General features: G+C 32.2%; 4 protein-coding genes and 1 pseudogene across 15 annotated transcripts; 1 reads left to right on the forward strand and 4 right to left on the reverse strand.

Annotated features, from left to right (window-relative positions):
- Positions 1 to 1,138: 1,138 nt before the first annotated feature.
- Positions 1,139 to 1,906, reverse strand: LOC150025968 (uncharacterized). The gene has a single exon (XM_090304840.1). It carries the CDS (start codon positions 1,904 to 1,906, stop codon positions 1,139 to 1,141), a length of 768 nt encoding a protein of 255 aa, XP_090160966.1.
- A 7,749-nt stretch (positions 1,907 to 9,655) lies between these two features.
- Positions 9,656 to 14,066, forward strand: LOC137829758 (protein indeterminate-domain 12). The gene is made up of 3 exons (XM_068636661.2): positions 9,656 to 10,649; positions 10,824 to 11,220; positions 12,778 to 14,066. The coding sequence occupies exons 1-3, from the start codon at positions 10,490 to 10,492 to the stop codon at positions 13,553 to 13,555; spliced, it is 1,335 nt and encodes a 444-aa protein (XP_068492762.2). The 5' UTR covers positions 9,656 to 10,489; the 3' UTR covers positions 13,556 to 14,066.
- Positions 14,067 to 18,590: 4,524 nt separating this feature from the next.
- On the reverse strand, positions 18,591 to 26,629 carry LOC137829759 (2-oxoglutarate (2OG) and Fe(II)-dependent oxygenase superfamily protein). 4 transcript variants are annotated; one of them, XR_016523348.1, is made up of 15 exons: positions 26,302 to 26,629; positions 26,120 to 26,197; positions 25,923 to 26,006; positions 25,680 to 25,838; positions 25,164 to 25,232; positions 24,919 to 25,045; positions 24,526 to 24,598; positions 24,140 to 24,256; positions 22,484 to 22,603; positions 22,335 to 22,353; positions 21,379 to 21,446; positions 20,935 to 21,251; positions 20,391 to 20,506; positions 20,219 to 20,312; positions 18,591 to 18,978 (listed from the first exon to the last, which is right to left on the reverse strand). XR_016523348.1 is itself a non-coding variant. In XM_068636662.2 (15 exons), the coding sequence occupies exons 1-15, from the start codon at positions 26,401 to 26,403 to the stop codon at positions 18,928 to 18,930; spliced, it is 1,590 nt and encodes a 529-aa protein (XP_068492763.1). In that variant the 5' UTR covers positions 26,404 to 26,629; the 3' UTR covers positions 18,591 to 18,927. The 4 variants fall into 4 exon arrangements, 3 of the variants coding, with proteins under 3 accessions (XP_068492763.1, XP_090161266.1, XP_090161267.1); XM_068636662.2 differs by having other exon boundaries at positions 21,379 to 21,442; XM_090305140.1 differs by lacking the exons at positions 18,591 to 18,978; positions 20,219 to 20,312; positions 20,391 to 20,506 and having other exon boundaries at positions 21,178 to 21,288; positions 21,379 to 21,442.
- A 5,175-nt stretch (positions 26,630 to 31,804) lies between these two features.
- On the reverse strand, positions 31,805 to 47,364 carry LOC137829760 (exocyst complex component SEC3A). 9 transcript variants are annotated; one of them, XM_068636663.2, is made up of 25 exons: positions 46,956 to 47,364; positions 46,120 to 46,190; positions 45,381 to 45,461; positions 45,133 to 45,200; positions 44,921 to 45,023; positions 44,495 to 44,643; positions 43,215 to 43,332; positions 42,715 to 42,819; positions 41,185 to 41,286; positions 40,961 to 41,098; positions 40,517 to 40,645; positions 40,341 to 40,421; positions 40,155 to 40,229; positions 39,061 to 39,234; positions 38,869 to 38,974; positions 38,702 to 38,769; positions 37,868 to 38,038; positions 37,700 to 37,779; positions 36,294 to 36,375; positions 34,858 to 34,955; positions 34,624 to 34,732; positions 34,455 to 34,526; positions 33,294 to 33,359; positions 32,591 to 32,680; positions 31,805 to 32,024 (listed from the first exon to the last, which is right to left on the reverse strand). In XM_068636663.2, exons 1-25 carry the CDS (start codon positions 47,128 to 47,130, stop codon positions 31,914 to 31,916), a joined length of 2,622 nt encoding a protein of 873 aa, XP_068492764.1. In that variant the 5' UTR covers positions 47,131 to 47,364; the 3' UTR covers positions 31,805 to 31,913. The 9 variants fall into 9 exon arrangements, 3 of the variants coding, with proteins under 3 accessions (XP_068492764.1, XP_090161377.1, XP_090161378.1); XM_090305251.1 differs by lacking the exons at positions 46,120 to 46,190; positions 46,956 to 47,364 and adding an exon at positions 45,558 to 45,624; XR_016523430.1 differs by lacking the exon at positions 44,921 to 45,023 and having other exon boundaries at positions 34,455 to 34,732; positions 46,956 to 47,280.
- A 1,711-nt stretch (positions 47,365 to 49,075) lies between these two features.
- On the reverse strand, positions 49,076 to 50,446 carry LOC150025969 (putative calcium-binding protein CML41; annotated as a pseudogene).
- Between the last annotated feature and the right edge of the window lie 21,643 nt (positions 50,447 to 72,089).

Genomic DNA, 72,089 nt, shown 5'->3' on the forward strand with positions numbered 1-72,089 from the left:
TAAGATAGTCTTCACTATGCGCACATTACTCCATGAATCCTCACAGAAGAAGAGTGTGTCGTCTGCAAATTGGAGGAAGCTGACTTCAACCTCCTTGTTTCCAATCTTTACCCCGGACAGAAGATTGGCTTTTAGTGCTTTCCTTACCAGTCCCGCAAGACCTTCAGCCATCATAATAAAGAGGAATGGTGCTAACAGATCTCCCTGTCTCAGCCCTCTTGACGGCCTAAATTCCTCCGTAGGACTCCCATTCACTAGGACTGATACAGAAGCAGATTCCATGCAACCTCTAATCCATTTTATCCATGTATAGTGGAAACCCAATCTACCAAGCATGTCATGCATAAAGTCCCACCTAACTGAGTCATACGCCTTTTCAAAGTCTACCTTCAAGCACAAGCCACTGTTCCCTTTCCTCCTAAGATCCTCAACCACCTCATTTGTCAGAAGCACACTATCCACCAGACCCTTGGTCCTTATAAAAGCTGATTGACTTTCACCTATAATTGCAGGTAACACCTCCTTTAGTCTCCCAGCTAGAACTTTAGTTATGACTTTGTATACTGCACCCACTAAGGATATGGGTCTTAATTGATCAAGCTTACAAGGATCCTTCACTTTTGGTACAAGTGCGATAAATGAGGCATTACACCCTCTGGGGATAAATCCAGTTTTATGGAAGATCTCCAGAAAAATCATCTTTTAGGTAGTTCCAACTTTTCTTAATAAAGTTGAAGTTAAAACCATCCGGTCCAGGGCTTTTTGATCCTTCGCATTGCCACACCGCATCCTTAATTTCTTCCTCAGAGAAAGCTTCTATCAGCCTCAAACTTTGCACAGAGGAGAGGGTTTTAAACTCAACTCCATCAAGTCTCACCCCAAAGTATTTTAGTGCTTTGAATCTAGTTTCAAATAGCATTTTTGCTTATGAGCGTACAAAACTAGGCTCCTCACACCAAATACCCCCTACTTCAACCCCCTTCACTTCATTCCTTAGCCTCCTCCACCTTAATGATGAGTGGAAAAATCTAGAGCAAGAGTCTCCATATCTAAACCAGTTGGTTCTAGCCTTTTAGCGGAGAAGAGATTCTAATTTTGAGTCAATCTCCCAAAGTCTCCTTACTAGTTCAATTCTGGACTACCTCTCACTTTCCGAAACCTGACCATTGCAATCTTGATAGTTAAAGCTCTCGATATCCTGCAAAATAGACCTCTTAATAGAATTCAAGTTTCCAAAAACTTCCTTATTCCAAGTTTTTAGATCAGCCTTCAGGAGTTTAAACTTTTCCTTTAGCCCTTTTAGGTCACTTCCTTGGTTCGCATATGATTTCCACCTTGCCTCCACCATTCTATCAAAGCCTTGTTCCGAATGCCAGTCATCAATTGATCTAAAGGGTTTTGGACCCCAGTCTTTATCCAAACACTTTATCATCAGAGCACAATGATCAGAGACTTCTCTTCTTTGAACGTATTGCTTACACATAGGCCAACATTGCAGCCATTCTTCAGATACAAGGGCTCTATCAATTCTACTCTTTGTTGTTCCATTTGATCTGAACCATGTAAACTTTTTCCCCACAATAGGCAAGTCCAAAAGCAAGTTTGATTCAATGAACTCATTAAACCCCTTTATCTCACTAGTGAAATCACCCCTATCTGCCCCTTGCCTTTCGATTCGACTTCTTATTGCATTAAAGTCCCCACAGAAACACCACAGTTCAATTTGAGAGGCTTCTTTGCACTTAGACAAATCCTCCCAAAGTCGCTTTTTCTCTTTCAGGGAGCATGTTGCGTACACATTTACCACACAACACCTTTGGGCACATTTAACATGTTGGCCCACCGTAGCAATGTAACCCTTCCCCAAAGAGTGACTTTCATATGTGAAAGTATCTTTGTGCCACATAGATAGTACACCTCCGTTTCCATTAGCCCCTCCATTGTGAATCCACCCAATATTGTTATCTCCCCATAGTGAAAAACATCTAGCGTCCGTTATTTCAACTATTTTTGTTTCTTGGATGCACACAAATTCCACTTCCTCTGTAGCTATACACCTCCTCAAGTACCTAGCTTTTGTTCCTCCCCCCAGTCCTCTTATATTTAAATTAAAAATCAGCATGTAAAATATTCAGGGTACCCACCTCTGCATTCTTCATAAACTCCAAATCTCGCTCTTCCATGCAATAGAGTTCTTGAACGACCTCCTCTTCCTCTCGACGGCAAGCTAGCCCTATCTGTTTACCAAGAATCCATAAATCTACAAGTTCCTCCGAGGGTCCAGAGCTTTGAATGCGGGTATTACAATTGTTGATGTCACCATCAGAAACAGATGTTACCACTGGGCCTTCGTTCAGCAGAAAATTCCTCCTCACTTGAGATGTTCTCACACTCAATCTAACGGACCGTCTTGGGAGGGTATTTGGTTCCCCTAACTCTCTCATCCCTTTCATCTTGCCCCGCCTTGGGAGAGATATGTTTGAACATCCCGCTACTCCCTCCATTTCCGTCATCGGATCTTGTGATGACGACCCACATTGATTCCTACCTTCCACTGTGAGTCCATAGGGTTGTTCGTGGATGGGGAGATTCGAACAAATGTCATCCTCACAACCTTCTTCCTTGCAATCTGATGTCGCCGAACCTACTGTATGGCTGCCATCATCGTCCTTCATAACGATTTCCTTCGTTCCGTCAGATTGCCTAACAGACTTCTACCTTGGGTTCTCTCCAAAGATTCCCCTCATACACGAGTGGGCCTCCTGCTCTCGTTCCTGGCCCAGAGACCCATTGGGTTCACTCAGTGTACCCCTACTTTCAATTTCCACTACCAACTTTGCCAACTCAGCATGCACAAAATGGTAATTTTGTAAAGAGTGACAAACTTTTTCATCCTGAATTGTCAAGGCAGCATCCGCCGACTCCTCCATGCCCTTGGTTTCCCCTTTTATGAAACGTAGGTTTTCTTTTCTCTGTGTAGAAGCGCTGCCCAGAACAGAGACCTTAGAAGAGGTGTTTTTTGTCTTATTCACACTCGATCTGTCACCTTCCTCCATCTCCTCCACACATAGCCACCTCCTCACCACTACACCTCCGTAGAGAAGTTTTCTCTACATAGGTCTCAGAAGAAGAGACGCTATCAGAGGAGTCATATAGATTTCGGATGCACATACATTGACCTCCAAGTCTTGTAGGATGTTCTTCTTCAATATAAATACTCAGCACTTGATCATTAATATTCATGCTCTTAGCCATATTTGCGTTACGATTTTTGAGCAGACGAACTTGGAGTCTCGCATACTCCAGGTTTTCCCACATCGTCGTCGAATCATGTACTGCTACCAATGTTGCTACCTCTCCTACCACTTTAGAGAAGCAATCTTTATTCCAAAACGTTAGAGGTAGCCCATAACATCTCACCCATACAACTTTACGGTCTGCTACGTGTTCCGCCGTCCATGGTTCTATGTTCAGAAAGACACTCTCAAACCATTCCCTGTTAAGTTTAAACAGCTCCTCCATGTTTATGTTTTCTCGCGGAGTAAGGAGAACGAGATTATCCCTCATATACCTTAGTCTTACCATACTCATGCCTCCTTTCACAAATTCGTCACTCAGTTGTTCGAAGTCCAGCTCTTCCCTAAACTGCCCAACCATACTGATTTCCATCCAGGGTGCAACCTGTTGTTCTGTATAAATTATTGGCCCATTCCACTTCTTTTGGGGATCATCTTTAATCGCGTCTGCATATGATTTTCTTCCTGGTTTCACCTGCCAAACCTCCTTACTCTTCTGATAAATGTTGCCACGACCCTTCTCTTGTAGCCACCTTGGATTCCTTGTCTTCTCCATTTGCTTCCCCCTGTTTTCAATCACCACACATAGTTTTGGTTCTCTCACTTATGCATTGATGAGCGTATATTTATTCACACTCAATAGATTTAATCATAGATTATTGGACTACAATAATAAATAAATCCATTGTTTTAATTCAGATTCATATAATTGAGTTTATTTGGGCCTTAACTATTTTTTGGTGTTAATTTTGTGTTTTTATATTAGTTTGAAGGAAGTGTATACCTTTGTAAATGAGCCAAATATGCAAAAGTTCACATTGTTTCTTTGAATCAAAATAGAAAACAAATTCTAAAGAGAAAAATGAGAAAATAAAATCTAAAATATCTCAAACAGAATTAGAAAAAAATCTTCTGCAAAATACAAGGAAACAAAATCCAAGAATTCTGGAAAGTTGGAAACTGAGAAACTGTTAACCAAAGTTAAACCATAATATTTTCCCAAGATCCTTGGAGCATAAAAACCTATAAAAAATGCACAAACCTTAAGAAGAAAGGGGGAAGCTTCACAGGATTTTCTTAGTTTATTTTCTTCTTTGTAATTATTTTGTTTTGCCTCTGCATGGAAGGTTAAAGTTTTTTGGTTGATTTTTCTTTGTAATTCCCCAATTGAGTTTTGAGGTTTTGATCAATAAAAGTTTCATTTTTTAATTCTCTATAGCAGTTTTTAATTCTTAGTTAGTTCGTATTATTCTAATTAATTTCTTAGGCGCATGATTCAAAAGAGAGGAAATAAGTATTCTCATGGAGTATACAAATGGAACAAAGTGGGTACTGATTAAACCAGTAGACGCATGCTTTACTCATGAGTTTCAAGTTTAATCAAATTGACACATGTTCAATTTGGTTTAGCTTTGTTTGAGGATTGAAAAAGGAATAATCTTTAGAGAACATGTGATGAATTCATTGTTGGAAGAACTTGGGATCAATCGGTTTTTATTTGTTGTTTTAATGTGTTTTACATTTTATGCTAAACAATCTCAAACCCTTTTTATCTTTTATTGTTATTGCTAATTTTTCTTACTTGCAGATGGATTATGAACACTGATTTACTAATTTCACTATTGGATTCGTTGGAAGATGACGTGGAGTCTACGCTGAAATAATCTTAATTTGACTGCAAAACAACAACTGTCATGCATCTTCAAATTTTTGTGATAACATTTGTTACCTTATTAGTTTATATATTATTTCAAATCCATATCCCAACCATTTAGCCAAATAATTTTGGACTTTTGACGCCAAAATTTGAACCAATGGCAATAAGAGTCAAACACAATTTTCCCTTTTAAGTGACGTTTTGTACTTCCACATTTTGTTTAGCTATTGTTATCCATCTTAACGAATCATTCCCTTCAAAAGTATGCAATTCCACCCTTTTTAGTTCAAGGCCTCAACAATTCTTTTCCCTTGTCATTTGATTTATTATCATGTACAAATTTCTTTTCTTCTTCACTTCGTCATAATTAAATTATTCTCTCATTTAGAGAACTTCTCATTTTTCTTGATTTCTTGTAGAAGTTCTTTGATTTCTTTCATGTATGACAGATTGTTTTTCATAATAATCATATCTGCTTTCAATTCTACAACAATGTTTCCTTATTTATTGACCTATCTTGATAGAAAAAAATGTAAACTAAGATCTTTTTTCTATATTATTTTCAACAATTATTAACTCGGATCACAACATCAACTTATAAATAAAATCTTTTTGTTTTTCATAGAGGACATTCATTGTCACAACAACTAAACTCTTCTTACAATATAAGAAAATCAACCAGTAGAAACTAATTTTAGAAGAAAAAAAATTATTATATTGATTAAATTATATACTATTTTATAAACTAAAAAATTATTAGGATGTAAAGTAGTTTCTATTATTAATAAAAAATTATAAATTATTAACTAAAACCTTTATAATTAACTGCAATTTATAAATTAATTTATAAATTTTTATTAATAATGAAAACTACTTTTACATATTAATAATTTTTAATTTATAAAAAATATTTAATTTAGTCAATATATTAATTAATTATTTTTTTAAAAAAAATATTTAATAATTTTATTATAGTGTTCAAGATAAGCTATATATGTAGACTTTCTTAGCAAAATTTTATATCCATAATAACTAATTTCTTAATTTTTTTTATTTTAAATTTGTTTCTACAATACATTTTCCATTACTTAATGTGTGATTGATTTCCATCAACAAAACATTTATTGAAAAACATTGCACAAAAATGTCACTTTTAATAGTAAAGTTTGAGAGAAAGTGAATAATTGAAGCTCAAGTGCTTATTATTTTATTGTTGAATTTCTCGTCATGTGTGTATGAAAAAGACAGTTAAGGATTGTTTGCAGATGAAGAGCATACTTAGATTCACTAAATAAGAAACTAATATCTCCCTATTAATTGAAATTTTTTAATGTATACATGACAAAACAAATATAGTTTCAATTTTAACATAATTAAATGATGAAAAACTCTCATAGTCTTTCTTGTAACTAAATATGTTATCATATAAAAAAATTATATTTTTCCCATATTTACCTGGGTAATAACTATAATAGTTATTTCATTACACACCAACTTCTTATATATACAAACTAAAATATCCAAAGATGAGAAAAACATGTTCAAATTAAGTATTAAAACAGTTTTATATTATCATTCAATAATAATAAGTTAATTGTTTTTTATAATAACTACTTTTAATTGTTATTCTTTTATGGGATAAAAGTATAAAACTATTATGCATGGTCTGTGCACAACTATTAAGATTCTTCAATGATAATCTAAAATTAATTATAAATACAATAAATAAATTTAAAACATTTTAAATTCTAATTATAAAATATAATAAATGTATTATATATATACATATATATTCTCTATACACATTTATAATCCAATTCTGTATGCAATTATACTAAGATTTATTTTTATTAGCAAGACCTTATCTATTACCACTGAGTCTAAATTCTCTCTCTTTAGTCTCTGAAACTACTTCATATAACATATGCATGCTGAATTTTGTCCCTTTCAATCAATTACTTTTACATGTTTATAACTATTTAAAGTATTTTTTATGAACCTACATAATTGTATGATTTTGAGCAGAGTTTCATACACAGTGATTATTTTTAGGTTTTTTCAGGAAACATTAAAACATATTTTATGAAATTTCAGGAAAAGCACATAATTAATTATCATAATTTTTTAAAACATATTTTTAAGTAGACAATACTTTTCTTTCACATTTAAAAAGAAAATACAAAGTGGGCATAATCTAAATGCATGGTTGCATATATATAATCTTATTTAATGGAAATGTTTGAAGTTTTGATATGCGATGATGAGATGGAGAAGAATCTAGTAATAGAAGAACCCGTGAATAATGTCTGGCCCGCATGGAGATAGATGGGGTTTTCTTTGTCACTCATCATCACCATCTCTCTCTCTCTCTCTCTGCATGCAGAATATGGCAGAACAACACAGTAACAGGAATATATATTGTAAGAGAATTAGATCAAATTAGAAAACCAAGAAACACTGAAACACTATTATGAGATTGTTATCATCATAACCTCAAATATCTACATCAATCACTAAGGAAACAGAATATATATCTATTAACCCATCCACTTGGAACATTCATTCATTCATACATGCTTTCATCATCATCATCTAAAAACGTCATATTATTTGGAATCGTGCACCATTCATAAAGTATTTTTCAGTTTCTCTTCAATATCTTATGTTCATAGCATGCATGTTCATACATGATTCAGTGTGTACTGGTCTAGGAATACGTGTGGTTTTACTTTTCTTCAAATCATTTTTTTAAACAAAATCAATCAAACTTTAAAATAACCATGGATATTCCAGATGGTGTTTGGTATATAATTAACTAACCATGACAGATAAGGAAAATTAAAACATTTTTTTTCTTTATTATTGGCAGAGTCTTGTTACTGAATTTTCTGCATAAAATGATAAAAAGTTAGGCGCCCACATCTCAAATAAATATATATATCCTAATTAATGAGTCAAAATTGAAAGGCCACCATACTAGCCACATCATTATTCAATAATATATAAGAGTTCTCAAAAACCTATCTTAAAAAATTATTAATTTGTCAATTTCCATCATCATCAAGACCATAATTTTGGAAAACTATGTGCCAAATCAAATTGTGATATGCTTCTATATAAATTAGGTTCGTTGTCATCATCGGAGATAAAATTTGAATTTTTGTAATCATACTCTAAGATAATAAAATGCATGGATCTACAAAATATAACTTTTGAGCAGCTAATTCGAGTGAACTAATTCAGCTATGTAGTCTTCCCACCTCAGAAACAAATAAACCAAGGCTAAATATTGATCTAATCTTTATTCCGGTTGGTTCCAAAAAGATTGGATAATGTAAAGAACACACTGAGAAATGCTTGGTCCAAAGACTCTTTAAAAGGTTTGGAATTGAAATTTTAAAAATGATAAAAAGATGGTTAAAAGGGAGATCTCAGTAAACATAATTAGCTAAGTAAGTCATTGGCAATAACATGATTATATAAAATAAATGTAAAGAATGCACATTGGATTCCAAATTAATTATATGAAGAGAAAATCTGAAATTGGATGGCTGTAGTCAGAAAGATCTAATTTGTGATGGGTCCCTGTTCCATACACGCCTATGGTTTATGAATGACTTGCATGGCTGCTTCCACGGAAGTAGCCCACGCATGGCCCCTAAAGTTAGCGAATGCCAATGTTGATGTTCAAAATGACATGCTTGACCTTTGAAGCAATGCAGGGTTAAACACCAAACCTTAGCTGATTTTGATTAGTGAAATGGCAAAATGGACAATATGTGCTATCCTTCTGTAGCTTTAGATTTGGGTTTGGAATAAAGAGCAAGGAAAGAAGAAAAGAAGAAACCTTTGCAAATTCTCTCCTTAGTGGGGTTTTTTAAGCACTTTCTCTACAAACTAGGATGTAAGAGAATAACACTGAAGATAGAGTGACAGAAAATCCTCAAGGCTATTATGGAGAACAATAATTTGATATTACATTCCACAAACCAAATAATAAGTTTGTGGAAAGTTTACATATACATGATCGAGAGAACATGCTACTTTGACATGAGTTATGAATTATTGTGTATATCATCAAAAAGGTGCAAGACCATATGAGAACTTTAAAAGTACATTCAAACACTTTGCACATTTTATGAAATGTAGTTTTTTTCAGAGCCATAGTGCTTAAATTTTATGCTTAATCCATTTCTACTGCTGCAAATGCAAAAAAATTGGCAGAAAAGTTATGTTATCTGACAAAGTTTTATGCTTCAAGGAATTGAAACTCATTCTCACTGAACATTGCCTATTTTAAACTGGAGAAAACAATTAAAGGAAACAAAATGACTGTACTATTATTAACTTATGCTAACCATGACATGATAATGGTCAGATTATTACATTCACAGTAATGTCAATCAGTGAATCAATCATGTTAGTTGTGGGGTTATTATCTCTGCATGCCAACATGTATTTCACGAGCTTTTCTAAATTATCTCATCAGTTATTCCTCTCTTTTGAGAGCATTCCGAGGCCCTTTTAAGATTTGGGTGTTTATTACTTCTAAAACAAAAGGCAAAACTGCTATCAACTCTTTCTATACCTAAGAAAAGGATAGAAAATATAAAATAAAATGAGTGATAACTATACAAAAAAAAAAATTATGTATTTTTGGTAATAAAATATAAAAGTAAAAGGGGAATTTTACCAGTGAAGTGGGTAGGAGGATACTTCCTAGTCTTTGCCCGGTCAATTCCGTCATCCACATCCCTCTTTTTCTCTCTGCAGACTTCTTAACCTTTTTTAGTCCCCTTGCCTTTTCTTTCACCCAAATTTCTTTCTTTGTTCAATTTTTTCTTAATGTGTTTTACAACTTGCCACTACTTCTTTTGTCATCATCACCTTCTCCACTCTACAAATACCCAGCTATTATGGATTTCTCTTAGCACAATAGATATATTAAGAAAACAAAGTCAGGCTATTGAGTACTGAGATGAGATTATTGTGTTGAGGAAATATCTTCTTTTTTTTCAATATGGTTGTTGATTGCATAGAGGATTCTATTGATGAGCATGTATAATTTTACATAGATAACCACACAGACACACATAGAGATTGGAAAGAGATGTACACATATCTAAAATAGTTGTTCAGAGTTAGCTCAGACAAACAATCCATGTAGCTTAGACAGTGACTTCAAAAATAATCCACCATCATCATCTCCTCTCTTCACGAGATTAATTAGTCATTTTACCTTTTTCTTTTTTTTATTGTAATTTTTTACCACAAAGTAAATGATGTCTTTCTCTGTCTCTGAGTCCCTGCCACCTGTTCACTAGCAAGGTTCTGCATATAATTATTAGTCGTGTCCCGAGCTAGGATTTTGCATTTCTTGGCTCAACAAGGAGCAAAAAGTAGCGATCACGAAACCATCGTAATAAATACATAGCTACGGTTTGGAACAAACAAACAAACCAAGACATTAGAATATCGTATCTTGCTTTTCTTCTCTTTCTTTTTTCCTCCAACTTGGAGTTTTTCTTCAAAGGCAATGTTCCCTTCAGTTATGTCCAATTCCAATTCCTTGTCCGAAGAGGCCACTGTCTCCTGTGGTACAAGAATCGGTGGACTCAATCACGTAGTCACAACAATCATTTCTCCCCAACAGCCTCAAAAGATCAAGAAAAAGAGAAACCTCCCTGGAAACCCTGGTAATGAATTAATTAATTTATCATTATGTATAAGCTCTTTCGAGTTTGTATATATATAGCGTGTAACACACACGTATATATCCTTTCAGTTGACGAGATGTGAATTATTATCAGATGGCATGTGGGCTAGTTAATTAGGTTCATTTTCTTATTTAATTTGTGGACGTTTTTCAGACCCGGATGCTGAAGTGATTGCTCTATCACCGAAGACTCTTCTAGCTACCAATAGGTTTGTGTGTGAGATCTGCAACAAGGGTTTCCAGAGAGACCAGAACCTTCAGCTTCATAGGAGAGGGCATAACCTCCCATGGAAGCTGAAGCAAAGGAACAACAAAGAGGTGAAAAAGAAAGCATACGTTTGCCCTGAACCTTCATGCGTTCACCACAACCCCTCAAGGGCTCTCGGGGACCTCACAGGAATTAAGAAACATTACTGCAGAAAACATGGAGAGAAGAAGTGGAAATGTGAAAAGTGCTCAAAGATCTATGCGGTTCAGTCAGATTGGAAAGCTCACTCCAAAACCTGTGGTACTAGAGAATATAGATGTGATTGTGGAACTCTTTTTTCCAGGTATATATATATATACTCATACATCTATACCACTTCTATTTATTTAGCAATTTTGAAGTGTGCTCATACATTAGATTTAAATCAATTCATGTTTATCTATCAAAAGGGGTTCTCTTAAAAAATATTGGAGGAACTTGCTCTTTATAAGAATGGTAAGTGAGCTTGATTTCACCCTGGAATTTATTTCTTCTTTAAATGCTCAAGTGCCGTGGTAGGTTGCATGAAAGTGGACATTTTCTGAATCCTAAAACTGCCAAATGAATGCGCGGCAATTAACAACAAAAACAAAATCACAATCCAGACATATATCTTTTGTTTTTATCTACTATTTTATCTGTGACTCAATAGCATTTGGATGTTGTTCAATTAGTTTTTTTAACCTCATGATGCATGCACATGCATGTCAGCATGAAGTGCATGATATGTACTATGTTCACATTATGTCAACAAAAATAGTGTTCAATTCATAGGGTTTAAGGCTACACAAAAATTTCAAGGGTGTCAGAGAGTGCTCAATTGTTTTCTAGACTTCTATTCTCTCTCTCTTGACATATATGCACAAATGTGCGTATATGGAGTGGCTGCAGTCTCTAAGAAAATGATGGGATCTATTTTTGTCTACTGAAAAGTAAAAGAAGTATAATTAACATTGTTCTAAAATTTGTGATGATTTCTTACTTTTTCTTAAATTTTTTTATTTTAGCCATTTTTATCTGAGCTTTCATCATTGTGAAACCTGATAAATCTGCAAAAAAATCTGATATGCTAAGTTGCTTTCCTCTAGCATCATCAGTGCATATATGGGATTCATTTCCATTACTTACCTTTGAGTCGTGCATGAGCTCTAGTTTCCCAAGGCTTCCCCCATCATGACGACAATGCCAAGTATCCTTTCACATTGAGTCAGTATATCAAATTTTGGACCAACTTTGGATCTTTTCCATTAAAATCTATATATTTTTCTTCATCAATTACCAAAATAAGATTTGAATTTTAATTTAAAAAACTACTAACATAATTTAAGCCTTTTCCAATATATTGTTTATATCCATGCATAAAGCACACATGAGCATTCATCAATTTTAGACATTCATTTTTTTCTCCTCTCTCCTACTTTAAATTTGACCCCGAGACATGATTCATGTCCCATTAGGTCTAAGCCTTTTTACACTTCAATCCGTGTATGGATTAATTATTACCCCTCTCCCATGCATGATTTTCCCCACCTTTTTGCAAACGGGGCACATTCTACAAAGACGCCACAAGTCCTTCTTCTGGTTTTGCAAACTCCACATTGACATGCATGATTCACTTCATTCATCCAAAAGAGAGAAAAAAAAAGGCATTCGAAATATAAAACTTATAATTACTAGTTTCTTAATAAAATGGTATATCTAAAATGTGAGAAAAGAGAAGATTTTTCCATCCATTAGTTGTTGATTCATGTTTTGATGTTGGTTTTGTTTTGTTTAATGAGATACGGATGCAGGAATATTTGTAGGCTTGTCTTGTGCAGTGGAATTTAAAATTTGTATTATCTGTGTGAAAACTATACAGGAAGGACAGCTTCATAACTCACAGAGCATTCTGTGATGCATTGGCTGAAGAAAGTGCAAGACTGTCAGCAAACCAATTGGCTACAAACACCACAAACCCCTTAGTCCAATCCCTCTTCCTTTTCCCAACCCAACAACAACACACCAACAACAACAACACCAACTTCATCAATCACTGGGACCCAAACCCTAGCCCTAGCAACCTTCCCACCCTCCACAACACCATCAAACCTGAATCTCACAACTTCCACACCCACATCTTCAACAACAGCAACATCTCTTCTCCTTCATTGCTTCTTCATCATCCCCCCAAGACCATGATTACGTCACCCTACCGTGACCTCCACGTCCGCCCCTCCAACGCTGCCACGTCAGCGCACCTCTCCGCCACTGCGCTGCTCCAGAAGGCTGCAACCTTTGGCGCCGCCGCTATCACGGGTCCCAGTCACGTGACTCCTCTCAGCATGGCCGAGTTGGGAACCGTGTCGACTCAGCTCGACTCGGTGCCACCCGAACGGTACATCAACATAAGGGACCTCAAGAATAGCGACGGTCTCACCAGGGACTTTCTTGGCCTCACCAATAGCGACGCGGTTGACGTTAGCATCGACGTCAAGGACATGCTAACGTTCACGGGAGGGAGCGTAGAGTACAACCATTACCACCACCAACCCTCCTACGAGCACCATCACAATAGTAACTCACTTTTCAAGCCACAGCAGGGGTTTGGATTCCTCCGGACAACCACTGGCCCCGAATCCTGGGGAAATTGTGAGTGAACTGCTTTAGTCTGTCAAATTGTAAGCTTCGATCATTCCAAATTTAACAAAATGTTTACTATAATCCTTAATTTTACAAGAGTTGCTCCATTTTATATTACAAAGAAACGTTAACAACACACCTCCTAACATTAATATACTCGTTTTTATAGATTAAAATTTATTGAAAATCACTTTTATTAATAAAAGTATGTGAAGGAGAGTGTGTTGCTAACATTGATCGTTTGTTTAAAATTAAGGACTGAAGTGAAACTTTTGTAATGGAAGTTACTGAATAGATTGTTGCTTACAATTTTAGGGACCAATATGTTGTGTGTAGTATCGAGAAATGTTAACACAAACTAGAGAGTGATTCGAAAACTAAGAGGGTGGAATTCGTAGCTCAATTTACCATTTTCTGATACCCTTTGCAGGAACTTGTATTTTTATTTTACCTCTTTGAATTACTACAGTTAATGCTTTGGTTCAGAGTTTGGTTGATGAATTAATCATTAAAAGGTGTTTTAGTTTTTGTCGGGATTTTGTTTTTCCTCAGGACGTCCTTGTGCTGTTGTTTTCTCAACGTACAATTGTTGTTTCTTCTTTATAGTTTCAGTTACAGAAGTATATATACATTAAGTGCGTAATGAATTAGTTAGTTGTTATGATGTATAACATATGAGACGATGCAAGGTGTGATAAGTTTGCAGTAGACATAGAATTTGTTAGTTGAATATGTGTGGAAGAGTGTGACTATTGGACAGTGCAGAGATGGAGTTAAGAAGAGCGACGACGGTGGCCTTTCTTGTCAGTGTGGAAACAGAGAAAACGTCACATGCACAATTATAATGATTGGTCCTTTTGTTTTTATCACTACCCACGTCCTATCTCTGTCTTCACAGCTTTTTATCTGCTGCTACTACTGCTACTACCCAAACTACTGTGTTTCATTTTTTATATTTCCCTCTAGTTACCTATAATATGATATCAGACAAAAATAACAAGCCGCAACACTAATTACTTATTTTTATCATATTTCTTACATGTTTTTAATCATCTATACTGCTTTTATCAGTTAATTTCATATTTAAAGAAACAAAATAAAAACTTATTATTTATTACATCCAATATAAATAAATATTCAACATTAATGAAAAGTATTTAGTATATGATATATGCAATGCTTCATAATACTCTTTAGGAACACTGACAAATTGTTAAAAAAATAAGAATGAACTTACACACGATAATGCCAAGTTATATATATAAATACTCAGATATATGTTATTATATATGTACTATAACGTGGTTTTTATTAATATGGTCCCCTCGTTTCATTTAAATCCCGAAGTTAAACACTTTTCAAACCTTTCCATATTAAAGAGTTCAACTTTGATTTGATTTTCAAAATAATTATTTTAAACTGGTCATGTTGAAGTATATGACAATTACATTCTCAAATGTATTTTGATTATATTATATTGAATATTAAAAACTTGCTTAAAAATATCTACTCTCAAACCTTTTTTTTTTTTTTAATTATAAGACATGATTGTATCTGTTATATTAGGAACAATCATATTCAAACTGGGTCAAAAGACAGTTTTCCTTAAGCCAAATAACATCACCAAATGATAAAAAATTTGAGGAAATAAATGATAAAAAAAAATCTTTTAAATATAAAACACAACTATAATTATACCTAATAATCTCGAATTCAAGTCTACTTATGCTAAAGGCTTTAAATCATAAATAAACTGTATTTGCTGTCTACATTCTAGAATTTCATGATAGACATATAGTTGTATCATATGCATGAGTGTATGTAGAGATGCACCTCATGTGATAATATTAAGAGAATGATAGATAGATGTACATAATTTTTTACGTGCATATATCATGTTTCTAGATTATAGAAAAATAAAGAAATGATATATATGATCTTCTGTTAAAATGAACTCGGTGAATAAAAGTTGACTAACTATACCAGAAAGTTTACGAGAAAGACAACTTCTATGAAAAATCAGAGGCATATATTTCACCTAAGAAAACTTGTAGTGCCATGAGTTTCACTTTTTTCTGCGAATGCGATATATATGTAGAATTTTAACATGAAATAATACAAGTAGATTATCTCGAAAATTATCGTGAGGTTATCACATGTCGGCAAGGGGATAGCAGTCACAACCATGCAAGTTTTGGAATGACTGAAATACCCTTGCTGTGAACCCCATGAAGGAGAGGGAGAGATGCTTTAGAGCTAGAAACCACAACATCTAATGAACAAGTGAAATAATTCTGTAAATAAAATAAGAAATCAGTAAATTATTACCGTATATGACTATAATTTTATATGTAAAAAAATCCATGTTGGTGGAAGATATGAAGTTCCCTCTATAATTGGTGAAATAAATAACCACAATCTAAATTTGTGCATAAAAATCTGTGACAGTGGAACTTGTCATGCGTGTTGAACATTATTTGCATAATAATTTAGTTTAGGTCTGTGTCTGATAGCGAATGATGCAGATTGTGAAGCTTGTGGATTAGAAATGACACCATTTTTGGATTTAGCAGGTAAATGCCAAAATCCTCCATGTCGCTAGCTTTTGTCTGCGTTTGTGCCATGCAACACTTAGGATCCAAAAGGGTCAAGTGCCCATTATTGTTTCAATTAAATTTATCCAAAGAATTTTCGTCAATGATATTCATTCAAATGGAAACAGCTCATGTCTGGTTTTTTTATGAAACCCAAATCTTAGCCCGTGAGTCAATGCGGGCACTAAGTAATATTGTAATGACTCTCGTATATAAGATCCATGAGGGTCCCATCAGCTAATTAATTTACGTACGGTGAAAAAGGTGCAAAGATATTGCACACTTTGAAGTCAAGAAAGAAACCATTATTTTCTGCGGTGTATGTAGATTCATTGTTCATATATAGACAATTTTATTTTCTCCATTGATCCACTTGGGACGAAAATTGAAAGCTCCAAAACCAACTAGGATTTAGCTACTTTGAGGGAAATGGGGGTGGCCACAGTTATTGGCTACGCATTAACCAAATTCCAAGAAACTCTTTTTCTTTTTGATATGGTAGTTTTGAAGTAATGGAGGCTTTTGTAAAGAGACGCTCCAAACCATGGAAATGAATGTAGGTTAGGAGCGTGAGTGAAAAGGCAAGATAAATTTTACGGTGTTATGGTGGTCCGGTGGTAATCAATTAAAAGGAAAAGAGAAAAGAAGAGTACAGAAAATAAAGGAAAAAGATGAGAAAAAAATGTCAACGGTTATGAAAAAAATGGTTGATGCACGTTTGAAAGTTTGAATTGCCCTTCTTTTCAGTATATTCTTTATCAACTTTTGTGCCGCGTAGCCTTTGGCTGGCTACATCCATAGATGCAATTCAACGTCATATATATGGTGTCTATACTGTTTATATAATCACCGCCAAACATCATAAAGATACATGCATCTCCTCTTATAAACACAATGATTTTTTAACAGCATTTTTTCATAACTTTTCCAATATTATATAATCAATATCTCAAGCATTCAGTTTTTTTTGTGTATACCTATACAGTAATCTATTACTGATATTCATGCAGGTTCCATCCTGAGCATACAAGCTAAAAAAAGGAATGAAGAAAGTTCCATGCCACTAAAACTGAGTAAAATTCACTGCAAGAGGACGGAAGAGAAAGAGCATGGGGATTAACGAAAGAAGGGGTGTGTGTGGATGTTATGGTATATCCAAGCTTTTAGAAAGTATATTCACAAGTTGCAGGGTTAAGGTACAATTCATCCCATTTGCCTGCTTAAAGAGACAACCTCTTTTCATGTCCCTCTGCTGTAAAAGAAGAAAAACCAAAAGCCTCTTCTATTCCCTCCATTCTCTTCTTTATCTCTCAACATTTTACATTTTACATACTTACATCATCTTCCACCACACATTCTCATCTCATTCGCCTTTCTTTTTTTCATCTTTTTCTTCCCCACAGTGCTAATTATTACCTCGGCTTCCTTTTCCCTGCCATTTTTAGATAATATATAACACTGCTATTCTTGGACAGTGTTGTCTACCCACTTCCAATATTGATTCCATAATTATATTTCTAACTCCATTATATAAAGAGTACATGCATCCGTTATAATAGTAGCTGTCCCACTTTTTCATAATGAACAATGTCAAAGATTTATTATTTAAGAAAACAGCTAAGTTTTCTACTAATGAACTCATCTTTAAAATGGTAATTTAGATAACAAAGTTATGTTACTAAATACTAATTCAGAGATTTTTAACGAATAAAATAAGTGTTTTACCGAATATAGATTTTATGAAAATGGTTCGTTACTCGTCATTTTTTAGATAATAAACCAATAACAAAAGTGTATTGGAATAAAGTGCTTTACTAACATTTCGCTTTTTGTAATTAAAATGGGAAAAGAACAATGCTGCAGAATATTGTCAGTAATAAGTTGTGTAAGTTGGGCTTCTAAAGCTGGTCACTGATTTGGTAGTTGTTTCAAATCAAGACCACGTCTTTTTTATCCATATAGTCGTCCCTCACCCCAGTTCAAACATTCTGAATTTTAGGCAGAAACAACACAAATAAGGTAACATTATCTTAGTATTTGCCTAATCCAGCACCCAAGCTATATTTTTTATCTGTATATTCTATTACGCCATTTATTAATTATTCGTTTGGATTGGAGTGGGAGTAGAGGAAAAAAAAAAGTAAATTTGAGCGGAAAGTTTATAATAAGTGTGGTATGATTAAAAAAATGTATTTTGATTTTAATAATATTATATTAATTATTTATGTTATTATAATAAATAGAAACATAAAAATTAATTATATAATCAATTACGTTAAAGATGTGATTGATTATTTCTTCATATATGTAATATTATGTTTAAAATAATTTATTATAGCTGCCATCCGCACAGATCTTCACTTTCGTATGCTCAAAATTCGTGTTTTTTTTCAATAATTACATGCCTTTTTTTTAACTTTCATCTTTTTTCTTCACTCTATTTGTTTCCGTCTGCAAATAGAAACACACTGTAAATTTTAGCATGTTAATTCAACGTACTAATCAGCGCATGTACACAACTATTGTAACTTGTACAGATATAAATACAGTTCAAATCTGTGATGATCGTCTACTGAACTAAAAACGACAAACAAAAGTACAGGCCCAGACGAAGAGATTCAGTCTCCCATATGCATCAGTTTGTGGGCCAATTCATTCATATGTTTCACTTCAATTGGCATCTAGGGACCCAGACGAAGAAATGCTTCAAGCATCAATTTACTTTTTGGAGGTACCGGTGGGCCAATTCGTCCATGAAGTTTATTCCTTTTTTAATCTCTTCTAACACCCAGCTTTCAGCTTTCCAGATTCACTCCCACAAATTTATCCAATACGTTTTTAAACGCCTGAGCCATACAGGTAAAGAAAATAATCAGAACGAATATTTTAAAATATGCATATATTTCTATGCGATGTTCGTAGTTTAATAAAATCAGCTTTGATTAGTTTTATTAAAACATTTCACTTTAAAATGACTAAGTAATTTTCTGACAGCAAAAATTCTTAACACATTTGCATATTCTCACTCATATGAAAGTGAAACTAAAGTCTCAATGCACATGCAGTGCAACAAATGCGAGACTCATGCACAGCAATAATGATGAGGATAGAGACTATTGAAAAGAGAAAGATGCCACCATCAAAGTATATTTAGGAAATCTGTCACTCTCGGGACAAAAAAATACAGAACATGACAGTCAAAATTGTCAAAATCAATTGATTCTGAGAAATAAAAAATAGTTTCTTTGGTCAAAAAATCATCAATTATTCAAATTGAAAATGACAGACAGAATATAAAGAATTTATAAATGTTAAGGAAAAGCGCATGAAAATATCAAGGATATGATAAAAGTGCCAAATGCAAGAAACAAAGATAGAATAGCAAAAATATGACATCAAATGCATATTGAGCTTGAAATAATGCAATTATTGCCAAATAGTTATAGCACAATCGAGTAATGACAGGCAGGATAGCAACCTTTGTCATGCCCAATTATTTTTAGTTAGATAGGCAGCAATAGTAATTGGAATGAGAATAACCTCTTCGTGATCCTAGCATTAATCCATCCAAGATAAGTCACAAGTCTGGCCCTAGATTGCAACTATAAAATAGCTTTGTCATATGATAAACTACCGTTCAAATATCCAAGGTTTGATCCTGAATCATATATCAGCCTTGCTGTTTGCTACGCATTTAAAGCAGCCAGAGGGGGAACAAAATGGTGTAACATTATTGAACTAAGTGAAAAAAACTCAGATTGGTAATCAACAAGTGTTCACTTTCTTTCATCCAAGTAAACTAATATAGTGATATTACATTAACCATGTGGGCAAAAGAAACAGAAGTAATTTCTCAGTAAGCTTTTAAAGTCCGTTAGATGTTCATGGTTTCAATAGAGTATGGAAATACAAATGTTTGACTTGCTTATTAGCAGTCCTAATGAGCGAAATACCATTTTGCTGAATCTCACAACACAACAAGCAAAATGACTAAATATAGAACTAAATTTTGCAAATATAAATTATAAGCTAAATTCAGAACATTAAATTCCAAAAGATAAAGCTAGAGCACAGCTCAGCACTTACCTGTTGAGTGAACAACTCCTTCCCTTTTAGAATTGAATTCATTGCTGCAGATTGGTCATCAAATGCACTGTAGAAAGCCTCATAGAATCCATTCCTAAAATTACAGGGTCAATAAAATGGATATTATCTTCTTGACAATTACAAAAAATGGATGTTATCTATGAGTAAGTACCGATCTTCCTCAAGAGTATGTTGATCCATCTCATCAAATTTCCGAGTAAGGACTTCAGCCCCAACTGGCGAAAGTACATGAAGAACAAGAGCCTCTAAAGTTCTTGGAAAGTTGTGCTGAAAATAGCAAATAATCCAACAAGCTTCAAATAATATATAAATGCATACAACTTGAATGATCAAACAAAAAGCTAAAACCAAATAAAAATAAGATTAGTATATAATTCAAGTTGCAGAAATAGCAATAGATCCAATATCATTTGATAACTGAAAACTCGATGGAAAACACAATATATTAAAACTAAAAGAAGCAGGTCACAGTGCCCTTATCCTAATACGACAAACAAAAATCTCAATCTCATCCAAACATGTTTGTCAACTCGCAAGGAAGCAATGAAACACTTAATTGATATAACCAAGTAATAATGTTGTATATCTAACCATAACGAAAACACCCACACCACAAGTTCAAAGCTACCAAGAACTGCATAAAAACATCAAACTTCTTTGATATTTGCAAGTTTAGTAGGTTAATATAAACTAACCACCATCGCAAGAAACACATCTTGGAGAGTTTGTGGATTGATGTCCCAGAGAAATTTAGCAACCGGATCATCTTTAAAGTCAGCATTCACTATTTTCTCAAATTTATCATTCACTACAAGCTCATAACCATTTGTAGAAGTTGACAGTGATTGCCCATCCTGGTTGGCATTAACACTGTTGTGAACCAAAGACACAAGTTCATGAAGCACCTGAACTGCAGCAGGTTCCAATTCTTGCAAAGTGTTCCTCTCTTTAAGACTTTTCTCTTTTAGATCCATCCCTTTCAACAACTTACCATCATTTAAATCGGCATGATCTGACAATCAGATTATCAAGACCGGGTTAGACAGCCACTGGCACAAAGATAACATGATATTTATGTTTCTCACAAGGAGACACTTATAAAAACAAAATTCATCAAAGTCTTCTTGTAATTTACCTACCTGCTTTAGGCAACTCGCATTTCCACATCCTAGTTCTCAACCCCAATTTAAGCAGTAGTTGGTCCTGTCTATTGAAAAAATAAATATGTCACAAGGTCAATACAATAACTTTGAATTTATGAAGAATAGGGAGAGAAGCACTAATAACCAGATGGTTTAACTTAGCAAACCATTCCCTTCTCCAGACTAGAATAAAATTATAGAGAAAATGACAGCTGTTCATAAGTTTGTGCTTACTACTTCAACAACTGTTACTCCTCAAATAGCTATTAAAACCTTCCATAGTTGTAATTCGACAACAAATAACTATCTAATCATAGACTGGATAGAATGATAGGGACAGAAAAATACTGATTAATAAGGAAATGAACTACTAGGGCTCTTACAATCAAGAAGCCTACCCCGCCAAAGGTCCTACAGGAAGATAACCTCCCTGCAACAGAAAAATACTAACCGATCTCCTCCCCACCACTATCCATACATGCTCCCTATAAATCGCGACTCACCAACCAATCCCTCTCTCCTCACACTTGCTACATCACTAACTCCCAACCCACTCAGCCTTTTTCTTTCTTCTGGAATATACTTTCCAAGTAAATGACTTATTTGGGCTCACCCAAAAAAACTGAAACACTTCACCATGTCTCAATGACCAATCTGAAACTTCCAAGCCAGTGAGTGATACTCTAAAAAGAAAAAAGGCAGGCAAAGAATAACACTAAAAGAAGCAACATAAACATCAGAAGAATTTTGAAAAAGGGAATAATTTACATTATACCTCTCTAGGTGTTTTCAAAAGTTAACAAAATAGTATATTCAAGTATCAATTTTTAGCTTTATAGCTGTATACTCCAATACCAACTGCCCAGTACATGAAAAGGAATAAAGAATGAGGTAGATTGTACACTTTATTAGAAATTTCACCAGTAAATGACACAATTTAAGCAGGCACATACCATTTCTTTGTCAATCAATCTTCGTATGTGTCCATCCCAGAGGAGAATTATAATTGACAAGAAAAATAATAACATTGCAAAGTCAGTATATCTCATAATAATCTATTTGGGGATAAAGTATGTACAAACAACTACATAGTCACCAATACCTTCTCAATATTCTGCGTAAATAATAAGCATCCATGTGTTCCAACATGCAAGACATCATGTTAGATCTCCACCAAAAGTTAATTGCAATGGTCAAATCATCACTATCTACCTGATGGAACCTACAGCAAAAAAAAATTAATGAGACCAATGATATATAAATAAAAAAAAGGTGAGACATTTTAAGGAGTTTGTAGATATTTAAATACAAAAACAAAAACCAAGCATTTGCCCACTAGGTGGAGTCAACTACATACATCAAACAAAACCATAATGATGTCATGAACCATATAAATATAAAACTTATTGACCTCTAAATCCTTCTTAATGACTGTCTAATTTCTCTCAGTCTTCTCCACACACCCAAACCATCTGATGATCTGATGCATATTTGAACCATATTTTCTACAACATGTACTAACCCAACTTTTTCTCCAATGCATTCATTCCTAATTCTATCTTGTCTAGTATGTCCCCTCCCAACACAGCATTCTCACATCCACTACATTAAATTTATTCTCCTACTGGCTTTTTACCCACATTCAATTCCATAAAACATCACAAGACTTGTAGCTATGTTTGAAAATTTTCCTTTAAGCTTGACTGGTGGTGCCTTTCTATCACAGATGACACCAAAAGCATTCTTCCATTTCATCTATCCTGCTTGAATCCTATGGTTTACATCTCCCCCTGTTTTTTGGTCATTCTTTAGCACTCTAAATACTTTAACCATGTGACCTGTTATATTCTTCAATCCAACTGAGTTTTGAGTAAAATATATTTATATTGTCAAATGCGCATACCAACAAATCTAAGAAGGGAAATACACTAATAGCATTTTAAGCACCAAATACACAGAAATTATGACAAAATATGAACATGAAGCTTAAAGTGAAAAATGAAGCATAATGCTCTGTATCTAGATGTATAAATAACAAACAGAATTTTAAACAACATTCAGTATATCTTAATGTTGTCATCCTAATGAAATATTTATACTCTCTTGGCACAACAACCTTTAGCAAAGTGTTTTATTCCAATGAATAAAATATGGAAATCGATCAAACAAGGTCACATCATATCAAACAGTACACTTTCAAATGTAACCATTGCAACCATGAATAATAAGATGGTCCTGGAATTGAGGAAAATATAATGCAACACAAAAATATAGAAGAGAAATGAGTGAGAGGCCTTTAGAAATTTGTTGGTGTGAAGATTCACTGGGCCTATAAGGCTTTATAAATGGATACAAGCAGTTAACAAATGCATACAGATACAAATATAAATTGAAAACAAAGCACACCTATATTTACAATGTGACAAGCATGAAACAATTCAAAGACTAACCACCTTCATTGAAAACCTCCAAAACCTCAAACAAATATGTATAAATTCTTTCTTAGGTATATTTTACATGATTGTTGCTCACTTTCTGATCAGCATTGGCTGCAAGCCAACAAAAGTGAGAACAATGAAAGCTCCAGATATATATATATATATATAGCATAGATTGCCAAAAAAATAAATTGGACATGTTATATTATTATCATGCAACAATTTTCTCTGTCCAAACCAACCAGTTAGACCCACGTTCCCCTAATTCAGATGACAGATAAAGTCTTATCATAAAGACATTGTCAAATTTTAGAGCTTACCAGCCTTCGGGAATGAAAAGAGCATCACCTGCCTGAAGAACAACCTTTTGTGCAAACTCCATTGAGCATTCTGCCCTTGGATAAATTGAGTAGTCAGGATTTTCTAAGGATACAGAACTGCCACATGGATTTTATTGGAAAAAGAAAAAACAGAACTGTCAGAATATAATGATGCCTTAGTAACTACTAACTAGTGAGTTGTGTACTGTGGACTGCACTTGTAAGAGTTGTATTCATCTCATGCTAGTACTAGTGCAAGTGTACAACAACCTATTCAACACATTGATAAAGACATGGGAGACCTAACAATCACTGAGCGCATCTGGTCATACAGTAATTCTCTATCTGTCCTCTCTTTTCTCTCAATATTCGTTTTTAAAGAATACCTGTGATTAGAAGCCTCCCCGTATATGGGCATTGGGTAGAGTGAGGGACTGGCAGAAGGAGGCCACAAAACAACTACAAAGAATTTGGTTGTTAGAGAAGGTTACAAAAGAAATTAAATAGAGGGAAAAGAGAAAGACTCTTGGAAATAAAGTTTGAGGGAGAAGTAAATAAAAGTTCCAAAACTCTATTGGGGGGTGATACATTATTTATCGTCATATTACTTGACATTAAATAGACTAAAACATCAGTAAGCCATACCAATGTACTGAAATTTGCTAATAACTTATACCCTGAGAATGTGTCAAAAAACTGATACACTGAGAAGTATCACATCCATTACTCAGGAAAAAATACACACTGGCAAGGTCATATGATACATCAATAAGACATACCTCGTTTGCAGCCAGAAACTATACAAAGGAGATTGTGGTGTGGATCATAGTGAGTACTTGATTTGGCGTGAGCATTGTTCATCCACAAATTTATAGAAGATAACTCTTTCGATGTCAAAATCAAAGGCTGCAGAAAACAAAAAGCCCAAATAAAAAGGGCACTAATAAAAAATCCTATAACAGAGAACTACTAAATATACAGAGCTGTAGACTACAAAACAAATAACAGGGATAAATGCACCAACCGTCTGAATGTCTTCCTTTAGGGTTTCTAATTGAACATTTTCCTGACGATCACTGTTCATTATTGGTACCTGAAATACACATCACCAAAATTCATTTGAAAATATGCCACCATCACACTATCTAATAAGCAAAGAAAAGAACCCATCATTTAGGGAATTATTGTACAAATTGTGAGGGTAAATTTTCTTAAAGTGAAGACGAATTCATAATCTCCCAGGGTAAGCAGATAGCACTCAGGTCAGATGGTACTCATGGAGATGAATGTCAATTCAGGTATGCATTTTTCACTAACTATTATATAGATGCATTGATTTCACATGCTATACTTTGTATCTATGAATATTCTTCATTGTTATCTCATCAAATTAGGGACAAGGCCAACGCAGAGATGACAGTCAAAATAATTCAATGGAATATTGACAAAGCATAGAATCTTCATAAAAAAAATTAAGAAAATCCTTTTCTAAACCAGTTGGCAAAGTTACCGATTATCTAATAGATGTTGGATTTTGAACCTGCGCTAAATAAATTTGTTCGGGAGCATCTTCAAAGGCCAAACAAGCATGTTTTGTATCATCGTGAGTTTGTGAGGCAGGATAATGATCAATACCCTTACTTTGCATCTGCGTCCGCTTCTTGCAAAAATCAAGGAAGTTAGAAAATGGAAGAGGAACCTGCAAGGAAACAAAGATTAATCACACATCATCTCATCAATGGACCAAAAACCATACACAGATGGTTTTTAAGAAAAGAAGTACCCTCTGATGGCTTCCAAGATCACCATAAAAAACAGGTGCAGATTGAGATATCATGGCCTCCACCGTGCAAGAGCCGACGCGTGCCTAGGTTTCAACACATAGCAGCAAATGAAAACGCTCAACAGACTGTTAACTTATTTCAATCAAAGATATAAGAATGTGAATGCCTTGAGAATGTGAATCAAGTGAAGATGAACCTGCAAGTAGTCGAGGCCACCGTTGGATGGATTCCAGTGCGAGAATGCCTTCCAACTTTTGGTGCACCCGCGAAAAACCTTTTCCAGATTGAAAAAACCACCAATTAATTAACTATAGATAATAAATTGCGCATAACATATAGAAGAGAAGGGGCATGGAGTGTTGTGTGTTGTTTACATACAGCGGGAACGTTTGAAAGCTCTATCAGAGTGTCGAAGTCTTTGGCCGTTGGAAGCTCATCGAATATTCGGATTCCAATGGATGACGACGACGACTCCTCCATTCAATTCGAAACCTCTTTTTCTTCTTCTTATTCTAAGGTTTATAATTTGTTTCTTCGAGTTTACTCTTTGAAGCAGCTTGTACAATTGGAGTGAATTGAACTGAACTGAGTTCCAATTTTCTGATTTCAGAAGCTGAAAAGTGAACTTGCTAGTGGCAAGGCAGTTTCTTCCTGCAACCCTACATTTTTCTTCATGCACCCCCACAATTTTGTAAATTCCAAAACTGAACCCCACAATTTCGAGATATGGGAGTGTGCTACGGATTCATCAATCCAGAAGTGAATCATGTTGCATTCTGGATGAGAAGGTGTTCTGGAAACAAAGTTTGCATAAATTATTGATTTTCGGATTGTTGAATCCAGAAGCCTAATTTCTATTACGGATTGGTGGATCCAGAATGCTTTTTTTCAAATATGGATTTCTGAATCTGGAATGCATATTTTGAATTACGGATTGGCGGATCCGGAATAATTTTTTCAATTATGGATGTTTTGCATTTTTTTATTTTGAATTAACATTATCATTCATGTACTACCGAAAACATCAATCTGAAAGATTACTGAATACTTCAATCTGAAAATTTAACAGGAAGCATCAATCCAAAAATTTATCAGATTTCATAATTCAAAATAAATAAAAAAAATATCCAGTTTGTATTGGCACAATTTTGTTTTTACGCAACCTTACCAACTTTGTCTTTAAGAACTTTTGTATTCTTCCTTAAATTTCAGAGCAACACATTTTAGAGGTTTATTTATTTTTATTGTATTTTTCTGTCCTTTTAATACCTGAAAATAAAACAGACTAATGTTGGTCTTCATATTAATGTTCTAATTCGATTTCACGTAACTGATTGATTTCTTTATCTTGTTTTTTTTATATTTAGTTTAGAATTTTGTATTTTAAATTTTTTAAATTTAAATACATTTTTACTTTTTATAAAATGAGTGCATTTTATTTTTTATAAAAAAAAACTATTTTTTAAAATTAAAAATTATCAGTTTTGATCTTAGTGTCTTATTATATTAAAAAACTACTTATATGTTGAATAACAGATTAAGTAATTATTTTAAGTGACAAATATTAAGTTATAACATAATGTTATCGAGTGTTAGTAAAAAAATCTTAAAATATGTAAAATGGATGCTATTATTCTAATATAAAATGAATATTAGAAATTGACAAATTTATTTAAAATTTTGGAATAATGTAACTTAAGAACAAATATTTTACAAGAATTAAAACCAAAATTCACAATTTTTAAAGACTAAAAAGAGTGATTATAGATTTTATAAAGATAAAACTAAAAAAAAATTACTGGGATCAAATTACAAAATTAAAAAGAGTCATTATTTTTTAAGGAGTAAAAAAAGAGTATTTTCTACTTGTTTGTTTGTGTTTGTGTGTGTGATAGCCTCCTACAATCTTACCAGTTGGCCAACTACAAGCTTTTACAAAAATGGTAAACTTCAAACACCAATGCGTTTAGTTTGTTTTATTAATTTTATATTTTTCTTTTTAATTATAAATATATATTTTTTAACTATGTTTCTTATAACATTTTGAATTTAATTATGGAAATATTTATTTATTTTAAAATCCTTCCTAAAATGTCGAAAACAAAAAATAAAGTAAAGTAATATGGTATTTTTAATTATAATTATAATTATTAACCATAGTAGATGTTAATTGAAGATAATATAAGAAAACAAACCAAATAAGTTCACAAAATGCAGTTCATAATCAAAATTCACTAATATGAAGTTTCGTCAGGTGCTAACTGTACACATTTATATTGCGTAGTAAAAATAACTATTAATCAATCATATTATGAATCTAAATACGTAAATCAGTGACAATTTAATTTTTAAAAAATCAACTTATTAAACTATAGATTTAAAGATGAATTTCACACTAAATTATATTGGTTATATCACCTTAATATTAAATTATAACAAAACATAATTTGTGCAATTTTTGCATAAAATAAAACATTTTTTTTTAATAAAATAAGTATCTAATACGTTTTTTTCTTCTAATTTGTATCCTTCAGGATACTGCTAACAAACAAAATCTATTGGTTTCACTAATTTATTAATAGTTATAAATCAGTTATAAGTATTTAATATTTAAATTGGGAGGAAATAAAATTTTCAACGTTGACGTAGTGTAACAGCCAAAGTGATAGCACAATGACAGACAAACAAACGGAGCGTTAACGAGTCACATTAAACGGCGTTTCTTTTCTTTATCTTCCGTAAAAAAAAATTCACTTTCGAGAGAGAGGCATAGCAAAGCAATTTTAGCACCTTCGAGGCATTAAGCCTGAATTGAAAAAAAGAGTATTTGTGAGTTTAGAATGATTTATTCAAAAATATATTTAAAATAAATAAAAGAGATAATTAATTATTGAATATTTATCATATAATTAATTATTGAATATTTATCATATAATTAATATATAAATATCTAAATTATGTTCCATCCCCATACTAAGAGTTTTCTTGCAACTTTGACACCTGCATTATTTACACTGCTCTTCAACAATGGTATCAAATTTATTACATTGATCATGATCGAGTTTTTTAATCCTGTGACTACTAATACACCAAATTAGAATAATAAATTTTCACCGAATCAACATGTTTTTTTTAATCAAAAGTAAGACTTATTTATCCAGTCGATTGTTCAACATCTTTTTCATTTCGTACTAACTCACATCTTAAAGTTATTTTTAATAACAACTTACTATTGATTCATTTTATTACTAAAACTCTAAAAATCTGTTTCAATTTGTTAAAGATAATAAATTAAATATTGTCTTTTTCAGAATTCTTAAATCTATTTTAAGGTACAGGTTCACATAATTTGTTAACAAAAATAAGTTTAGAAATTTAATACATTTTGTTTAAGAGTACTTTTAAAAGAAAAATAAAACAAGTTTCTCAATAAACTAAAATTAATTTATATATGATTTAGAAATGATTTTATGTAACTTCATTAAAAAACAATTCTTAATGTCATATATAAGCTAATTTTAGTTTATAAATAAATTTTATTATAATTATTTTTTTCTTAAATTATCTATAGAACAAATTATTTAAATATAAATTTCAAATAAAACGTTTTAATAGAATGTAATAATGTAAGACATTTCGTTCACACGTCCTTCTTTTTTTATAGTGTTTTCTCTCTCTTTAAAGTTCCTCTTTCTCTTTTCTCTTCAATTTCTCTTCGTATAACTCATCTATTTCAAAATCTGATTATGCCATGTTGTAGCTGAGAAGTTATGGTACATTTCTAACTGATCATATTTTTAAACAGAGTAAGTTCATTCTTACTCTAAAATTCTCTTATTCTATGTTTTTCTCCATGATTTAGTCATCAATCTTGATAGGGACAGTTGAGGAAAGTGTTCCTCTCAACTTGTTTTACCATATACTAACATTTGGTAATATTTAGATAACTTGCTATAGGTTCCTAAATTTTTGGAGTGGTTCCCCGGTTTGAGGTAGAATTCCCATTGGTGGAATTTCAGGTAAGGGAAACTAACTTTAATTTTTAATAACACCCTAGGCTAGAAGATTTGAATGTGGAGGGGACATGGTCCCATGTTTCAATTTCTTTTGCACGGATGTTAGTTGATAATTTTTTTTGATTTTATGTTGTGTGAACATGTATAAATATTATATTTTAATAGTTTGAAAGTTAAATATTGTCTTTGATGTTGAAAAAGTTCTTAAATGGTATGAATTTTTAAATGTTATGTGATTGAATGTTATGTATTATATATGAATGATGAAAATTGTATGAAATTGATGTCATACATTTGGATAATGTATGAGTTGTTTTTTTATGGTACATTAAGTATGAAAAGTCTATGTTTAACTGAGATCCTCTGGCTTCACTGATGATCTAAGTCATGTAGACTAACATATCAGATGGTGAGAAGCTGAGAGAGAGTTCATACACACCGGATCCCGCTAAACTTACCTTGTTCCTTCCTCTTGGATTTGCTGGTACTCTTTGGATAAGGTGTTAGTCTCTGGTAGGGGCATACTTAATGAGTCTTTCGAAAGATGAAGTGGGATTGAAATGAAATTCAATGATTGTGAATGAAAATAGATCCACATGTGGTCCATATAAATGATGAAATTGATATTGAAATTTTATATGACAACATTTAAAGAAATGTTTATAAATGATTAGTTTGTTTGGTTCTTTTTGCATGAATTAAATATGTTATGAAATTTCTTTTCATTAGCTTACCTTTGTTTTTCTTGTTGTGTTGTGAATTGCGATGACGATACTACATACACGAGCATATGATCATACAGGTGCAGGAGAGTCTTAAAGCCTTTAGAGTTTTGTTTTGAGTTATGAATTTTTAATATTTGTATTTCTACAAGTCCTAATCATGTATTAGGAATGTTTCGAAAAACTCTAAACTTGTATAGAAATATGTAAAACGTGTATTATAATAGTTAGATGTATTTTCGAAGTGTTACAAATAGCGCTTATTAACAGTTTAGTACCCAACTATCTAAGATATCATTAGAAAGAATTACACTTTCAACAACTGACCATGATGAAATTAGATAAAAGAAATCTCATTATGTATGCCTGTATTTTATTACCACAAGACTACCTTTTTCAGAACTTCGTATATTCTTTATAAGTTATACCTATGTAATTTATTCTAGCTCTTCGTTTAAAATTGAGAAATAGACATCCATTTAGTTTTATCTTCAGAGTGATTTTTGTTTCGGTCAATTTTCATTTTTGCACCATTGTACTCTAAATCCTAGATTCATTTCATCCATTTATTTAAAACTGAGAAATATTATCAATTTATCATTGGCTTCGTGTTCTAGTGCGTTCTATGAATTTAGAACTCTTGAAAATGAATAGTATCCATGAATTGCTGATGTCTAACAAATAATAAGAATTTAGTTATGAACAAATTGTATGGCATAAAAATAGGTTATGTAGTTCAACACAGTTTGAAGGAGTGCAGAGAAAAATTCAATTCACATGTTATTTGTCTCCAGTTTGATTCAAGAGAATAACTTTATAAGTTAGTTCTGTTATTAAGGACACTGGTTCGTTAAGAAATTCTTTCTTCAAAATCATATATAGAGAAAAGAAATATAAAAGATTGTATTTTTATGCACCTTAACAAAATATCCTTTTAAAGTTCTTAAACAGTGTTTTCTAGGTCACTGAATTACATAATGTCAATTCTCTAAAAATAATCTTAAGTAGTATAATTTTTAAAATGGTTACTGTAAAAGTTTATTACAAACATTTAAAAATTATTGAGTTCATGAGGTACCAAATAGTACTAAAAATATTAAAATTAAACATGAGCTATTCCTTTTAGGATGCATTACGGAGCTTGTCATAAAACCACAAAATGCAGTTCGTTATGTAAATCCAATTACGTTGTCGTAAAAGTGATTACAGGCCAAAAAAAAGGAAAAATGATAAAATGTGTTAAAATATAGATTTACATGGAAACTAAAAGTTCTCGCAATTCCGCCACGGAAGGGACTGACTCAGCAGGATATATCTTGGCAACAAGTTGGACAAAACTTTCGTACTTATCAAGAAAATCCTTCTGTCATAGTTTTGGGAAACAATAATCAGAATTTGTCCTACGCATTTGGAGTAATAACATACCGATAATAGAAAATAATAATGCAACTTGCAGCTATTTCATATGTTAACTAATTTCTAACAGCAGTCTTTATGGGTAAATAAAATAAAATAAAATCTTAAAAACTTATAACCCGTGTTAGTGAAATTTTAATACTACGGTTGGGGAGTCTAAATCGCTAATGTTACATAATGTCAATAAATTACTAAAGACCATTATTTTATGCCAGTCCATTTGACAATACTGAAACACAGTACGTTGGGGTCTGAGTATTCAATACAAAAAAGATTCTCTAAACCTTAAGCTCATTTTCAAAGTTTGTGGAATTTCAGTGGTAATGGACTACTATATATATATATATATATATATATAGTGCTTTGAAGATTTTTATGTTTATTTTATTCAAATTTACGATTTCTTCATTAAACGCATACCTTAGTCAAGTTCTAATTTTTTAAATTTAGCCAATTTTCATAAATTCAATGGAAAATGTGATATTCCCGTAAAAAAACTTGAGTAGAGCGTACCTTGCATTTATCCCATAAGGAAGGTAACAGTTCCTCCGAAGTCAAGTTTTTCTGCAACTTCTTATACATCGCAGCAATGGACTTGTCCACCTATAAAAACCGAACGCAAGTCATGATTTAAGTACGTCACTTATGAGACTGCATCTCCATACCTTCTTCTCTCACTCCATAGTAATGTGAAAATATATTTTTATCTTTTTTGTGATTCCATACATAATCTAGAAGATGTTTTTATACGGAATTGTTCTTTAGATTTATGAAATCTGGAAGTCTTTTTTAAATTTGAGATAAGCCTATAGATTAGGTAATCCAAAAACTATCACGCATTTGAAAAAAAAACTTTCAAATTACATAATCTGAAAACTAATCTCAATCTAGAAAAGACTTTTAAATTATATAATCCAGAAACTAATTAAACATCTTAAAAAAAAAGGTTTCCGGATTACATAATCAAGAAACTAATCTCATGTATAGAAAAGACTTCCAAATTATGTAATCTAGAAACTAATCACAAAAGCTTTCTGGATTATATAATCTAGAAACTAATTACAAAAGACTTCCAGATTATATAATCAGAAATATTAAAAAATGATATATTTGGAATACAAAAAACTTATGGGGTGGCACAAGAAAGTATGGAGGTGCAGGAAGAAGCAGTCCACTTACGAAAGTGTTCTCAGAAATGATAGGCACACACACTTACCCCAGATAAACTGGACTTTAGCGTCTTCCGTAGATCCACTTTTGACAGCCCAACTTGGAAAGGAATCTGAAAATGATGTAGAATATTAGACAATTCTGAATGCTAGAAGGTGAAACATCAATTCTAAATTTAGTTATTAATTATATATAAAATAAATTCCGCTAAGATTCCTTAAATTTTCTCAAATCATACCCAAATTTAAGATTTTCTTTTAAATTCTACACAAATCTCCCTTTAGGAGGATTAAATACGCAAAAACATATAGCCTATGCAGATAGGATATACAAGCTGAAATGTCAAGATTAGCCTGCGTTTTTTTATTGTGGACTAACATAAAAGCCCGCATGACCCAACACAATCCTAAAACAAATTCTATGTAAATATATAGTCCAAATAGTTAGTCTCAGTGTATTTTTCTTCCCATAAAAAGTTGTATGTACTAAAATTGGAGTAAGTGGCATTCATTTTTATAAATCTTAAAATTATTAATATTGCTTCTTAATTGTCTGTTGTATATATATTAGGAATAGAGAACATAGCCATTTATTATATATAATTAGAGTACCTAATTTAGGTTGAACAAATTAGAATTATTGTATCATTAATAGCTATAAATGTGTCTGTACTGCTTATGAATGAGAATAGAATCAAAGGTGGCAAAAGTCACTTTCTTGACTCTATTACAATCAGCAATGTTATTTTGTATGATATTTTTGTGTGAGAAGTGTTACAATCAATCAGGTTTCGAACAATCCAGACGCGGAGACGCGGAGGAAGAGAGAAAGAATAAATGAGGGAGAATATTACTTTCTTGTGCTTTCACAATAACTGTTTCATCCATTAAACATTTTCCATCGTACGGAGGGCGAGGTTTTGGACTATTTATGTTTAGATGAATCAAAATAGATACCACATTTTGATAATTTAGTCTGCTTTTTTGTTAAAACTGAGAAGGAAATCCCAAATAAAATGTGTGTGGACTTATAGTTTATTACACATGAAGCCAAGGAAAGAATTTTAGACCAGATCTACAGTGTGTAGTTCAATCAATGTTGGAGATATGTTGCAATCAATAGGTAAGTATAATAAATCCAAATATACCGAATTTCTGTACAGCAAGAATGTAGGAAGATTAACAAACTTAATTATACCGAAACAGACCTCTTCAGATGCAACATTATTCAATATCAAGTCCTCGATCTTTCGAGCAAACTGGAAAAGGCGTTCAAATTGCTTTCCAAGGAAGAAAGGCATAATGAGTTAACATCTGATAGGCTATAAATACAAGTACGGTTGACAAAATGACATAAATAGAGAGTAAAACACTTACATAGTAGATAATCATACTAATATGGCGTGTACAAGCTTGCTCGTAGGCTTCACTAGCCTGATGATAAAACTTGGCTAAAGTGGGCACAACATTTGCAAGGTCATACAAACTGCGCAAAAAAAACAAAATAAGTCGAAATATGGTTTTGTCTCTGTATACAGAATTACCTACCAAAAAATGGACTATTGAAACAGCCTCGAGCCTCTATTTGGCAAGGTGATGCATAAACATTACCTATTCTGAAATGCAGCATAGTTTTCTATAAGAAAAATATCTGCATACTTCGGATCTGCTTGTGAATTTTTTTCTAAAGTTACAAACATTATGCTGACCTGTCAAGCAACAATTCCCAGTAAACAACATGCCAATATTGGTCACATGTTGAAAAAAAAATGACAAAAAATACAATACCAAAACTGATGATTTAATACTACTTGGATAGCAAACAAAAGGGCTAAGAAGTAAACAATTGAAATCACCACTAGTAGTATCCATTAACATAGGCAGATGACTTAAGACTATCAATTATTCACTAGGATGCATCATTGTCTAAAGAAAATCATGAATACATGAACAGCAAAACAAAATTATTGGCCGTCTAGCCAAGGTAATGTTAAACCTGTAAAAGTTTTCTAAAATACTTCTTTACTGATGTAATATGTTTGCTTACTTTAATTGGTAATTTGTACAACTGATGGCAACGTGTACACGTCCTTTTTTTCTGATAGCATGTATGGATGTGATTTCCTTTAACTTTCACATGTATATGAATGAGAAATATAATGTACATTATGGTTTTAGCAGCAGAAATAATTTCTTTTGTCTCTCTTCTCTTTTCAGGCTTTTCTTGTTGTTAATGGTTTAGGCCAATGTTATTAAACTATGCTTAACCAATAATAAAGTCATCAACTGATGTAAGTCAAAGTTGATTGGATCAGATAAACTAGGTTTTATTTGATGTTGTTGAGGATCTAATACTACTAGCTATCCTTTAGAAGATATAGGAAGAAGAACCACTAGACTAAAGCAAGATTTTAGTTTATATTCGAAAATTTTAAGTTAAATATACATTTTTACTAAATAATTTAATATTTAATATAAATCAGTTCATTTGATTTAAATAGTATCCACTTGTTCAACCACTGAGCCATTGATCTAATAACCCAACTGAGTCTATGACCAGTCCAATTTTGACAACACTGATTTAGGTTGTGTTCCTTTAAGTTGTGTTCTTAAAAGCTGTAGGTTTGAAAAAAATTGAATGCAAACACTAGTCAGTGATCAGATGGCTTCAAGAAGCAATGCCTATTCTATTCCCAAATTTTCTGGAAAAATTGTTGTGTATGATTGTTTAAATCAGACCATGTTTGAATTCTGTGGCTTATGAGAGAATCTAGACCAAGACCAGAAAGTTCCACATTGAGAGTTAATCCTACCATAACTCAATATCTGGATCATGACCAGAAAGTTCCACCATTAAGAGAGTTAATCCTACTCTAACTCAAATGAAGCAACATGAAGAGGAGACCTTTGAAGAAGAAAGTTGTTACTTGCTACACTCAGCCTTGACAAATGATGTTTTTAAAAGTATTTTATGAATTTGGAAACAGCCAACCAAATATGGGATGAGATATCAGAAAACAAAACAGTTCTGAAAAAGTACCACTTACAATTTTTGTGTATGCTTGGTCAACCAAATCCCTCGACTGTCCTGCAACATACTGCTCCATCTTTGTTGCAAGGGATGCAAATCTATATGCAAACAAGCGAGACATTACTAAACACTAGACACGAAGATAGACTAGAAAGTAAATAGTGAAGCGGCTCATACACCAAATAGAAACGGAGTCACCTATACATCTTAAAATTTTGGCCTTAAAGATTTCAAAAATATTCTTTTGAAACATCATGCAAATTTAGAGAACCTTGTTAGAATCTTGAAGACATGTTAGAATCCTATGTATATATAACTTATGATATTAGGATCAACTATATTGATTCTCCAATTATGTTATCAGTCTAAAATAGGGTAATTGAATATTCTTTCCGCAATTGTTTTCTCCCCTATAAATTGAATAGCTACGCTGTAGTCTAAACATACGGAATTCATCATGTCTTCTTGATTATGTTTTCTCCCCTATAAATTGAATAGCTAAGCGGTAGTCTAAACATCATGTCTTCTTGATTTCTCTCTTTTGGACATGGTATCAAGCACCTACAAGAAGGGAACCCCAATCCATGCTTTTACCTGTGGACCCACTGCTAATAGGTGTAATTTTTTTAGAAACTGTATTTTTTTTCAGTTTTTGTTTCTTTCCTTACCAAGAGCAAGGTTCAATAGATTTAGTACAACGATTTCACAATTTGACATGACTCGGAGTGAGGTTGAACACTTTATCTCCTATCATCAGTCATCTACTTGTAACATTTATTGTGTTGTTTATGTAGATGATATTATAGTACTTTTTCAAGCATGTTCAAACGAAGAATTTTGGCAAACTAGAATATTTCTTAAGGATAGAGATAGCAACAATCAAATAATGGGATCAACATATCCCTTAATAAGTATGTGATGGATACTTTGAAAGAGACGTGATAAATTCCAAGAAACTAGACACCTTGACGGATCCCCCAATGTACTCCTGCCAAATTATGGGAGTCAGGGGAGTCTCTTCTAAATCCTGAAAGGTACAAATGATCAGTAGAGAAGTTGAACTATCTTATTCTTAATTGCCCGAATATCTCATTTTCATTAAAAATAGTAAGTCAATTTCTTAACTCTAATATATAAGGAACATTGGGATGTAATGACTTGCATTGTTTGATACATCAAAAGAGGTCTGGAAAAAGACCTTTTGTATGAAGACAAAGGACACACTCAAATTTTCTTTTATTGCATATTTGTTATAAAGATAATCTTGTCACTTGGAAAAGTAATTGTAGTCAGGCCCAATGCAGAAAAAGTGAGAGAAAAAAAAGTGATAAAGGACCGAAGATATAGTCTTTATTCTGAACAAAAAAGTCCTGATTGTCTTATGAGATGAGTGAAAAAAGTTAACACCAAAGTTCCGCTCACCTAGGAATGTATGGTAGGACACCTGTTTGGCGAGCATTGCGCTCATTTCTTTCAATTTGATGGCAAGCATCATCCACAAACTGAAAAAAAAAATCCATTTGAATGAATTGGGTTAGCATCTCAATCTTCTATGTGCAGTGACAATTCTTTATAAAACTAGTCACATACTCGGCTGAACTGCATAGATATGCGACACTCTAGGTCATCAAGCAAAATGCGTACATATCCTGCTGCATCAGCTTTCTGACTAGAGAGATAGCGCTCTGTAGTTCCATGCATTGATATGCAGCACAAAGGATCAATCCTGTATGCCCAGTCCACAACACCAGCGAAGTCTTCCTAAAATCAGAGAAATTATAAAGTAATTTTAGAGCAGCGAAATCCATTAATTAATATAAAAAAAAAAAAACATCTGGAAACTCTACAAATTGTTCAATTATATGGCATCATATATTTATCAATTATAGACCATAACATGATATATGCTATGTTCAGCTTAAATGAGATAAAATGTCAAATGCTGCAACTGTGAGTAATTGTTTTGGTCCCTGAAAAATTAATCATTAATAATTTTTGTCCTGAAAGAAATTGCTGAAGTTTAGTCTTCAATCCATTGGTCATTTTAGTCCCCATGCTAATTGATGTCTCACAAGATGGCATCCGCAGCTTCTTTTAGGGCGTTGAAAGATAGTCCTCTTCTTCTACCATACATCTATGTAGCATTTATTGTGCAACAATCAACATTTCAATTGGAGCTAACTCGTGTCACTTAACATAAGGACTGTTGAATATTCAATAACCTTGAGAACAACTTCTTTCTTTCAAAACTAAAATGTCTACCACTTTATCTTGAATTTGAATCCTCTGACACGAGTTAACAGTTATACTAAGAGAAAAACAAAATACACAACAAGACAGTTAAATTTTCATTACAAAACACTGAAAGAATTTCTTTCTACCACATCACATCTATCATGCTAAGAGAGTTTATTATATACGTACTTCAATTCCATCAAGCAAATCTTGAAGTGATTCATTTAAAGCTGCAATATCCACCACAACAGTTTTACCTGTAAGGAAGAATAAATGTCAAAATTATGGAACAATTGATCACATCATAGTAGTTTAACAAAAACAAGAAGGAAACTTCTTGAAGGTGAGACATGTACCAGATGTAATACCATCATCATTATCCTCGTCATTGTGTTTAATTTTATTACCATCAACAACGGTCGAAAGAACTTCAAAGCACATGAAGTGTGCAAGAAAGGAGCTCTAAAACATAAACCATTAATATTTATACGTCTGAAATATGAAATATTTACAAGTTTGAAGGAAGGGAGAATACTAAGAAATTTCACCTCATCCACCAGAAGTGGGATAAAAATTGTGAGCATCTTTGCGTATGCTTCAGAAACTGTTGCAGTATCAGCAGGATTTACATTTTGACCAGAACCAGTGAAGACTTCAAGCCAAACAGAGGGGGTTTTAGAAGTTTTCACACCAACACGAAGTTCATTAGCAAATTCGCGAGCCTATAGAGGAATTCTTAAAACTTCAGACTCCATATGCCCACTATTCTACCAAAGCATAACAAACCAGAATATATAAACCAAAATTCAAATAATAATTATAAAAATATTTGTCAATTGTAATAAACTTCCTTTTAAGTGAAGGCCAAAAAAGTCACAACAAAGATGAAGCAACATCAAAGTTAAAGATGTTCTATTCAATTATTTGCAGAATTATTTCAAGACATCACATCTCTCCACCAGGTTCTTTACATATGTTTTTGAGACAGTAGCTGAGATGGACCTGAAAAATATAACCATTAATAGCTCCAATTGATGCAATAAAAATCTTACAATTGGAGTTTGGGCTTTTATTTCAACCTGAAAAACTAGCTCATATGAGGATTACCCAATTTTATACACTATTTTGGTTATGTCACTCGTTAATATGAAATCTCCAACAAGAAAATAATAATAATCTTTTCCAATTTGATGTCTTTACTAAAACCTTGTCTCGATCTCACTGTCAATTTCTAATTGGCAAATTGATGCTTCAAGATCCACCAGCATTAATTTAAGGGGAGGATGTCATGAGATTAGCTAAATCCCTAATTTATTTCTTCCTTATTGATTCCCCTATAATTTCTTTACAATGTTTACTTGAACAAATTTGCACAGATTTGAACAGCTTAGTCACTTGCTGTTTTATTTCATTATGTATTAGGCAAAGTTCTTTGTATAGCTAGAGGGAAAGCTTCCTAGTATAACATATTAATGATGTGAAGCATTCAGTCAAATTTGATAGATTTTATTCTCAAGCTTAGGAATAATATGTGATAGATTTTTCCCTTATTTCAACTATAATGACTGTTTCTCAATTCATCAAATGACCAAGAAATAAAAAAATAACATGAATACAATGCGAATAGGTTGAAATCTCAGACCTCCTTGCGAAGAAGCAAGTTTAGGGAACTGCAATAAGCTTTTCTCAGTGGACCCAAACAATTCTTATCAAGAATCTGCAAGTTTACAGGAAGCTAATTAAGGAAGAAACAAAGAACTTAACTCAGTGAATATATACACACAAAACAGAACTTTAAGCAAAAAGTGTAAATCATTCATAATTAAACCTTTAAATGCTTAAGAAGGCGTGCATATGTCCTGCACTTGAACCTCAAGTCAGCATGATCTGGCCTTTTCAACTGCCCTCGCTGTTTAGAGCAAGCAAACAAAGTGAAAAATGAATGATTCTAATTTCTACTACTTCAAAAGTTTATCATAAATTTATGCAGAAAATATAAAATACCTGAGAAAAGTAATTTTTATCATTCAACATAAAGTCCACAAAAGTAGCAAAGTAACTTCTCATGTACTCAGAAGCTTTCCCAACAAAAGTAGACTTTATTATTTGAAGTTCTCCTCGTTTCTCTTTAACCTGTACAAGTAGCAGAAAGAAACCATCACTAAAACAAATGAGTTTTAAATCCTATACATGTTTTCCAAACAGGCCATGGCAAATATCTATTTGCTCAGTGAGGCCCAAAATTCATACCATTGAAAGTAAACAGTTTCCCATACCAATCAATTCGGAAGCAACTAATGAATGCAAATCAAAATTGTCATCTTAAATCTATTTTCTTTTCTTCATTTAACATTAACAAAACAACATGTAGGCATGTACCTTGAACTTCCTATTTCTAAAGAATTAAAACTTGCTTTAATATTATTAAAAGTAAGATAAAGAACATACTCCTCTCATTTTTGCATAAGTAGGATCTATGTTAGGCACTTCTAGACCCCGCATGGCAGTTGTCAACCACTCACATGCTTCTATGTTTTGCTGCATTTGTGCTTCATCAAATGAATCTCCTGTCAAACACGCTGAATACTACAGCCAATGAAACATCATTGATTACCAAGCTATTAAAAGTTCATCAAACTCAAAACATGCGAATTTACCACTTGAAGCCATACCTCGGAAGGGATACTCAATTGCTCAAGAAGCTTATCAAGCTCTTCCATAAGAGTTTTGTTATTTACACTTTGCATTTCCAACTTGTTATTGCGCGTTTCAATCTGGGATACCACACAAGGATTGAGACATTAAGAATGAAGAAAATGAATTGATATCCCTTGTGTAAAAATACACACATAGGGGTGTTTATTTATAGATGAAAATAATAATATAATCAATAACATAATAATAATAGAATAATAATAGAATAATAATAGAATAATATAAACTATGGGCTAAGCCCGTTACATTTAACACTTCCCCTAAAGTTGGTGCATATAAATCATATGTACCAAGCTTTACAAATATAATCAATTCTAGGTCTCCTTAAAGATTTAGTGAAAAAATCAGTTAATTGATCATTCGAATTAACAAATTTAGTCTTGATGTCTCCAGACACAATCTTTTCTCGAATGAAATGAAAATCAATCTCAATATGTTGGGTCCTTTAATGAAATATAAGGTTTGGTTCATCAAATTTTTATCAATTTAATTCATCTACTCCAAAATCATTTTGGTAAGTCCATCAAAAGAGGAAATATCAGATGATGGTATACAATATGTAAATAACAAGTTTGCTGGAAAAACCTACCAAAGGTTTTGAAAGCCAGAGCATATACCATTAAAATACTTTCTTGTAATTGAATTTTCAAGATGTACGAAAGGTAATTCTATAACTATCAAAAGTACATTCTAGATCTTTTGAAGAAAAAGGATTACTTAGATGCAAAGCTGCTGAGTGAAACTCCCATTGAGCCCAGCATAAAATTGCAACAAGCTAAAACTGAAGGTATGATAGCACACAAAGGTAGGTGTTGACGGCTAGTGGAAAGGCTAATATATGTATTTGTGCGTATCACACTTGTCCAGACATAACCTTTGTTGTAACATGATAAGCCAACTTATGCTTGCACCATAACCTAAATAAACACTTAGAGGGAGTATTCGGAATTCTAAGATACTTGAAGGGATCACCTGGGAAGGGACTACTGGATAAAAACAAAGATTCACCAAATCTACCATCACAACATTGCTCCAAATGAAAAAGGACAGACCCAAGATTCACATAAGGTACTATCATACCAAGTTTTCTATGCTACATGAAAGTCGAACTTAGACATTGTCAAATTAATTGGGTAATTATTTTGAAGCTAAAAGGTGTACAGAAGACAAATACCAAGAGACAAATACCATATCACTCTGCGTATTGATTTTGGAAAGAAAAAGTAAAATAATAGTAGCAATTAATATAGCATACTAAATAGACAACCGTTTGAATTACAAAAGCCATGACAGCAAGGAGAAAATGAAAAATAGGTTTTAACCATTAAAAAATACTAGAATAATTCGTAGGTAGTATTGTGTTTTACCCAATGAACTAAAACAATCAACTTGATGAACATGGGTTCTAGTAAAAACACTACCATAAATACCATAAAGTAAATTGCAAAGCAAATTATGCTCACAGCTTGAACTCTACAAGCACTTACTGATTCAATATCTTCCCTCATGTGTCGAAGTTTTATGTTGAACATGCCTAACCATTCATCCATGTCTTCCAGACAATTTGTTGCTGATTCAAGCCCGTACAACACCTGCAAAACATAGTAAAATAATTTTAAATTCATAATGACAAGCAACATGAAGATTTGTAAAAGGAAGCAGACGTTTCCTTACATCACAACAACTATAATGGTTGAAGTGAAAAGACAAGAGCTTAAAATATCAAAATGAGGTTCAAAGTTCTTAGAGGGCAATAAATTAAGCAAATTAGTTTACCTGATAAAGAAGAGCACAAAATTGTATGGGCGCTCAAATAATTGCACTCATAGCTCAATACAACATAAATGGTTATTTTAGTCTATTTTTAAAGGCATAAAATTAAGCAGAATAAAATACATGAATCAAGGAACCTGTTTACAGTTTACACAAATAAACATTAAGGTTATACCAGCAAAAGAAAGAAAATCAACTTAAAGAGCAGTTATACCTCATCTATCAAAGGTTCACTTTCTAAAATGGCATGCACATTTGCTGCTTCCAGAGCCTGGAGCTCTCTTTTTAACCTTTCAGAAAATGCCTCTGCTTCACCAACACCCATGATATAACTGCACATTCAAAGACTAAAGGTAGCGTACCAAGAAATTTTGGATAGTGAAGACAAGATAACATCTCATACTTTACTCCACAAAAGAAGTTTGATAAAGATTGACATGATGGGGGCAATGTGATTGATGAGGCTAAAATAGAAATTTAGCATTGATAATATTAATAAAAAATGAAATAAGTAGGGACATATGCCCCCCATTTTGATACAAGTATGTCTGTCATTCCGGGGGAGGATCTTGTCGGTGACAAGGAAACCCATGCCTCTCCTCCAACTTTTTCAAAATTTCATATATATGTGTAGATATATTTAGTTGGAATCCTTTTTATTTGGGAATAAGTTACAATTATACATAGATGGTAAATATTTGAGCACTTAAAAAGTAATATGACTTTTTTTAAAAACTAATGTGACTTTTGTATTTTAATATTAACCATTTATGATACGGAAAAATGATCAATATGTATTTTTCTGTAAATTGATTTTTTTTCTTTCTCAGTTCTTGACTTCCCGCACAACAAGATATCTCTTGTGCAAAGTAAAGTGATGCAATCTGCTTAATAATGGAAATTATATTTGTGTTAAAGTGGTGCAATCTCCCAACTTTTTTCTTTCAAGCTGCCACAGGTCCTTCTACAACAATTTAATTCTGCATAGTTGTATTGTAAAAGAAAATAACACCCAACAAAAGCATTTTCCTAAAAGAATAACCTAAGTATCTTTGTCTCCAACTAACACATAAATAAATACTTTCATTTCAACTTTTAACATGTAACAATTATGTTAGTACTTGGTACTTTTTTGGGGGGCAAACATCACAAGTATTGTCCTAAACTTTCATGAAAACTAATCCTGCCTGGTTGGTTTTGGCTTTGCTCTAGCCAAAAAGGTGCTTCTAATGGGTTTTGAAACCCTGCACACCAGGTGAAATAAGATACATAGAGCTCAGTTTTCCTACTAAGCCACGTCTTGCTGTTACTACTACCTGAATTCCCTGTATCAATATTAATCACAAAATATGGACAGAGTTTGTAAGGGAAGAGATAGAGACTTTCTATGGCATTGCAATAGCCCTTTGTAGAGAGAACACATGAACTATATCCTTATTCATCACACATATTTAACCTCAGATACAATTTAAGACAGAAAATGATAGCACCTACGTTCCCAGAAGAGCCTCCATGTCCTCTTCCTCTGCCTGGGAGACAAGTTCCTTTTCAACATAGACTTTCAATTCTGTTTCAGTCACAGAAGATTCAATAGAAGCACCACCTTGTTGGTTACTTTGAGCGGAAACTGCAGGTGTATTTTCCTATTTCACATTTTTAAAATAAATAAAGGGTAAACCAGTAGTGTATAATCATTAAAAGCAATCAGTCACCGAGAAACTATTTTTCAAAGTTAAGATCATCAGCTTGAAATCAAGGACTTCAATATCACTGATGAGACAGGGTCGCACTCTATCCGAAAGATATATACAGAGCAATTATATAGTTAAAAAAGTAAAGTAATTATCTAATACAAAATAATGATTGCAGCCTGACAGTAAATCAACTTTGAACTTAAGTGAATAGAAGACCATTATTCACCTTAGCCCAAAGAGCCATCTCCACAACATCAATACCAACAACCTTAGGTAAGCGACCCAGGACATCTTTGCAGATATTTAAGATACAAAGCAGGACGCGATTTCTATAAGAGGAGTAATAGATGCAGTGAGCCAAACATCACTCTCCTGACATAAAATGATAAAGGATTAAACTGTACATACATGCCTATATTAAACATTTAACGTATTAACCTGTCATCGGTATTGCGCATTGTCCACTGTGGAGGAGCCACAGTCTGGCTTCTAAGGTTATCAAACCCCTGTAAGATATATATGTATTAGCAAATAAAAAGAGACAAAAATAAAGAAATACAAAAGGCATTTAGAAACAAGCTTCATAATAGAAACAGGCTGCATCTTGATTTGATTATGTTCCACAGACTGGGAACATTTAATTCAGAACCATAAAGATATGACAGCAAGAAAGAATGGGATATTACCAGTGTAAATGTAAATCCACTCGTGTCACTTGTTACGACTTCCATTTTTGAGAGGTGCTTCAGCTTGTATAACTTAGCAGGCTACAGCACAAGAAGTTTCTTAGTCAACAGAAATATGCTTAAACCTCCATTTAAGACAAATTCAAGGTGGAAGAAAGGGACTATGCTAAAATTTACTCTATGCAGTTAGTTGGCTTCGGTTTATCTATTTCTTCTATCAACAAAGGAAAGGTGGATAATTTCCTCACACTAATAATGATTATATTTTAAGAGTAGCGATATATAAATATGCTATATCTCCTAGGTTTTTATGCATTAGGGAACAGAGATAAAATCATGTTTTGCTACTAATATAATGAGATGGATAGAAGGTGCGTGGAAGAGAAACATTCTATTAAATATATTAAAAGCCTCAACTATGCTGAATAGTTGGTTTGTTCGCGTCATCCTTTTTTTGATTGAAGATGCATACTAGTTTATACTAAGGTTGTGCAATTATTTGACATATAAAGCAAGGAACATAACCAACCGAAGTAGCAAGGGTGAATGAAACTCAACAAGAATAAGATTTATACATTAAATTTAAAAGTATAAGAAAAAGCAACAAAGATGGAAAAATCATTTCCATAAGTTATAAAAAAATGAAAATTTTAGCCAAAAGAAAAAATCAGCCACACGCAAGACTTTTACATTATTGAGCTACCAGTGAAGGACAGAATTGGGGAGAGAAGGACATTACCTCAAGCACCCCTCCTGTTGAATACTTTAAAACGCGAAGAAAAGCTTTTGTACGCTGACCTTTCGCTTTTGCTACACAAAATAACATGCTCTCACCAATAGTGCAACAAATAAAGAATTCAACAAAATTATCACCACAGTAACACACGATGAAATGACCACATTCAATCACCTACCCATAACATCACCAGTTATTAATACACTACGAGTTAATGTCTTCAAAATGTTAAATCCTCCCACTTATACCACTATAAAAGGGAAAAAAACTGCAATCACCTGCTAACTTAAGGGATGCATAGTTTTAGTTTCTAATTACACACACCTGCTGTCAACATGAAACTGAAACGGCCAAACTAACTGGCTTCAAAACAAGCCAAACCCTATGAAGTAAATTCTACTCTAATCCATAAGTTAACACAATTAGGTGAAAAGGTTTCTACAAAAATTAAGTGTATCAATTGATTTAGCTTTCAAAACTCATGTCATTTTAACTGTTTTGATTTTTTCTTATAATTACTTGAAAAAAAGGTCTATTCAAATGTTTGTTATACAACAGCCAATAAGACATAAGAATCGAAAAACATCTTGTAAGGTATCCTCAACGAGATCAGGTAATGCACAACTGCTACATTTTAAATGTTTGGAGCGACAACCACGGAATGCATAACTGCTAAATTTGAAACATAAGGACCATTCTTCGCAACACACGTCATGATTCAGTGATTCACATATTTATTGTGAGGAAGGTTCTAGAAGTGTGAAAAGTTATTCCGGCATTGATCGCCAAATGTAGAAAGATAGAGAATACGGAGAGAGTGAGAGAGAAATGGCGCGTACTGCAAAGAGCGAGAACCCTAGGCTTAGCCATTTGACGACCAAGCTTAGCAGATTTTCCCCACGTGCCGTGAGTCTTGACGGTCCGAATGGAGAGAACGACCTTGTGCCTGGTGCCCTCAACTGCGAGCTGGCACGCTCGCCGGAGCTCCGCATCGTCGGCGCTCGATTTCGCCATTTCTTCTCTGATCTCAAACCAGGAGCGTGTGAGGACTTTGAGCGAAGAGGGGATGTGCCTGTTATTATTTTAGCGGTGAGTCTAACAAAATGTCATAAACGGTTTTCGTTGGCGCTTTCTCCTTGCGTCCGTGGCGACCTCATGTGCTTCACTTTTTAAGTGTTGTGATTGGTCCAGTGCCTAAAAGCTAATTTGGACGTTCTCAAATACACTCGCCTCTCATTTCGTCGGATCACCTTACAATTCACAAGAAATTTCTGAATTTTCACTTTAAAGATTTTTTAGGAGAGGGAGTAATATTTCAAGGATAAAATTAGGAGTTTGTTCATTGTTTACTGTCACTCATGGTTAATTAATTAAAATATTAATTAATTAAAATTAATAGGTAAACTTAACTATAATATTATTAAGATATTAATAAAGTTAAACAAAGCATTATTTAAAAACGGAGGGTACTAATTATGAAGAGAAAATATTAAAGGAATTGTTTTTTCTTTGCCTTTGGGTTGGTCTAAAGTATTTTTTTTATACCGTATTATTTTTTTACGTGTTACACCATATTGAAATGTATGAATTGATTATTAACAAAGTAAGCTAATGGTTAAAAAATAGATTATCAATATTTTATTTTCGTCTTCGTAGAGATCTTGAAGTGATTAATCTTGTAAATAAAATTTTAATTTAGACTAATTTAATTATAATAATAAGCCTATTCTTATCCTTATTTATATAAGCAGTTTAGATAATGAACTCGTAGTAGAATGTTATTGGGATTAATTATTAACTCTACGATAATATCTATATATTTAAAAAAAAATGGAAAAAGTTTTACTATAACTCAACTTGGTCCAGTTTCAATCTCACCTGAGTCTAACTCAACCTAGATTTCAGAAACTTGTCTCAGCCTAGTTAGACTTCATAGTAACTTGATTTTTTTAATTTTTTACATGTTTAGTTTAGAATTTTGTATTTTAAAATATTCAAATTTAAATACATTTTTACTTTTCATAAAATGAGTGCATTTTAGTTTCTTTTTAAAAAAAAATGAAAATATCAGATTTGATCTTAGTATCGTATGATATTAAATAACTGCTTATATGTTGAATAACATATTAAGTAATTATTTTAAGTGACAAATATTAATGTTAGGTTAATGAGTGTTAATCATAGTAGATGGTAATTGAAAATAAGATAAGAAAACAAACCAAATACGTTCACAAAATGCAGGTCATGATCCAAATTCCCTAATATCAAGTTTCGTCAGGTGCTGTCTTTACACATTTATATTGTAATAAGAAAACGAGCTACACCATGTATAAAAAGACTATTTTAAAAAAATAATAGTAATAATGAGAGAGCGGATGTAATTAACACATATTAGAGAAGAGTTATTATATTTCTTTATCATATATGCAGAAGTTAAAAGCGTAAATGGGAAAAACATGTATTAATATAAATATTAAATCATATTCTCTTTATTTATTTATTGTTAAACATACAGGTATAAATAAAAATGTATTTTTTTTACTGAAAACAATGTATTGTTATTAACTAATATAAAATTGAGTATCCTAAAAAGGTGTTAAAAAAATATATTTGTTCAAAATAATTATTATATCTATTAGATATAAACAAGTTAACTAATAGGTATGAATTATTAAAAATTACTTAAGATGAATTTAATTTACAATAAATATTACAAAAAATAATGTCAATAAATATTAACTTATTAAACTATATTTAAAGATGAATTTGACACTAATTATATTGGTTATATCACTTTAATATTAAATTATAACAAAACATAATGTGTGCAACTTTTGCATAAAATTAAACATTTTTTTTGTTTTTTATAACAAAATAAATATCTAACTACTAACTAACAAAATCTATTGGTTTAACTAATTTTATTAATAGTTATGAGTATTTAATATTTAAATTGGGAGAGAATAACATTCTCAATGTTGACGTAGTGTAACAGGCAAAGTGGTAGCACAATTACAAACAAACGGAGCGTTAACGAGTCACTGGAAACGGCGTTCCTTTCTTTATCTTCTTCTGTCGAGAAAATATTCACTTTCATTTTACACATTGTTGGACGAGAGTGAGGAGGCAAAGCAAAGAAAGTTGAGAAAGAAATTCGTGGAAATCAAGGAAGCCATTGTCGTCGAGATCGAAGGGTCGAATCATGGTCGCACACTCATCATCCGATTTCACATCTCCCAGTTGTCGCAGCATCTGTTGCAATCCCTTGGGCGTTATGCAGCCACACCCTTTCTCAACCTCGAACATGTCAAACGCGATTCCTAGAACATCCTCCACCTCCTCACTCTCCTCTTGCTTCATCAGTTTCTCAGAGTTCCTGAAATCCAGCAACTCGTCACCGTCCGAGTCAAACTCGTTTATCACTCTCTCCCCACTTTATGACTCACGGACTCACTAACCGATGCAAAGTATTCCATTAGTTCACTGCTTGAGGATTGTTTATTCATCCAATACATAACATAACAAAATACATTTTTATTTTTATTTTTATTTTCATAGATTAGTTTTCAGATTCATTTGAAAAAAAACTTTTTGGATTAGATAATCCAGAAATTAAATAAGATTTCCAAATTATGTAATCAGTAAAGTAATCATGCATCTGATGAAATTATGTAATCCGAAAACTAATTACAATATTATAGAGGGGTAATTTTAGAAATTCCAAAATTTATAGAGGTGAGAGAAGAAGGTATGGATGTGCAGGAAGAAATAGTCCTGCTCGAGATCTTCCCATTTCTGTCAACATCCAAGTGATGAGACTGTTTCTTCCTGCACCTCCATATCTTCTTCTGAAACCTCCATACACAATATGAAAATACATTTTTATCATTTTTTGTAACTCCCATAAACTAGTTTCTGGATTATGTAATCCATAACACATTTGAAAAAGACTTCCGGATTACATAATCCAGAAGCTAAATAAGACTTCCGAATTATGTAATCCAGAAAGTAATAATGCATATAAAAAATGGCTTTCGGATTACATAATCCGAAAGATAATTATAAATTTAAAAAATGACTTCCAGATTACATAATCCGAAATATTATAGAGGGGCATTTTTGGAAATTCAAAAATATATGAAGGTGAGAGAATAAGGTATGGAAGTGCAGGAAGAAACAGTCAAGTGATGAAAAACGTCTTTCAACCCGTTATCATCTTTTAGACCGGAAGGCCCAATAAGAGATGGCGTTGCCGGTAATGGTTTGGGCTGGTAGGAGTTAGGCATGGAAAGAGACTGTTTCTTAGCTTCTTCTTCCTGCACCCCCACATTTTTCTTCCTGCACCCCCACAATTTTAAATATTTCAACATTAACCTTGACCTATAATTTCAAAAGGGGCTACCGGATATCGGGATCCGGTAATATATTCCGGATTCATGAATCCAAAATTGATTAAATTGTGTTTTCTGGATGAGGGGGTGTTTCGGAAGGTAAAATGTCATAAATTGTTGTTTTCTGGAGTGCTGAATCCAGAAACCTAAATTGCATTACGGATTGGTAGATCCAGAATTGTATTTTTGTGTTATGGATTCTTGAATCCGGAATGCATCACTTGCATTATGGATTTATAAATCCAGATTTTTTTTTTTTTTGTGTTATGGATTCCTAAATCCAGAATTGTCTTTTTGAATTATGGATGGTTGGATCCAGAATAATGTTTTTGACTTATGGATTCATGGATCCGAAATGCAATGATTTTGTTTCATTTTTTATTTATTTGTAGAATCATGGACAGTATTGATGAATTTGAACAATAATTATATGATGGAGTTGATCTGTGGGATGATGATGATATTGAGAAGTCATTATTCATGTTCTTCATGTTTTTCATTTTCATTAACATGTCTTATTCTAAGAGAGACTGTGGGACGTAGACGATCACCTTGTGAACCTCCTTCCCTAGTCTTCACCATTATTGTTCAATTACACCATTCAAGTTAAACCAAATTACAAACTAATGAATAATATGTTGAACCAATACAAACAAAAAACAACAAATATAAAATTCTATTGAAACCAAAAGAGAGAAAAAAAAGGCATTGCATCATTTCTACTAAACAAATATAAATAAACTATAGACCAAAAAAAAATATTAAAAGAAGAAAAAAAGAAGATCATTGCAAATCATCTTTGAAGATAGAAAAATCTTTAGATGAAGTTTTATATGTTGAAGAAAGGATGACCATAAAAACACAAATCTGGATCCACAAATTTGGAAGCTTCTTGGATCCATAAATTTGGAACCTTCCCGGATCCACAAATTCAAAATCTTCCTGGAACCACAAATCCAGGATTTTACCGGAAGCAAAAATTCGAGATTTTACCATATTTTGTGATCCAAAATTCTATCGGGTTCTATAATCTGGAATGGAAGAAAACACTTACAAAAACAAAAATCTATAAAAAAAATGGATGTGCATATCCGAAAGCAAAGAAATTTACTTATCTTTGTCAAGAGCACTCTAAATCACCAACAAAAAATGTGAGATTGAAGGAGAAGGATTTGGAGGTGTCGCATTGCAGCTAGAACATGAAAGCGTGCTGCTGCTGGAATATGAAAGCATGCTGCTGCTGGAACATGAAAGGCACGGCTGCGCAAGAGAGCATCCTTGCATGCACCTCTTTAGGATTTTTTTTTAGGTTAAGAATATTTCTGGAATTTTAAAAACTAATAAGGCCGAGTTAGTCTTTTCATAAGAGTGTGGGGGTGCAGGAAGAAACTGCCTAGTGGCAATTGTGCTTGTGGCCAATAATCATGGGATTTTTTTGTCCATAATGTTTTCATGGACCCGTGGACTTCTCTGGTTCAGGTTCAACTGGTTCAGGTTCAGACAAATTCTTCCTGCACCTCCTTAGTTTCTTCTCTTACCCCATATTTTCAAAAATACTAAAATTATTCATTTCAAATTTTATAATTTGTAATGTAAATTTTGTATTCTAAATTTTATAATCCTGAATACAAAATTTTACATTATCATATCAAATTTTCATTCTAAATTTTATTATATAGAATACAAATTTGTATTTTGAATTTTATAATTCATAATATATTATATTATGGATTCTACAATTTAATGTATTTTAAATTCTATAATCGATAATACATTGTATTCTAAATTGTGAAATGCATTTTAATTTAAATTATAGAATTCGAAATACAAATTTTTGTATAAAATTCAGAATACTTTAAATCCATTAATTTGTATTTTAGAATGTGAGGGATTAGACGATGGTGGATGGATGGTGCTTAGATGGTGAAGGTGAAGGTGAAGGCTTGTTGCGGCAGTGGCATTGGACGTAGGAGGAGTTGTGCGGGTGGTGCTGGAGTTGAGGGCTACTGCGATGGTGAAAATTGGAGGTGTGGGTTGTTATACCTCTCAAAAAAAAAAAAAAAAAAACTCATTTTTATCATGTTGTATTTGAAAGTCAATTTTAGCTTACCGATTATAAAATTTGAAAGTCATTTTTTTTTCTTAAAAATACCTTATAAATTACACAATTTAAAAGTCATTATTAGCTTCTAAATTGCACAATTCAAAATGATATAATCCAAAAGCTAAAAATAATGTTGGTTGTGCAATTCAAAAGTCATGTGATATTCTTTATAAAAAATTAGACAAGTCATGACTAAGGTAGCGCTCGGTGCTCGTGATCCCTTCCTCGAAAGTCGCAACAATAAGAGAAATGACGACACCGTTAAACAGGACCTTGATGTTGGTGGAAATTTTCTTTTTTACGACAACTATTATTTAAGATGACAACTAAGATGATGAGAGTCATTTTAGATTATGCAATCCAAGCTGCAAAAATAATTTCAAAATTATGTAATGTACAAGTACTTTTTAAGAAAAAATGACTTTGAGATTTTCCAATAAAAAGTAAAATATGACTTTCTTCTTGTACAATTAAAAAGTGAAATTAAATGTGCAAGAAGAATTTATCTTCTTTTCAGCACCATGACTACTTAAAAAATGAAATTACCCTTTAGTTTTATTTTGAAAACAAATCCTATTAGAGGTGTTTGTATTTTGATTTGGTATCTTTTTCGTAAAATAGTTACTCAAACAAAATATAATCATTTGATTTAGTTTTATTTAAATATAAAATTTGAAACAAATTAAATCAATGTTTACCTATTCAGCTTTTAGATATAATAATTATTACATTTATATATCTCGACACATTTATATCATCACCTCGAAACCATTAAAGGCATTGATGTTACGATTGAGAAAAAACTTAATTTACAACCGCTATTATTATTATGTTTGACCAAGAGAAAACGTTAGAGTTGTGTTCATAATTGACAAAAAAGTAACATCATCCATGTAACATTTTCATTTTCAATTCATAACATTTTAACAAAACTTCCAAAATAGGGGTTTTATTTGATTTATGGAATTAGCAATCCATAAATGTATTGCATAGTAGAGAATAAAAAATTGTATTCCATAATGACCCACCGAGATAAGGGTAGAAAAAAGCTTAAATTATTAAAATAGGATTGTATAGAAACATTTTGTGTATTGAGTGCTTTGGAAAGGTATTTTGAATTACTCTCTTTTATAATAAAATAGTTGGTAATTATATTTATTTTAATTAGCCATACAAATTCAAAAGTGTCTATCTAAAATATAGTATTTGATTAAGGTGTTTAGATTTGTGGAGAAATTTTGGTTGACTTATTGTTAATTTTATCCTAATTACTGTGGGAGTTGGTTTTCAATATGCAAAATGTGTATGACCAACTGACTTTATACAATATAGAAAGCATACGGGACTAGTCATATGAATGTTGATGTTGAAAAGAATATGCAATAGGAATAACCATATATACCCCTTGATGGATAATTTAAAGAGGGATACAAGGATACATATTGTTTATCAATATATGAAGATCACGTGGCTAAAAATTAATGGGACTAGTTGGTAAGGAATTTGATGTGATTTAACATAAATTTTGCATATTTTTATATTCTTATTTTGTTTGTAATAAGTTGTTAATTGTCTATATTTATAGGAATGTGGGTAGTTGAAGTTGGTATCTCATGGGAGCAAGATGTATAAGTTAGAGGTCCAAACCGCGAAATGGAGACAACAATTGAACTATTTGAATTACTCGTCAATGTTGGTTATGAGGCAACATATTAGGGGTTATTGTTTGCATTCATTGAGAGTGGGTGCAAGGACATCAATAATTTTCATCCATCTATTTTTGTTGACTAAGAGTGTCATTTGAGTCATTGTGTCTTACTTAGTGTTGTTTTATGACCTTAGAATTTGTGGCAAATATTTTTAAGAAACATACGTGGTTATATAACAACTAAGCATACCTCACTAGGAGCTTGTTGGTGGAAGTTCTTTAAACATAAACAATTAGCAATGTATGCAACTCAAATGTAGGAGATTCATTTCATTTATGTGTATTACTTTTAGTGTGAGATATATTAAGCACTTTACGTATGCTAACTACTTTTCAATTGCTCCCATATAACCAGAGTGAATCCTTATTAACATTGAATCTCTATCAAGAACCAAAATTTATGGTAGTGAATCAACACCCAGAAACAACCTTTTAGTCTTTATAAAAGTTCAAAATTATTGTTAACATTTAAATCCTAATAAGACAAACACGATAGAGTGACATCCTAATGGATGTCACACTAACAATCTACACAAAGACAACTTATACTTGTAATTTACACCCATTAACAATATTATGTTAAATGCATTGGTAATTTAAGTTAATCAAGGTGTGTCTAAAATATATTTGTCCCAATTTCTAATTGTCACTGAATCCATGTCAATAAATATACATGTCAAGTTTCATTATATGTTGCACTTCAGTTTTAGGACTTTCTTCAATGTGTATACCTTACGAATTTTTCGTTGTGTTTCTCCGATGTCACTACAATACTTTTATATTTCATCAAACTCTTTATTATATCAACAAACATAAATTTATTATTAGTTATTAATCTATTGACATATGAATAACCTATCAACATATATGTAAAAGTCATGAGTATCACTTATACAAACTAACTTCATGATACATCTTTAGTAATTAGTCATTAGTTATCATTGCAATTTAAAGGGAAAATCCAATTTCACAATTCATTAATAATTGTTTGGAAATCTTTCTTATATATTTTGTCTTTATCATCTCTCTAAGAATATAAAAACATATTTTCTTTCCTTATTAATCATTTGTTTTATTCAACCTCAACATTGATAATGTTAAACTCAAACTTAAAGACAAGTTGTCAACTTATTTCAATTTGTCGTCTTACTTGATAAAGACCTTCAAAAGTATATTACAATGTATAATATAATTTTTTAAACTATAAAAAAAATCATAAAAAAATATATTTTACATATTTTATTATTATAACAGTATCACTATAATCTCATGCATTATTTCGTCCTTAATGAAATCATAATTAACATAACAATCAATTCTAGCAACAACATTCAATCCTTACTTTGAAAATATAACTACAAGAAAAATTATTTTTAACGTGGATTATATTTAGCGTTTCTGACAATTTTAACCTCCACTAAATGTGTTACCCTTGATTTATTTTTCTCCTGAAAGATCCATCGTCATTATTACTGATGGATCAATTATTTTTTTATGATTCTGTAAATCTCTGTTACTTCCAAAAGTTTTTTAAACCCCCGTTACTTCCAAGGGTTTTTTAAACTCCCATTACTTCTATAGGGGTTTTAAACTCTCTTTACTTCCAAGGGGTTTTTAAACCCTCGTTACTACCAAGGTTTTTTAAATCTCTGTTACTTTCAGAAGTTTTCTAAACTTCTATTATTGCTAGGGGTTTTCCAAACTCTATTAATTTCCTTTTTTTTGTGTTTTTTCAAATGAGTTGTTATTTTTAATGCACAAATATAATATACAAATAAAGTAATTGAATTATAAAATATAATATACAAAGAAAAAAAATCTAATAAAGTATTCTAAAAAATTTAACGTAATTCTATATATAGAACTAAGTGTAGAGAGAACTCTTAAAATAGTTAAGAAAATCTTGGTTTACCTATGTTTTGAACCTCCTATAATCTATTAAGAATAATCAACAGTGAATTTTATTTGGACAATTGAAATTCCACCTCCACGACCAAAAAGAAATCAATTCATCCTTACTCTCTTAAACTGGTTGATATTTCAAAGAAAGAGAGTTCCAACTTTGAGAGCCCTCCCATGTCTAATTTTCTCAAGTCATCGAATTTTGGTCAAGAAAACAGTCCCCCCAAATCATTGTTATCTACAGTTGTTTCCAAAAACCTTGGTTCCCGATTCATATACCCTTACAGAGTTTGTCACCTGTCTCATCCATTAGTAGTATCCGCACAAACAAATTTCCACTAGTTGGACCCAAAACATCATTTGAGGAAGAAATGTCTCTCTACCAAGTTTAACTCATCATGAGCAACCTCTTCTGGTACTTCTTAAATCCTAATCATTTTCACTAGAAGTGTATCGTATATTGTCATTCAATCATAAACTCACATAGTTCTTAACTTTTTACTACAACTATTTTTGTAACTCATACTAGGAGGGATTTAGTTGATAGTGTAAAAATCTTTATACCAACATGAAAAATTAAGCGATCTCTTTATTTTTTTATTACCTAGAAATTGAAGCTTTTTCATAAAGAAAGTATTTCTACCAAAGACGATGCAGTAGAGAAATCATTTGGTCGTACTCTAAAACTTTTTGGGACCATCCTACTGGTAACAGATACATGTAAACTCTTTGTATAAATACATTTTCCATAGGATTCACCAACATAGCAAGGTACTTTGTTCTTATGGGTCTTGTAGCATACCTAGAACCTATGTGCAGTCAAGCCTATGGTTGCAAGCCTATGTATACAATATGACCTTTAAACGTTTATTTTATTGTTTATAAGAATGGAAAGCAGGCACTCAAGAGTTTATAACTCAATTAACACTCCCTAAAACTATTTTAAAAGTCATATCAATAAGAATTTGTGATTAAGTAGAGCACTTTCTATACTCACTTCATAAAAACTAAAATTCAACACAAAGTGAAAGTATCAGAGAGAGACACTTTGTATATCAACATAGAATATCATATTTGAAACCTTAGCAATTTTCAATGCAAACAAAATTTACAAAACTACACATCAAAATAAAAATGCAAATAAACAAATAAAAAATATTCTAATGGAATTGGGGTGATGCACGTCACAAGGTTGTGGTTAAACTAAACCTTCCAGTGACTAAGCCACAAACAAGCATCATTCATGACATTTATTTCCAAACATCTCCTCTTTCATCTTCTTTACGAGTCTCTAGTGTTGTCTTCACAACTCCATGGACCAACACATTTGCACCAAGTGGAGGTTCCATGTTCACTTCCATTTTACCACCACATGTTAACATCTACCTCTCAACTAAAACCCTTATATTCCCCTCCTCAAAAAAAAAACACGAGAAAAATCACAAATAGACAAGGTAACGACAAAGGAAATAAGAGATAAACCAGAGACAATTGAGACACTAAACCCACAAAATGCATTTAGTTTCAGGAAAAAAATGCACTACTGTTTTGAAACGAAAACGCACCTTTGAAAACAATTTTTTCAACAAAACAAACAAGACAAGAGAAGTTAGCCAATGAAGTCATTTAGGACATGAGAAATGGGGAAATGAAAACCAATTTTTAAAAGCCAAATAGGTAAAAGAAAAATGAATACCAAATAGAGACGATGAGAGAGAATATAAGTTAAAAGATGAAGATCGAAAGAGTTGAAAAATATTTTTTAAGGCATAAATATCAGAAAGCGATTATGCCTCATTTGAAATGAAACTGGTGAAGTGTGTAAAAAAAATTTAGAGAAATCGTTCCCACGATAAAATTTGTTAAAATGCATGAAAATCAAAGTAATAAATTTTTTGTTGGAGTTCATTAAATAAGTGTAGGCACTTGTCATGAGTTTGAAAAATCCCAATTATCCAGGTGTTTTACTAGAGGTTATTATAACCTCTATTAATAAATCTTTATTAAATTTTTTTCCTGTAGTGTATCTATATTTTGTTTGATAACTTGGTTAAATACTCCCTTTTATTACAATTGTGTGAAAAATAAAGTTATACACATTGTTAAAGAAACAAATGTTATGTCTTCCGAAATAAATGATGCATAACCTTTTTTTTTCTAGAAAAACCTTTTCAAAATAAAAATGAAAACATAACACATTCTAAAAACATAATTCAAAAATACATGTTTCGTAATTAAAAAATATCTGCTAATTCTGGAAACATTTTTCACCACCTTTAGATCCAACTACTAAAGTAATATAAACAACCAAAATTCATACATTAATCCACACAAGAGTAACATAAAAACAACAATGCAAAAGTGAGTTGGACCATCACACCCAAATATAACTCACGAGAGTAGTATTATCTTTTTAAAATATAGGGTGCTGGCGGAAAACATGAGGTTAGAGGAAGAAATTTCCCAACCGATTGTAGCCCAATAAACAAAGCCAGTTTTGTTTTCTATCTTAGCGTCTTTCTTCCTGCACCCTCCGTTTTTCAAAATATCCAAATTTTCCTTAACAGTTTTAAATGCTTCCTACATATGAGATGTTTCATAAGTAAAAGATGTTTTCAAAATAGAAAATTAAAAAAAGAAAAATCATTCCAAAATATCATTTTTCAAATTTTTGAAATAATAAATCTGAATTTAATAAAATGTGTTATGGAAAATATGTTTTGAAAGTATTCTAAAAAAAAGAATTTGGAAATCATTTTCAAAAAAGGCTAGAACAGTCTTTTTAAAAAATGATGGGTACAGGGAGAAATTTGTTTGTATGCAGAAAGAAACACCCCTACCTTAATTACCATGGGCTTGGCTACCTTTAACAGTGTTTCTTTGTTTCTTGGTTTCACAAAAATAATATTTTTATTATTTACTCCTTAATTAATTATTAACACAGAGTTTTTTTAAAATACTTTAAATTTTAAAATATACTTCTGATTTCTCTTTAAACATATTTTTAAAATAAAGATAATATTGAACGTGTATATGAAAAACGTAAAATTTAGTTCTTAACTTTTCATATAAAAGTATGCATTAAGTTTTTATGTGCATGTATGTTTCAAGCATTTCTTTTGTTCCAACATTTTCCTTATAAAATGGAACACTTGTTAAAGTTGTGTGACTGCTCCAACTTGTTGGTCTGAAACTAAATTTAATTTGTTTCATCACATGTCCATTTTCCGGCTTACGAAGCTTACAATGTTCACATCTTGATGTGTGTATTATACTAAAGTTAAACAAGTTGCATTATAACTTCTAATTTATTGAATCATTCTTATGGTTATGCTTAAAATGTCAACCCAACTTTATGACTCAATCCTCTATGGTGAAATGTCATGACTTTTTAAATAATTACTATAAAACTTTTATACTTTTAATAAGAATTGTGATGAGATACTAATATACAAAACTTTTACACTCATTGTATTTTAATTCAATTTTATGTTAAAATAAACCCTTGCATTTTGTTGTGATGCCATCAATATTCTTTTGCTATTTTTTTTTTTACCTTTTTTATGAATAACACCTCGTGTAGGTTTTTTGGATAGAGAAACAAAACACAATTAAGAGATCGTTAACAACTTTGAGTAGTTGAATCATGTTGGAATTAAATTTGATTGTGTATTTATATTGAATGAAATATTTATTTATATATTATGAACAACTTATTTAATCTTGTCTTAGATCAATCTCTTAAATTGAATGAAAATAAGTTAACTTGCAATTTTGATCCTCTTCGTTATATTTTGTGGTTTTAGTCTTCTGAATTTATTCTTTTTGTATATATTTTTATTTTCACATGTGTTTAATTTTTTTTATTTTAACTAATTCTATTATATATTAATGATACTTTAAATAAATATACTAGGCTTTAATTAAGATTTAATTAATAAAATAGGTTGAGTTGATTTCTTTTATTTGATCAAATTCAAACTCATCTTAACTAACCCAGATTATGAATTGAATGACGAATTATGTATAATTAACCTAAGACTTATCAAAACTCAACCCTATTAAAATCATTATTAAAAACATGTAATGTTTGCAAATTAGTTAATTTTTAATATTTTTTGTCTAGATATTTAATTTGTATATCTATATTTTTTTAATTTATTTATACTTACTGCAATTACACAGTCTATTTAAAAAATGTTATAAAAAAGCTATAAAAAATAGTGTTAAAATTATAAATTTTAATATAATAAATTCAAAAATTGTCACCCAATTGATCTATTCTGATTAATGGTGGATTGGGTTAAATTAAGTCTAATAAAAATTGCTAATTAAAAAAAAAGTCTAATAAAAATATATAGAAACTCTATCCTCTGTTAATAAACTACAAGAAAATCAATAAATAATAACTAAATTTAGAGACAAAAAATAATTAGTCACTATATTAATTAAATTAGATATAAAATTAGAAACTAAACAACTATTGACATCTAAAGTGGTTTCTATTATTATTAAAAATTTATAAAATATTTTTTAACCCTTAACTACCTATGTTTTAATTACTAATATTTTAGATTCTAAATTGGTTTTTAAAAGACTAATAAAGACTAATTTAGAATATAAAGTAATAAGTAGTTAAAACCTTGGTAACTAAAGGTTGGATACCAATTTAAAAACAATTTTATAAATTTTTATTAATAATAGAAACTAATTTAGATACCAATAATTTTTTTGGTTTACAAAATGGTCTCTAATTTACTCAAATAGTAACTAATTATTTTGGTCTCTAAAATTAATTTCGCTTCAATGATTTTCTTATAGTAATAAGGATAAAATGACATGTGATTTGTGATTTATAGAAACCATTTAGTAGAATTTCTTATATATGTTGTCTTATATAAAACAATTCAATCCTTTCGCTACAAACATATTTTTAAATACTCAATCATCTACATACATTGATGTTAGTCTATCTTTAAAAGTGACCACCACCAAACGTCACCTTGTGTCGTCTTCTAACTTTCCTCATTACTTATTAAAAATCATGTGTTCATGTTTATCTTCCTCAATCTTAGATGTAAACATTTATTTTATACACATAATGATGTGTTATTATGTTATAATTATATTCTTTAAGGTGTGAGAATTTCGTTAAACAGAACTTCGTGATATCTAAACCTTAGCCATTAAACATTAGTGTCCATATTATTTATTTTCACTCTATCTTCTCAATATTTACATACAATTCTCGAGACCATTTACTTATTTAGAAATAACATCTTGTTATCTTGCAATAAACATGTTTATGATCTTATAATGGAAGATTGATGGTGGTTTTCAGAAAATATATTAGACTTTCATGATATTGATAATAGCATAAAAGTGTTCATAGTTTTTTTTATGGTACTCCTGCAAATTTTTTTTCAAATAATTGAAATGGGACTATTTTTTAAAATTACAAATTAGGGGTTAATTGTGTTACCTTGATATAACTTTACTAAATAACTCGTATCAAGATGTCATGATTTTAACATATCAAAGTGAAGTTATGTCAAAGTGATACAACTTCAATTTAAAAAATTTACACTAAAATCGTATAACATTGGCACAACTTCACCTTCATATTCACTTTGACATGTAAGAAATCATATCACATTTATGCGACTTTTTTACTAAAATTGTGATACATTGTTACCACTAACCCTAATTCGTAATTTTTGAAAAAAAACAGTCACATTTTAGTGATTTGAAAAAAAAAAATACACCATTAAAAACATCGCCTTCATACGTTTTGGGTAATAATAACATCATTTACAAGTTGTGTGATTTGGAATTTATTTGAGCCTAGAATTTTGAATGCAATAATATTTTTCTCTTCTAGCCAGTAGCAAAGCAAGGAAGCCTTGAACAATTCATCAGAATGCTTTAGAATATTAAATGACAGTGACTAATAGATATAATGGAGGCAATAAGGAAGATTCAGATTTGTTAAATTATTAGGTACGTAAACTACTACCACGTGGTTTGAAGTTCAAACATTGAACTCACTTTCGTCTTTGGTTTGGACGTTTACGAAGTCTTGTGCAGTTTTTCCTCTTGCAATATATAAGGGACACAAAAACAAACCCTAGCAATCTATTTGCTATTTAGAACATAGAGTTTAGTAGTTCAAGAACTTTTCAAAAGTCGTATCTCGAAACAAATTAGCATCGTATATAAAATCCAAGTGCTGTTCTATTAGGACAAGTTAACAGCTTCATATAATTTAGTTTTTTTCCTTTTATTTACTTCCCTCATGAACAAGTGATGTCACGTTTTTTTATCAACGGCAGAGCTTACAAAATGATACACTTTAAAATTGAAACCTGAAAAAGTCAACCATTGCAAATTCAAAATCAAGTAATTTTGGTTTTTCTTCTAGTTCGGGGCGGGTATATCTAAAAAAGTTTGTGTTCTTGATATGAGTAGAGGATATATTTGTAAAAAGGTTGTGTTCCTACTAGGGAGATGGGACCTAGAGAACTATTTAAGTCTTCTACTTCTTTCTTCGGTCGGTCAGGTGATTGGGTGATGAACTAGGATTCTTCTCGTCCTCCTGCTTCTCCTTCGGCACTCGGCCTCGGTCAACACCGGATGGTGGGGGTACCTGCGAAGGCACTTCGACGCTCAAGTCAGTAAAACGGGTGATCAACTCTCAGGTAGGTGAACAGTAATAAATGACATACCTTACTCCTTGGGATGCGTGCTATTTATATTATTCTAATGGACCTACCTTATTGGACCTGTTTATCGAGGTGGATACCGCTTAGGGTTGCATTACCTAATTCTTAATGATAGATTAACTTCACTGATCTTGGTTTGAGCGTTAACTGTAATAGGGGTCGGCCGTCGGCCAAATCATCATGGCATGGGTCAGCTATCGGCCATATTCCAGTGGTCTTGGTCGTCTCGGCCAAGTCTTTTAAGGTCTCGGCCTCTCGGTTGTCTCGGCCAAGTCTTCTAAGGTCTCGGTCAGGTTCCCCTGGTCTTGGTCAAGTGGACTCGGCCTCGGGCAGCCAGGTGGGCCTCGACCTCGCCCATACCGATACAAGTTGTGTTCCAGAAGGTATATTCAAAAAAGTATTCGACTCTCGAGTTAACTTTTTAAGAGAGTTGTTGAGAGAAAAAAAAAACTTTTCAAAGAGTCGAAGATAATAAATATAGGAAATGTTCTCGAATGGGGTTGAAACTCAAAGAACTATTGAGATCACTGTTTTCCTTTCCTAGTCGGTCGGTCGGATTACACTTCAGCTTCCCTCCTTGCAAACTCCTTACTCCTTATTCCTTCTTATTCCAGACTCGGATGGTACTTGTAGAATGTACTCTGACGCTCAAGTCAGTAAATGTATTTGACGCTCGTTTGTCAAAGCAATATATATAATGACGTACCTGGATCTTGGAATGTGTGTTATTTATATTATTTTAATGGACCTTTTTTATTGGACCAGATTAGGGAGTTGGACAATGTTTAAGAATACATTACCTAGCTCTTAATCATGGATTAGCTTTACTAACTCTGTTTAAGCGTAACTGAATTTGAGTTGTCGGTCGGCTCACTGATAGGAACCTTATCTTCAGTTGGTCCAATGATGGGGACTGGGACATGTAGTCAGTCGTACGACCCTCACAAGTACAATAAATAAATGTGTATCTCGATTTGATTGTAATCAACTTAATTATAGAATTGTATTGGCATTCATCATTATATTAACATGAATATAATGATTAATTTTTGTATTAATTTTGTCATCGAATATAATTTAATTACCCTAAAACATACTTAAATAAAATATTGTTTTAGGTGATCAAGATATATTCAAATACGTTGTTGATATTGGATTTGCTAGACTTTCTCGACTTTTAGTACATTTTATACATGTTAGTTATGAATATTAAGGGGACCTTTATTGAAGTGAACAACAAAGATCCGTTCGGTATATTCATATCAGAAGTTTTAGTTGATTTTAAAATGGTTTAATTAAATTTTTAGGTGTATAATATAGTGTGATTTGGTTTTAGTCCTTGTTTTATTCTATTTATCTTTTTAAAAAATTTAATTTTTAGTATAAATGGTTAATTTGTTTCTGTTAAATTATCATGATATTACTGCATTAAGCATCAACAAAATTGATGAGTCAGTTGATATTATTAAAATGTCGCATTATTTGGAACTGAATTTTTTAAAAAAATATGTATGTATAAATAAATAAAAATATTTTATTTATGAGGTTAAATAAATTAAAAAAAAACATAATTTTTGTTTTGCTACAAAAAGTAAATATGTGTTTGGTTGAAGATCATCAGGCTGCTAGTTAACCTCTTTGTGATTGTTTCTTGTTCATAGAGTAATATGTTTAGGATATATGTATCTTCAATTATGTGAATTTCTGTAGTCTTTAAATAATGGATAAATATTATTTACACATATTGTAAACTTAATATTTTACCCTATTTTCAAAGACTTACTATTTTTTTTACACACAAAAATTACTAATTCAGTATAGGTTGTAATTTTGTTTTGCTTAACTTAATGTCTTTTACAATTTTTTAGGTCAATTGTCTGGCATTTTATAATACTTTTATATCTAAAAGTTAAAAAATGACATTAATAAAGTACGATAATTGCAAACAACGTTTTGAAGAAAAGAAAAGTTATATGCAATTTATTATGATGAGTTTTTAATAGTAATTAAATTATCAAGTTGAATATGATGACAAATTTTTAAAATAATAATATTAAAAGTATTTGATTTAGTAATTTTTCAAACATTATTTGAGTTAGTATAAATATGTCTAAAATGTCTTAAAATGTCTAACAATGATCAATAATTTTTAGTGTGGAGTTAAATATCTTTTTAAATATGTTACTTTTATTTTGCTCCTTCACAGTATACTATTTTTTTTAATTCCTATAAATATTTGTATTAATTTTATTCCCAAAAAATATATTATTTTTTTTAATACCCACACAAAAAAATTGGTCTTTATAAATATACATGACACGTTGGATGATGGTTCATGTAATGATATTGTTCTCGAATTAGGTTGGTGCCAGAGAACGATTGAAATCACTTCTTCTAATTCTTTGATCGGTCGGTCGATTTGCACTTCAGCTCCTCTCTCTGCAAGCTTCTTCCTCTTCTCGACTTTCACGAAATTCAGATTCGGATGGTACATGCGAAATACACTCCGACACTCAAGTCAAATTTAGTATTTGGCACTTGGTATTTTGAGTATTGTGTAATACATTCATAATACATGATTAGGACTTATAGAAATACTAATATTTACAAATCCATAGCTCAAAAAATAAAACTCTAAAATCTTTAAGGCTCTCCTGTACCTGGATGATCATCTACTTGTGTACGTAGTACAGTCATCGCAGTTCAAACACAACAAGAAAAGCAAGGGTAAGCTAATGAAAGAAATTCCATAACATATTCATGCAAAAAGAACCAATCAAATTAATCATTTATAAACATTTCTTTAAATGTTGTCATATAAAATTTCAATACCAATTCCATCATTCATATAGACCACATGGATCTATTTTCAATCACAATCATTGAAATTCATTTAAATCTCATCGTCTTCCGAATGACTTAAATCACCAGTGAAACTAGAGGATCTTTGTTAAACATAGGTTTTTCATACTTAATGTCATCAGACAAAAACTCATACATTGTCCCAAATTTATGACATCAATTTCATATTATTTTCATCATTCATATATAATACATATCATTCAATCACATAGCATTTAAAAATTCATAAAATTCAGGAACATTTTCAACATAAAAAACAATATTTAACTTTCAAACTATCAAAATATAATATTTATATACATGTTCACACAACATAAATCAAATAATTTTATCAACTAACATCCCTTCAAGAAAAATTGAAACTTGGGACCACATCCCCTCCACATTTAGATATTCTAGTTTAGGATATTATTGAAAGTTAAAGTTAGTTTCTTTTACCTGAAATTTCTTATTCTGATAGAAATTCCACCTCAAACAGGGGGAACCACTCAAAAATTCAGGAACCTAGAGCAAGTTATTCAAACATTACCAAATTTTAGTATAAGCTTAATCAAGTTTAGTGAAACACTTTTCTCAACTGACCCCACTAAGATTGATGTCTAAATCATGGAGAAAAACAGAGAATAAAAGTTCTTTAGAGCAAAAATGAACTTACTATGTTTGAAAATCTAATCGAATAGAAATGTACCCTAACTCCTGAGCTACAACATGACGTTATTAGATTATTAGATTTTAGAATATATGAGATATGAAAGAGAAATTAAAAAGAGAAGGGAGAGGGAGAGAGAAAAAAAAAAGGTAGGGGAAGGGGGTTTCGGGTCCTTATTTTTATTTTTTTTTACGAAGGGGTTTAAAAAAACAACCACAACTTTTGGTTAACTTCAATTACCCCAAAATTTCATAATTCAAAACAATGCCAAAGAACAAGAGAGATTATGGAATTCCAAACTTTCTTCGAATAAACCTGATTTAAAAACGAAATCTATTATTAGAATCTTAAACTAACAGGAAATTATTCCTACCAATATTTTTTTCCATGCAGACAATAAATTAGACTCATAAACAAAGTTTAAAGATGGGTCAAAGATTTGAGAAGATTTATAAAAGCTTATTCAGATGAAAACTTCAATTAAACAAACTTATTTTAGTCTTGACCATTATCAGAAAAGAATATGAGGTTGGCTTTTGAAAGTTAAAAAGAATTCATGCTTACAAATTTGAGTTTTTCTTTTTTCTTAACTTTCATAATTTAGAAATTGTATATTTATTCTATTTTTAAATTAAAGGTTAAAATTAGAAAACAAAAAAGTAATGTAGTAGAAGTAATTATAAAAAAAATGAAAAATTACAATTTACGATATTCATTATATATTATGAAGATTATTGTTAAGAAATGTTACAAAGTGGACTTTAAGCCTAACTCAACCCCATAAAATCGGCTCAATGAGGTGAGGTTTGCACCCACTTAGATACTATGAAAGACTTTAATCTCTAGTCGATGTGGGATTTCCAACACACCCTTCTCATGCCGAGGCGACCAACTTGTGCGTGGAGATATATGTTATGGGTGGTCCGATAAAGGCCCGATGGCGGGTGGCCTGATAAACCCAACAAATACTCGCTAGGATAGGTTCGAAATGACTCTAATACCATGTTAAGAAAATGATAAAAAATAGTAAGAAGAAAAGATGTTTCTTATTCTCTTATGTGGAGCCGGTTTTATGAGATTGAGTTAGGCTTAAAACCCACTTCTTAACCCCAAGCCAATCATTCGACCACAGCCCAAGACCGACCGAATGGAACCAGGTATTCTATGCATCATTTTCTTTCTAATTCACGATTTTCTTCTACACATAAGGCATATCTTGCTAACATCACAACCACCAAAGAACCTCACACTTATGCTCAAGCTATCCTTGATCCAAATTGGCAAAAAGCAATGGACGAAGAGTTTTCCGCCTTGCAGTTAAATCAAACGTGGACCTTGACACCGTTACCCGCTGGGCAGAAACCCATCGGATGCAAATGGGTCTATAAAATAAAGTACAACTCAGATGGTAGCGTCGGCAGATATAAGGCGCGCCTTGTCGCAAAGGGTACACTCAGATTGAAGGTGTCGACTATTCTAAAACTTTTTCACCAACAACAAAATTAACAACTTTGAGGTGTCTCCTCACCATTGCAGCAGCTAGAAATTGGTTTACTCACCAGCTAGATGTGCAAAATGCCTTCTTACATGGCACATTGCATGAAGTTATTTACATGGACTTGCCACCCGGACATCATCGAAGGGGGGAGAACATTGTATGTCGACTCAACAAATCCCTTTATGGTCTCAACAAATCCCTTTATGGAGAGTTATTAAAGGATCCAGTCAAATACAGGCGACTCGTGGGACGACTGATATACCTCACGATTACTCGGCTTGACATAGCATTTTCGGTTCGAACCCTAAGTCAATATATACAGGATCCACGAAAACCTCATTGGGATGCCGCAATTCGAGTCCTAAAGTAGATCAAAGGATCACCATGACAAGGATTGTTATTGCCATCCGAAAACAATCTGACATTGACAACTTATTGCGACTCAGACTGGAGAGGTTGTCAGACAACTCGGAGATCAGTATCTGGGTATTGCATTTTTCTTGGTTCTTCTATTATCAACATCATCAGCGGAAGCAGAATACCGCGCGATGGCCAATACTTGTTTGAAGATAGTTTGGTTGCGATATCTGTTGCAGGATTTAAAGGTGCCATGTAACTTGTCAGCTCAACTTTTATGTGACAATCAAGCGGCATTACATATAGCAGCAAACCCAGTATTTCATGAACACACAAAACACATTGAGATAGACGGTCACATTGTGCGAGAAAAATTACAAGCTGGGATAATCAGTCTTTCATATGTACCGACATAGTATCAACTCGCACTCGCAGATATTTTTACAAAGGCACTAGGCAAGGAACGGTTTTTGACGCTACGACATACAAGTTGGGGGTTCATGATCTTCACCTACCAACTTATTAAGGAAATAATAATTATCAAATTATATGCAATATTGTACGATATTGTACCCAATTATATGCAATTAATTTAATAATTATAGAATCTCATGATTAGTATCTACATATTAGATTGTAATTTGAAGAGAGAAACTCCTTATATATGATGTAACAATACACATAGGAGAATAAGAAACATATCTTCTTCTTACATCTTTTATCATTTTCTTATAATTATTATCTTCATTTTGACAAAATGAATTATTATTTTTACTTATTTATAATTGGTTCCTTCAAAGTTAATTCAAAATAAGTCATAATTGTGGTAATTTTTCATTTAGAAAACGAAGATAATAAATTGTGATATTTCAATATTTGTATGTATAATAACTTCTATTTAATAATTATTTTTTTAATCTTTCATTTTTTTCACATTTAATTTAAAAATAAAATAAATATACAATTTCTAAACTATCATATCATTTTTTTTAAAAGTGAAAATTGTATTTCCAAACACAATTTCAAAAAAGTAAATAATAATAAATCAAAGTCACATTAACTCGTATTACTTCTACATAATCTACTAAAAAAACTATATAATAAGCAAAGTCATATTAGAAAATATGAATTCATATTTAAAGAAATAAAATAAAATTGAAGTTATTCCTTTATTTTGTGTTCTTTGGTTCTTACATTGAACCAAACATCTTTCCATTTTAAAAAAGGGCCACCTAGGTTAATATCACATCGTTACACAAATAATATAATTTTTGGGAAATAAAAGTTATATTCATATAAAAAAATTTAAAATGTGACTTTTTTTCTACAAATGTTGTCGTTTAAAATATATGTTATCATGAAAACGATTTTTGTTGTTCATTTTCTTATACTTATTTGTTTTTGTTAGGGAGATACTTATTTATTTTTGTTAGGGAGATGGACCTAAAAAACTATTGAATATTTCGTCTTCTTCCTTCCTTCGAGCAGGTTGCTAAGGTTTCAGTGTAATTCTTCTAGTCTTCGCGCTACTCCTTCAGCTCTTAGTCTTGGGTGAGTGCCAAATGGGGGAGGTACCTGTAGAAGACACTCTGACGCTCAAGTCAATAAAGAGGGTATTCGGCATTCGGGTGTGTACAGTAATAATGACGTACCTTATTCCTTAAAATATGTGTTATTTATATTATTTTAATGGACTTACCTTATTGGACTCGATTAATGGAATAAATCACACTTATGATTGCATTACCTCATTCTTAATGGTAGTTTAACTTCATTGACCTTGGTTTTAGCGTTAATAGTTAAGTGTGTCGGTCGTCAGGCCGTCCGTGGAGTCTCGATCAGCTCAGTCGGGGAGACCGAGTATCGGTCATCTCAGTCTCGTCCCATGCCAGTACACTATTAAACATTTTAAGTTCTATTCTTTTATCACTATATCATACTATTTTATATATTTTTATAAGTAGTCTTGATCCTGCCGACAGCTTGGGCGTGGAGGAATCGCTTCGTAGCTCTCACTACCCTGTCTACGCGACTGTGTTATCTGTGAAATCACCCCCAAAACCTTCTCTAGGATCTCCAAGTGTGACCTGCAAAACACACAGACGGCGCCTCTAGCGGCCGTTTGCACTCCGACGATCAAGTTAGACGACAGAACCACCAAATAGAAAAGCTGTGTGTGTTCAAAAGAATCTCTCCCTCTCAGTCTCACTATGATTCCCTTTTATACTTCTCTTTGCATTTGTGCCTAACAGAATTCTGTTATGCTTTTCTGGCATGTGTCAGAATTCTGTTATGCTTTTCTGCAGAGACGTACCTCCAGAATCAGCGAAACATGAGCATCTGTGCGTGTTTGTACCTTTAGCGACACGGAGTGTATCTTTCTCTGGGTCGCGCCTCACTCAGATGGTGACACGTGGAGGCGTGCAACTCACATCTAACCACACACGTACCACCCCCTGGAGGGCTCTAGCGCGTCTCTTTGTGCGCTTAAGTCATTCCCTTGCGGAGTAACTTAACGCGTTTCTTTCGTCTGGGTAAATCGCACACTCCCAGGAGAACGCCAGGTGTGACTGGTCTAGGCACACTCACCAAGCATTGCTCTCTGTGTGAACGATTTCCCCTCCGCGGTGTCATGCACGTAATGGGTTGAGGGAGTCACCAATCACTGACCCGTTTACTAGCTCCCTCAGTCCACTCTCGTGCACGACTCTACCGGCGAGCAACTCCTCTTTCTCCGAGATAGGATCACACGAGATCCATGCGTAACGCTCTCGCTGGGAACCACAGTCCCAGTTTAACTGCGTGTAACACGAGACCCCGATGACCATGTACCCCGATGACTGATCGGTGCTCTCTTGCTTCTCGCGTTCTGCCCCCAGGTGTTCATCTGGGAACTGATCGGTGGGCATTCGGTGTGACCACCGATCACCATTCTGGGTGATTTGTCCCTTGACTTCCCTGCCACCTGACCTGTCGGTGACCACTTGGTTACTGACCACCGATCACCGCTCTGGGCGATCGCCTCCCTGATCTCTCTGTCACCTGGTCCACGTGTCACCCTACGAGTGATCCACATGGTTATCTGCTGCTGACGTTATCGACTACCGATGACCGATCGGATCAAGTCTCAAAGAAACTTAATATATTTAAAAGCTCAAGAGATCATTTCTGTTTCATTGATATTTCTTATATCAGCAACTTATATTTTATTAACGAAAAAAAGAAGAGATTGTGATGTTTTGAATCACTACGACGTGACGACGACGTTGGAGGTTATAAGGAGTTTTAATATATTTTTATTTATCCGTAAAAGAAAGTGTTTCGTTTACAATTTAAGGAACCGAAATTAAAACATATAACTGTTGGTATTTTAGTTTTTCAACACTCAAACCCAACAAATAAGTGATATAAATATTTTTAGTAATATTTTTTAACCTAACTCATCAAATGCTTGATCAAGCTTACTCATTTAACTGAACAAAAAGTAATAGTAAAACATTTTAGAACAATTTTGATATATTTTTTATGAATTGTTATTTTTTCAAAATAAAAAAAATGCCAATAAATGTTTATTAAATTAAAAACGATACTTCCGAAAATTTCTAAATTTTAATAAATTTCAATTAATATTAAAGAGTGATTATGAATATTTAAATGATAGAAACTCAAACTTTATAATTTATATACTAATGACTTATACATTTGCTCTCTAAGACGATTAAATCAAGATAACTTCATACTTTTTATTAGAGTAAATATTCAGTTTTTACTATTGAATAA

Source organism: Phaseolus vulgaris, chromosome 7, assembly GCF_051622355.1.
Source record: "Phaseolus vulgaris cultivar YP4 chromosome 7, ASM5162235v1, whole genome shotgun sequence".
NCBI lineage: Eukaryota > Viridiplantae > Streptophyta > Magnoliopsida > Fabales > Fabaceae > Phaseolus > Phaseolus vulgaris.

Excerpts from the sequence above, each read along its gene's own strand:
- LOC150025968 (XM_090304840.1), bottom strand. The coding sequence starts at position 1,906 with ATGTGGCACAAAGATACTTTCACATATGAAAGTCACTCTTTGGGGAAG.
- LOC137829759 (XM_068636662.2), bottom strand. The coding sequence starts at position 26,403 with ATGGAGGAGTCGTCGTCGTCATCCATTGGAATCCGAATATTCGATGAG. Across the intron at positions 26,007-26,119 it reads GTGGCCTCGACTACTTGCAG|GCACGCGTCGGCTCTTGCAC; the intron begins GTTCATCTTCAC and ends GTTGAAACCTAG. Across the intron at positions 20,313-20,390 it reads CATACTCTTGAGGAAGATCG|GAATGGATTCTATGAGGCTT; the intron begins GTACTTACTCAT and ends CTGTAATTTTAG.
- LOC137829758 (XM_068636661.2), top strand. The coding sequence starts at position 10,490 with ATGTTCCCTTCAGTTATGTCCAATTCCAATTCCTTGTCCGAAGAGGCC. Across the intron at positions 10,650-10,823 it reads AAACCTCCCTGGAAACCCTG|ACCCGGATGCTGAAGTGATT; the intron begins GTAATGAATTAA and ends GACGTTTTTCAG. Across the intron at positions 11,221-12,777 it reads TGTGGAACTCTTTTTTCCAG|GAAGGACAGCTTCATAACTC; the intron begins GTATATATATAT and ends AAAACTATACAG.
- LOC137829760 (XM_068636663.2), bottom strand. The coding sequence starts at position 47,130 with ATGGCGAAATCGAGCGCCGACGATGCGGAGCTCCGGCGAGCGTGCCAG. Across the intron at positions 38,975-39,060 it reads TCCCACTTCTGGTGGATGAG|AGCTCCTTTCTTGCACACTT; the intron begins GTGAAATTTCTT and ends TTTATGTTTTAG. Across the intron at positions 34,956-36,293 it reads ACCAAGCATACACAAAAATT|GTCAGCATAATGTTTGTAAC; the intron begins GTAAGTGGTACT and ends GTTGCTTGACAG.